The sequence below is a fragment of the Macrotis lagotis genome, chromosome 1, assembly GCF_037893015.1.
Source record: "Macrotis lagotis isolate mMagLag1 chromosome 1, bilby.v1.9.chrom.fasta, whole genome shotgun sequence".
In the NCBI taxonomy this organism is placed as follows: Eukaryota; Metazoa; Chordata; class Mammalia; order Peramelemorphia; family Peramelidae; genus Macrotis; species Macrotis lagotis.
Window position 1 is genome coordinate 107,882,415 of NC_133658.1, and position 72,089 is coordinate 107,954,503.

Genomic DNA, 72,089 nt, shown 5'->3' on the forward strand with positions numbered 1-72,089 from the left:
ATTTATTTATTTTGCCAATTGTATGAAAAGATAATTTTCAACAATAAATTTTGTAAGGCTTTCAGGTTCATGTTTTTCTAATTCTTTATATGCTTAGATTTTTTTTTTTAATCTGACTCTTACATGCTTTAGTCATCTGTTTCTCCTGGAAATGTAATTAACTCTTCCAAAAAGAGTTAGGTGCTATTTTATTTGGTACATATATTGCATATTTACATTGATTCATTATTTTTTTTAGGTTTTGGGGCAAATGGGGTTAAGTGGCTTGCCCAAGGCCACATAGCTTAGCTAATTATTAAATGTCAGATTTGAACTCAGATACTCCTGACTCCAGGACCAGTGCTCTATCCACTCTGCCACCTAGGTGCCCCTAAATTGATTCATTATTTTCGTGCCTTTAAGCATAATATATTTCCCTGTTTTTCTCTTTTTTCATGTATGTATTTATTGTGGTCTCATCTGAAATTTTGATTAATAATTACTTTTTCTTCTTTAAAGCTAAATAAAGAACCATAGATTTTTTTTTCTGGCTCTCATTTTCATCCTTATGTGAATCTTAAAATTGCAAATATATCTCTATACTTAATACTGCAAATATTTTTAGATTCTGCTTTCTAATCTATCTTATTTATTTCCATATTCTGTTAGTTCATACCATTAATGTTAATAATTTTTCCTCTCTTTGTTCCTACCCTCAACCTTTATAAAAAGAATTTTTATTTTAGTTTTCTTAACACATAATCTGAAAAAATGGAATGTTTCTGCTGTTAACCCACTTTTTTTTCCTCCTTGCTTTGCCCCGATCCCCTTTTTTTTATTATTATTTCTTCCTTTTATTTTAATGCTGCCTTTTTGCCTCCTCATTTTGACACTGGAATGTGTTCTACTTATGTTTATTCTGCTTTATAAACTGTTATCCCTCTTAATATTCTCTCTCCCCCTCCTTATGTCCTCCATTTCCTTTTGTTGAGTAGAATATATTTCTATATCATACTCTTTATTTGTGCAGAGGGAAGAAAGTGAGTTTAAAATTGTATTCAATCTTTCATTGCCCAGTTCTTTTGAAAGAGAGATTCAGGAACTATCCATCCCCCCCTTTACTTCATGACTTAATACTCTTCATTATCACATACTTATATGATAACAATTTCACATACTTATATGATAATAATTTCCCTCTTTCCTCTCCACTTATAATTCTTTATTCTACTTATTCCTACCTTCTGCTAAGACTACCAAAGCAGAACAAAACCAGAGTATTCTATTTTCCTTATTTTCCTTTCTCTAAGACCCTTGAAGATATTATGATTCTGAGAAGACATTTAATTACTATCTCCCTGTCAGTATATAAACATATCCATATAATCCCTTCCAAATGAATAAATGTTTCACAGTGGATAGAGTGCCAAGTCTGAAGTCAGGAAAATATCAATTCAAATCAGTTTCAGATACTTAATAAGTAAGGTTTAGTCATACTGTTCATAACACCTAGGCAGAGGTTAGGTTTTTCTGGAATTCTTAGATTATTTCCAACTGAGGTAAAATTCAGTTTGACCCCTTTGGGAAGATTCCCTTGCTAAGGGGACAAGACATTTCTATATAGACTTAAATTTTTTAAGTAAATAATTAATGCTTGTAATCTCTTAGCTGTACTATTAAGTTTAAATTGTTTCCTTTCACAAATTTTATAGATTAAAATGAAGATTACTTTTTTAAGGTCATTCTCAAGATTACCATCAAGAATTATTATCATTACCAACAAGAATCTTCTCAAGAATTCTAAATATTTGTCTTCCTTGGGGCTATTATGAGAAACTGTCCAATACATCATATCATCCTCAGACTCTCACTTATATTTGCCATATGTAAGAGCATTGAATGCATACAGAGACTGGGACTCCTCAAAGAACCAATCATGAATTCTAAAAGACTGTCCACAAGCCTTCCTGTTTATTGAAGTCAATTAGTACTTGTGAAAACTTCAAGGTCAGATTAAAAAACACCTGTAATGATAGGCAGAGTTTTTCCTATATAATTAAAAGCATCTCAATCTCAAATTGTACTCTTTCAAAGATGTCCTACAAATGAAGGAAACCACTGCCAAAATTATCTGCTGCCAAAAAGATCTGCTGTTGAAGACACCCTACATCTTCCTTTGCCTCATCAAGGGAACTAGAGAAACCAGAAGATTCAATTCAAGAACATCAAAATCAGTCTTGTCCCAGTCCCCATTTCCATACTCTTAAGACCCAGTTGGCTAGATTCTATCCTTCATTAAATCCCATTTGAATATGCAGGTTATGCAGTGGATTCTCTTTTCAGTTTTTAGCGATATATTACATAATCAATTACTTAAAAAGCATATGCTGCAAAATATGGGGAACTGATCAAGAGAGCCATATCACTTCTCTACCTTTTGAAGATTTCCCTTTATACCTAGGGAATTGTTGTAAATAGAATCTCTGTCCAAAATAACAGACTCACAAAATATCCAAGGTAAAAGAAACCTCAGAGAATGCCAAGAAAATATATCTAAATATATACATGTATGTATATATGTGTATGTGTGTGTATATGTGTATGTATATATATATATGTGTATGTGTGTGTTGTTACCTTTTGTTAAAAAATGAGTTAGTAAGCATATAATTCACAGAAAACTTCTCTAATTTTTTTTATTTTACCCAAATTGGAAATGGAAAATAATTTATACCATGCAACCCAAATCAAACAGGGTTTCCTGGATTTCACTATTTTCCTTTTGATACAAACCTTTTTTTCTGAGAAATAGATAAAGAAAATGTGCTTAATAGAAGGGTGATTTCACCCTAAAATACTTAACACTTAGTTTTTAAAAAATGGTTTTTGACTACTTGGTTAAATGGAAACCTTGTTTTCAGCTCAGTCTTTTGTGTCTCTAGGTTCATAGGTTTTGTTTGGTTTTGAGTAAGCTCTAAAATGGAACATGAATGAAAACTTTTCTTCTCATGTTTTTAGGCTGATTGTTTTTTGTGTGCTGAAAATTAAGAAAGAAGGGGAAACAAAAGAGGAATATAACTGGAAAACATGGAATTTTTCTAGCTTTATGGCTCAAATTAACTCAAAAGCCTTTCTGAATTTCATTTTGTCTCATAGCCAGAGGAGTTAGAAGTATTAAACTGCAAATTAGATTAAATTCTAGAAATATATATACTTTTAGTGTTGCAGTAAGAATGGAAGGAAAATGGAGGTCGCTATAGCCTTGGATGAAAGATGGTGTTTGTATTTAGCCATGGGTTTGTCTTCATGGACTTGGTGTGGGTGTTAAGGATATATGTGTAAGACATCATTGTTCTTGCATGCAATTTTTATCTATAATTAAGGAAGTAGTTGCTATGTTAACTATATGTATGCATTGTCAAGGTTCTGACAATGCCAATTATAATTTTGACTATCATTTATTTTTTTTATTTCAGGGTAAGAGAAATAAATAACTTTTCATAAAACTTAAGCAAAACTTTTGAAAATATTTTAATTATAAAGGGTCAGTCACACACACACACACACACACACACACACACACACACACCAAAAACTACTGTGTACAAGGTCAGAACAGGTCTCATGAAAATCATGTTGTGGGTGTCAAAGAAATGGAATCAACTTGGCCTTATCATCCACTTTCTTTTGGGGTAGTTTCCATGGAAACTGATCATGGAAAAAACTCAAGATTATAATAACTTGAGTAGAGAAACAAAGTGTGTATGTGGTTGGCAGAATATTAGGAAATTATGGTTAAAGTCCAAGATATACCACTTAAAAGCTGTAAAACCTTAAATAACGACCCTACCACTATGCACCCGAAACTTCTTCACTTATATAAAATGCAGGTGATAATACAAAGTCAGATAGTATTCTGCAATTATCACATTTTATATGCATTCCTTCATAACGGTCTTCAAAAGGAAAATGTTTTAAAGGTGAGAAAAATGAGACTGACAGGTTGATTAAGATCATCCAATAAAATGAAAGAATTGGACTTTATTCCATTTCTTCTGACACCCAGATCAGTGCTTTTTCCATTACAATCAATCAATTTGTTAATAAGAATTCGTTAAATACCTACTATGTATCAAACTCTGGGCTATGGGATTAATTAGAATGTCAGCTATAAACATGCAGAATTTTACATAGTATTTTCTACAATAGGCTATATTCTTATAGTCTCAGAAGATCTAAACACCAAAAATATGCTAATTAGTTCATTGAATGACAGGTAAAAATCTCATGTACAGTGGCACTGCAGTACTGATTAAGGCAAAGAATATACTATTCTTTTGTTCAATGTTTCCTAATTATTGCTGTTTCAGAACTCTTCAAGCTTTCTCCATATGAATGCAATTTATTTGAAGAAATCTAATTTCCTCATTCCTAAACAGTGGTTTTCACAACTTCCAATTACTAATAAGAGGCCACCATAAAGATCATCCAAAGTCAAAATGCTTGTAACTTTACATGAAAATCTGTATGGTGTCCCCACCCTGAAAATTACTAATCTGTAACCTGTTTATCAAAATATATATATGTACAATGCTAACTTGACTGTTCGCCACTTAGGGGGAGGGGGGGTGGGAAGGGAGGTGGAGGGAAATTTTGTAACTTAAAAATACACATGTGCATATGTATGAAAATAAATAAATAAAATTTTTAAAAAAGAAAATCTGTGTAGTCATTGTAGAGGTATTCAATCTTTTTTTTTCTTTTGGGTTATACATGCACAATGATGTTATACATATTTCCACATTAGTCATGCTGTGAAATAAAGAAAAAAGTGAAAAACCTTGAGAAGGAAAAAGCAAAAAAAAATTAAGTAAAATAGTATGCTTTGATCTATATTCATATTCCATAGTCTTTCTCTGGATGTGGATGCTATATTTCATCATAGGTCTTTTACTTTTATTTTTGATTGTTATATTGCTGAGAAGAGCTAAGTCTTTCAAAGTTAATCCTTATGCAATGTTGCTATTAAGGTACCCAATATTCTCCTGGTTCTGCTCCCTTCACTCAGTATCAGTTCATGTAAGTTCTGGTTTTTCTGATAACTACCATTATGTTCATATACCACAACTTGTTCAACCACACCCCAAATGATGATTATCCCTTTAATTTCCAATTCTTTGCCACCACAAAAAAGTTGCTATGAATATTCTTAAACATGTGAATCTTTTTCCCTTTATTGAGTTCTCTTTAGGATTCAGAAGTAGTAGTGGTATAATAATACTATAATAATATAATAATATTGAATGAAAGCGTTTGCCCAGTTTTATTTCCCTTGGACATGGATGGTTCCAAACTGCTCTCCAGAATGATTGGATCAAGGGGCGGCTAGGTGTCCCAGTGGATAAAGCACCTGCCCTGAAGTCAGGAGTACCAAAACCAGAATGATTGGATCAGTCCACAACACCAACAGTATGTGAGTATATACAAATATTTTTTTTCTTTAATGGAAGATAGATTTCACTACATTTATAGTTCCATTATGTGTTTCTCCTAGCAGGATCAGAGAATTATACATTTAGACCTGGAAGACACCTTAGAAATCACTGAGTCTTACATTAAATTAAAAACCTTTTGCACAAACCAAATCACTGTAACCAAGATAAAAAATATGTAATAAATTGGGAAATAATTTTTACAACTAGTATTTTTGAGAAAGGAATCATTTCTAAAATATATAGGGAACTGAGTCAAATTTATAAAAAAAAAAGCAAGGCATTCCTCAATTGACAAATGGTCAAAGGATGTACAAAGGGAATTTACAGATGAGGAAATCAAAGCTGTCCATAGTAATATGAAAAATTGTTCTAAATCATTACTATTAGAGAAATGCAAATTAAAGCATCTCTGAGGTTCCACCTCACACCAATAAGATTGGCCAATATGTCCAGAAAGGACAAGGTTCAGTGTTGTAAGGGATGTAGGAAATCTGGGACAATATGAGGTGTTGGTGGAGCTGTGAATTGAGCCAACCTTTCTGAAGAGCAATTTGGAATTATGCCCAAAGGACAATGAAAATCTGCATAAACTTTGATCCAGCAATACCACTACTGGGTCTATACCCTGAAGAGATCATGAAAAAGGGTAAGAGTATCACTTTTACAAAAATATTCATAGCAGCTCTGTTTGTAGTAGCAAAGATTTGGAAATCAAGGGGATGTCCATCAATTGGGGAATGACTGAACAAATTATGGTAAATGCACATTATGGAGCACTATTATTCTATTAGAAACCAGGAGAGATGGGATTTCAGAGAAACCTGGAAAGACTTGCATGAAATGAAATGGAGCAAGATGAACAGAACCAGAAGAACATTAACAGCAACATGGGGGTGATGATCAACCTTAATGGATTTGCTCATTCCATCAGTGTAATAATCAGGGACAATGTTAGGGTATCTGTGATGGAGAATACTATCTGTATCCAAAGACCAAAGACTATTACCCTCAATTTAAAAAAAAGTTGTTTTATGTACTACATAATTTTGCTATCTCTAATATTTTATATTTTTTCCTCAAGGATATGATTTTCTCTCAACACGTTCAACTTTGATCAATGTATAGCATGGAAACAATGTAAAGATTATGAGATTAGTGGCAGCTAGGTGGCACAGTGGATAGAGCACTGGTCCTGGAGTCAGGAGGACCTGAGTTCAATTCCAGCCTCAGACACTTAATAATTACCTAGCTGTGTGACCTTAGGCAAGTCACTTAACCCCAATGCCTTGCAAAACAAAAACAAAAACAAAGATTATCAGATTTCCTTCAGTGAAGGGGGAGAAGGAGGAAAGGAAGATAAGGGAAAAATTGTAAAATTCAAAACATCACAAAAATTACAGGTAGAAACTACTTATTGTGCATAATTGGAAAACAAATAAAATGCTTATTTAAAAAAAAAAAGAAAGAAAAATAAATTAAAAAAAAAAGAAATCACTGAGTCAAACTCCTCATTTTATTGATGAGGAAACTAAAGCCCTCAGAACTTGTGACTTACTTGGAATCAAACACCTAGTAAGTATCTGAGGCAGGGTTAGAACCTAGATAAGGCACTATTCAATGTATTCCATTTAACCTTGGAGCAATTCATTTTGGTTTCTCTCCTGGAGAAGTTAGTTTAGTGCTTTATGCTTAGCCAGTTCAAAAAAGAAAAAAAGAAAATCTGCTAGTCAGTTTTTTCCACCTTTAATAAAAAGTTGCAAAGAGATAGAGAAGCTTGCATTAATAATATAACAAAAAAAAGATGTATATGTTTCTGAACAGTGTCATTGCATTTTAAAGAAATCCATGAAGATAAATGAAATGCAATATATCAAGTATTTTGAGTTCAAAGAAAATTAATAGTAATCAATTCAAGTTTATATTATACCTAAGAGCTAAGAAATAATTAGAATGAAAATTCAGAATGCTCAAAACCATGGATCTGTCAGACAGATGTTAGTAGAAGGAAAAGTGGAATATGTAGCTTTTCTTTTTCAACATGTACTGTACTTCAATATAATTTTCAGCTCTCTAAAGGATTAACTAATTTTGTAAGAGTGTCTGAAGTGATTGATTAAAGGCTGTGAATTAAGTTGATTCTACTGACTTGGGGAGACTGATTGCGGAGGAGGAGCTCACTGTCTGTGCTAAGCATAGACAAAAGAGAGAAAAGGCTCCTATCAACCCCATGAATCAGGCATAATATACATAGGAGGATATTGGGTTTCTAAACTCTTTAAACGAAAATTTAAACCTTAAAGAAAAATTTCCAAAGATTCAATTAAGTGCTTATGTAGCCCAAACCTACAGTATTATACTATGTTCAACAATGGCCATTGCCCTCAACTCTACAGACTGACAAATAATACATTATAAACTAATACTCCCTTAATTTATTGAAACTGTACCATAATTTTAACATATAAGTCATCTAAATATAGTTAGATGACTAAAGATGATCTGAGCTAGTACTAGAATCCCAATGATACTAATGTTCTATTAACACTGGTCTTTCAACTGTCCCTTCATACCATTTCCAAGAAAATAATTATTTCTAATCACAATGGTTTCACCCAATACTATTTTCATGGGACAAATTAATGATGTTAAGTTTTATGTGCCTGCATTTTTGGAAAAATGATTCCCATTAATGTCCCTTTTCATCACTGATTAAATTAATGACTAAGTGAATGAATGAATGAGTAGTTATCAAGTGTCAAATATGCCAAGTAAGCACAAGGAAGTCTGTCCTAGTCTTTAATGAGTTTACATTCTAATAGATAAAGATTACATCTAAAGTGGGGTTGGCAGGGAGGAGAGGGAGAAGGAGGGAGAAGGTAAAATGGTAGTGGCAATAGCAGGAATGAATAATATGGAAGCAAAAATCAAAATTGATCCTATTGTCTATATTATCAATGGTATCATACTTAAATGGAAACAAGGATCACTAAATCTGTATAAGGATTCTTGCAGGCTTATATTGACTTAGAAAGCCATATATTTACTCTACAGGACTTCATATGTTGAGTCCCACTTCTGGATTCCCTCAATTTTCCCCAGGCAAGCTTTGGAGAGGTGGGAGACAAGGATGACAAAGAAGACAAGTACTCCCTCAGTATCTCTAAATGCTCTGTTTATTTACCAAAACACCAGTGCTTAAATATCCTTCCCAGACCCTAATCCACTCCCACTCCCATGGCACTTAGTAAAAGAAAGTTCTGATGCTCAAAGGTACAAGGTGATGATAATTTACAGTATTCCCACACACACATAACAGTCCCTAACATCCCCCTTCTGGTTTTAGAAACAAAATTATTACATAATGAATGCCACATAAGTTGTAAACAAAAGTTCAAAAATAGAATACGCAAATGTCAATTTACCAAAACCAATATTCCCAAATTCCTTGAAATACATTTTATCCCCAACTTACAAACAGACAAATGGATTACAAATATTTTCTTTTGCCAACAAAAAACACCTGTCAAATCAATCAAATTCAAAACCCAAACTAAAAGTAGTAACTTTTTAACTCAGGTAACATTTAACTATTTCAGATCTGAATTACACAGACACACACACACACACACACACACACACACACACACACACACACACGAGTTTAGACACTAACACAAAGAAACAACTCTCTTACCAAGCTGAGATTGATACTCTGGCCAGTACCAAATCTCAGAATATAGAAACATTTTCCCACCTCTCCAGGCCCTTTAGATGTCCAAATACACACATACACACATAACCAATCAAGACCGGTTAACAGAAATATAAGCCATAGGCATAGACTTCATAAGACAAAATCCAAATTTCCCAATCCCATAAAAAAGATCTTCCCCTTTTTTCTTTTTTTCTTTCCTTTTTATTTTATATTTTTCAAGGTAATGCGGTTAAGTAGCCTGCCCAAGGTCACACGGCTAGGTAATTATTAAATGTCTGAGGTTGGATTTGAACCCAGGTGCTCCTGACTCCAAGACCATTGCTCTATCCACTGTGCCAACTAGCTGCACCCCCCTTTTTTCTTAATTGAACCGAAGCTTCCCAATCAATAACCTAATGAAAAATATAGTCATTGCCTAAACTCCCCCTTCCTCCCTGAACCAGGAAGAAGCCATGGGGATCCCTTGATTCCTAAAATAAGTTTTTGGAGGTGTCCTTGTCCTTGTAACAAAGCCTACATTCCATCTGAGATATATTGAGTTTTGAAATTCCAAAAAAAGGAAGATTTCCCTTTTCCCTCCCCTCTCCCTCTGCAGAGGGAGGGAAGGGAAGAGAATGAGAGAGAAGATTTGAAATCACCTAAGCTGTTAACACCGATACAACCTGGAGTTGCCACACCTGTCCAGCCATCACCATAACAAACTGTCCAACAGCATGTGATACTTTTGCTTTCAGCACAGGAAACATGCAATTCACAGTCCTCTGCTTGCAGAGCAAAGGTTTCGAAGCCCCAGGTGTAGGCTGAAAAGTGTCAGAATCTGCATCACCATCAGGCTCTGTGTCAGGGTCTTCAGCAGCGAGAAGTCTCTAAAGTTGCCCGTGGGTTTAGGGGGTTTGGATCGCGATTGACACACGTAGCACAATCAGGCCAGCAGCCGTGGCCAAAAGGAGCAGCAAGCAGGTCCTCTGTGTCCCATTCATGGCATTGGTATGGACTCCTGCTGAGCAAGAAGCTTCATGCCCTGCTGCACTGCCTCAGAGATTCCATTTCTTCGGATTCCTCACTCTTGAATTCTTATCACTTCCACTGGTTATGGCGCGGATGCTCGTTGTCTGACTGCTGCTTGAGGAATCTGGTCCCCCTGCTATTCTGGGAAACTACACTTCCCAATTCAACAGCAGCCCCAATCAGAGAATATGTGCTAATTCTAACCCCTAATTAATATATCTCTTCCCCATAATATTGTAGGGAGTCCTTCAACTATGAAAGGCACGACAGTACCAGCTTTATCTTCTTTTTTCCATTTCAAGGGATAACAAGAAATTTCTGTTTCCTGTCTACCTCCAATGCCTACTAGGTTAGTATAAGCAACATACTTAGGCCAAGCTTGTGGCCAATTTTGTGTGGGGAACACAGTCCAATCTGCCCCAGTGACAATCAAGCCTAAGAAAGCAATTCCTTCTACTTGAGTAACACAAAAAGATTTTTCTGAAGAAATTGTAGTTGTAAACATAATTTCATTGTGGTTTCTCTGTTTTGACCCCCTTTTTCAACTCACTTTCCTTCCTATTTATACCAGGTCTTGACAAAACACATAACTGAGCTATGCATTGGTTCTCATTTATGTAGCTATCATCATCATTAGCATTCACTATTGCAATAGAGAAAATTTCCCCACTCACATGCTTTACTAAAGGTATAATGTGAGTATATTCTGGATTAAGTGGAACCAAAATGATTGCAAACTCCTCATCCATTAATCATAAAGGGTTAATAGGTACTTCAGTAGAAATATATGGAGGCACCCTAAATTTCCAAACATTTTTGACCTTCAATAGTTTGAAATGGTTTGGCTTGCTGCCAAAGCGGCATACTGGTTTTTCCATTCCATCTCCTGCTGGTGCTGAACTGTCATGCCCCATGATTGTTTTTGATGACCCCCTGAGAGAGGGCCCCTTTCCCCATTTTAAATTTCCTTGTCTACATTCTGATGCCCAGTGTCCTGCTTTTTCACACTTTGGGCATGGAGTTTTAGGATGATGCACCCTAAACTTTGTGGGTTTAACTCTTAGGGCACTCCAACAATCTTTCTTTAAATGTTCTATTTTTCCACAAACAAAGCAAGTCCCTTTCTCTTTATTTCCAATGCCCATATTAGTAAATCCCTTTGTCATTAATTCTGTATGATACACCTGAGACCCTACTCCATCACGTCTTGAATCATTTCCTCAATGGTTACATCCCTTCTTAAGTCAATCAATGCTTTCTGACAATCAGCATTTGCATTAGCCCATGCCAATTGTTTTATTAAGACATCCTTGAGGCAGCTAGGTGGTGCAGTGGATAGAGTTCAAATCCAGCCTCAGACACTTAATAATTCCTAGCTGTGTGGCCTTGGGCAAGCCACTTAACCCCAATGCCTTGCAAAAATTAAAAAAAAAAAGACATCCTGCTACATCTCCTAAAGTTCTTCCTACTGCCTTCTGTACCTAGGCAAAAAAAATCTATAAAAGCCTCATCATTTCTTTGTCTAATAAGTGCAAATGGTTCTTTCTTATCATTTTGTATTGGGAATATGTCCCCAAGCATTCTTTACACAGGTAGCAATTCTTTCATATGTCTCTAACCCATAATATATTTGGTCTGCATTGTTGAAAAGTTGACCTGTGCCAGTTAATCATTCATAATATGTGGTAGCATTGGAACCTTATACATACCTCAAAGTCATCTGTCTACACTGTTCTATAAATTCCGTCATTCAAAAAACAGGTTGTCCGGGTGACAAACATGGTGTATCTGCTTCCAATCATTAGGTTTTAATAAGGAGTATGCAAGAGTATCAAATTGTAGCTGGACAAAAGGTGATCTTGCCTTGTATTCCCCCACTGTTTTCTTTAAATCTCTGACTGCTTTTATGTCTAGTGGCTTATGTCTTCAACTAAGGTTACCTGGATTAAAAGGATCTGGCTCCTCAATAATAGGATATGACTGAAACTCAGCTCCTAGATCCATCAAACTGTCTCCCTGATCTTTTGCATTTTCGATGGCCTTTTGTACTGCTGAAATCTCTTCCCTGGGTGTTATGGAGCTGATCCTAGGCTTTTCTTGATAATACTTCTTTATTTCTTCTACCTCAGGCCATAGAAGTAAATGCACTTTCACTTTACCTTCGCTTTCCTCCACACCTCCTTGCTCCAACTTCTTTAACATCAGCCCCATGGTAAACCTGTTACTTCTCCAAAGTCCTCTGCTCTGGGATATCGCTCCTGGTTCTCTTGCTTGTATCTGCTATGTCATTATACCAGACTGTACTTAGATAACTGCCTTTATTGTCCCAGTTCAGACTCCAATATGTTTAGCCCGGCTAGTGGATGTCATATGTTGAGTTCCACTTCTGGACTCCCTCAATGTTTCCCAGGCAAGCGTTGGAGGGGTGTGAGACAGGGATAACAAATGAGACAAGTATTCCCTCAAGATCTCCAAGTGATCCATTTATTTACCAAAACACCAGTGTTTAAATATTCTTCCTAGAATTTAATCCACTCCCACTTCCATGGCACTTAATAAAGCAAGTTTCTGATGCTCAAAGGCACCAGGTGATGATAATTTACAGTATTCCCACACACAACAGTCCCTAACAAATTATGTTTCATTGTAATTTCTAAATTGTACTAAATATTCCAAAATTACATTTTAATCTGGGTCAGGAAATATTATAGGCTACTCAATTATATGTTTGACAACTTTGGTCTATGATACAATTACAAGACAAAAAATAGTTTTCAAGGACAATACTTTCATTTAGTTTGGAGTAAAAGCATATATAGTAAGACAAGGTCAATGAATTTATCATTTATATTCCTCATTATTTAAAGATATATTATCCAATACACCATATATGTTTCCTGACTATAGCACTATTAGGGAATGGGTCTATAGTTTGACACCTTTCTATGAGTTTTGGCTCCTGACTAAAGCAAATGTGCAACTAATAGTTCCTGGTTATTTAGATTGGTACTACCCCTCCATATCCTACTCTTGGGATTTTAATCCCTATTCTTTATTATTGGGCTGGATAACCTGAGTCCAGAACAGGATGTGTTATGGAAGAGGGACACTTAATGAGCTGTGAGTAGCTCTTAAATTAGATTTTAAAAAGTAAAAAGAAGATAATGGACTTGTGACAGCAACACTCAGTCTTTTTCAGACACTTCAGAACCAGTAGTGTTAAATTCAAATAGAAATGGATTCTTATAGTCACAAATTGAATTAAAAAAATTTCCCAATTAAATTTGAAGTTGGCTCAAGCCACACTCAGAAGACATTTTAATAATATTTGTGTGATGAATTAAGAATTGGTGTCAGAGATTCATACTAATGAAACATCAAATTTGACTGAAACACCATGTTGATTTCCACTTCTTCCAAATCCACACATTCAGCAAAGTTTAGAGGACAGAAGAATGTTCTTTGAGAAGAAAAAAAAATGGTGTCTCTGTCCATGCACTTAGATCTCAGATAGCCTCAGAGGTCATCTTGTCTAAACTTTGCCTCAATCATGAATACCTTTCAGGAACACAGTTTTTAAAACTGGAAAGAACTGCTCACTGACTATTTTAGAGATGAGAAAATTAAGTCCCATAGGAGCTAAATGACATTCCCCAAATGAAAAATATCTAAGTTGCAGAGTTAGCATCCAAATCCAGGTCTTCAGGCAACAAATCTAGTGACCATTGCACTAAATTATCAATGACAGGTACCCATCTAGTCCATTTTAAAATTACTAATAAAGAAAAAATCACCAAAATAACAGGAAGGCTGTTCCAATTAGAGATGGTTCTCATTACTAAGAACTATTGGGTGTGGTTCCCACTTACATTGAACTAAAATCTACCTCTTAGTAATTTCCATCTGTTGGACTCAGTTTTGTACAGTTTTGTACCCACCCATCCCAGAGTCAAGCAGAATATATCCCTCTTCCATGTGATAGCACTTCATTATTTTTGTTTTGTTTTTGTAAGGCAAGTGTCTGAGGCTGGAATTGAACTTAGGTCCTCCTGCCTCCAGGGTCAGTGCTTTACCCACTGTACCACCTAGCTGCCCCTGATAGCACTTTAAATACCTTAATTAGCACTGTGCAATCTCTTTTTCCCCCCCTCAAAACTAAATTATAAAGATCTTACACATTAGATTCTTCCAGAAAAGATTCTAATTTGTTCTTATATTAAACAATAAAATAATAAAGTTACTTGTATTATTTCTTTTCTTCCCCTTCTTGTTAACTATAAACTTACATAGGCTCACCTTTTATAATTCCTTTTTAAACAAAACATATCAGGAGATAGGGAAAAAAACACATCCAACATTCAGTGATGATGATCAGTTTGCAAATTTTCACTGATCTTCATGTTCCTAACCTAGAAAACATGCCTATCCATCATAAAGAGAGAAATTCAATTATGGTGCCTCAAATTCTATTCTCCATTTAAAATTAACATTTTTAGCTAGACAATTAGTTGGTTTCTTAGATGCCCAATCTAATAGTTTAGAACTAAGAGCTTCCTGCTATCTTAAATACTCTAGATGAAGGTATTTATCTGTACATAGGGCAGCAATTCCTATTTTGAGGACCTAGAATTTTAGGTTGGACTTCCAATAAATCATTTAATTTCAGGTATAAAGTTAAATGAGGATCTCAATTCATTTATGGAATATTATAGATGGAAGTATAGGAATAAGTTAAAATAATTAATGACATTTTCTTGGTTTCCTTTTTCATTATCAATAAAATAATGAAATAGAAAATTTCATTATCCATAAAATTTCATTATCAATAAAAATTAATAAGAAAAAATAAGATCATTTTCTACATTTTGATATTTCCCTGTCACATATATAGAGATATAGATATATAGTATCCTTCAAAGTCAAACTATCCTTTAATGACCTCATAAATGAGGTATATTCAACATGATTTTTATAAGTGATTTTCCAGTACCTTTACTTTCTCACAATTGATGGAAAAATATAGAAAATACAAGACATCATTGCATGCATTGTTGTTAAATACAAAAAAGCACTTAATTCAGTAGTACAACATTGTCATAATAGTTCTCTTCCAACATAGTTATTCCTATACATGCAGCAAAATAATTCAAGATTCTGTGAAATATAAGAATAAAAAAGTCCCATTCATTATCTCTCTGATCATAAACAATTTATGTGAATAGTAGGAGCTGCCCCACTGATTGCCAGTTGGGCAATGAAGGAATGTAACATAATGTAAATTTTAATATCTTGGGGTTTACAGACCCCAAATTATTTTGACTCTCATTAATTGACCAACAATAAATAGGTAGCAGGTCAAGTTTCATTTGGTCTTTGTTTGAGTGCTGATTGGCTCAGAGTTACCCAATCCTTATCTGGTCACTGGAACCAGATGCCTTTGGAAGAAAAGTAAAGCTGCTGACTTTGTATAACCTTCCCTCGCTTAAATCCAATTCATTTACATGTCATGCCATCACATCACTGACTGTCAAGGTTCACTTCCAAAATGAAGGACAAATAATAAACAACAACAATACTAAATATCAAGCTAGGGAGAAAACAGGGAGAACTATTTTATTAAAAAGTGCTTACCATTGCAAAGGAGAAAGATCTAGTTAACTAGTGAATAGCTATGAATGGTGTTATCTTCTCAATACTCCAGTTATTCTGGTTGTAATAAACTATAGAATTTTGTTTTTAGTTTAGTTTTTTTTTTTTGCAAGGCAATGAGGTTAAGTGGCTTGCCCAAGACCACACAGATAGGTAATTATTAAGTGTCTGAGGTCGGATTTGAACTCAGGTATTCCTGACTCCAGGGCCAATGTTCTATCCACTGCACTACCTAGCTCCCCTAAACTATAGAATTTAACAGATAGATTTTTTTTTCCTGAAAGAAATTAACAACTTAAAAGTGTTTGTCCTGGTAATTCACATTGGAAAAACTAAGTTGATAAAGAATACCTATTTCCCAAATTATGGCATGCAGTTGTATAGTTAATATTGGATTATAACATTAACATATATATATATATGTATATATATATGGGTCAAATGCATGTTATGTATATTATATTTACATGTATTGTGCAGGTATAAAGACATTCATTCAATACATGTGGATATATATATAAATATACATGCATACACATTTGTACATATAAATATTTTATAAACATTAATAATAAAATACTAGACTAGATCCCCAAAGGTTCTTAGAGGTCATATATTCCAACAACCTCATTTTACAAAAGAGGAAACGATGGGCAATTAAATGATATCACTGGTATCAAACAGTAGCATTGGATTCAAACTCAAATCCTATGCCTAAAAATCCTAGCCTAGATTTTCAACTGTGATGGGATTTGTTAGATGGAGCATTTTTTTAAATTATGACTATTTAATAACAGTCAATCAATAAATACCTACCATATATTAGTTACTGTGCTGTCTTGAGAATACAAAAAGAGTCAAAAGATAGTCCTTTCCCAAGAGGAGCTCATAATCTAATAGAAGGTCATTTCAGAAAAGACAAGTAGAAAACTAAACATCAAAAAGAAGGTAAGAAAAAAAAAGGAGGTAAGAAAATGGTTCCTGGTTTTATCTCTTTACATGGTGAAGATGAACAGAGATGGAATGAATACCCTCTCGATTGGAGTCAGGAGATTTGGACTTGATTTCCTAACAATATGTCCCTTGGGAAGTCATTAAACTTCTGTGAACCTCAATTTCCTCACCTGTCAAATGGAAGTGTAATATTCTGCCTATTGTGTGAGTTTGTAATCCTTATAAGTTTTATATAAATGAGTTATTATCACTATTACTTGAAAAGAAAGAGAAAAGATTCTAAATTAAAATGCAACAAATTTAAAACCAATGAAGGGGAATATTTCTTTATGTGACACATAGTCATTTTAGTATGCAAGATTTACTACCACCGGGTATTCTGATTAAAACAACTTAGCATGAAAGACTGTGTAGCACAGATTTAAGTAATATGCTCAAGAGGGCAGGAGAAAATAACACTGGGAGGGGTTTCAATCCCTAGATTTTAATAGGTGAGCCAAAAGGAGAAGAAATGAGAACCAGATGTGCTGGGTTCTTTTGTCCTAATCTATAGTTGACTTGTGGAAAGATGGCTTCAGAAAGATGTTGGCAAAGTCTCATTATGCTTATTTCCACTGCACACCATAGTCATTACCATTGTATGGTACTGCTCGCCTGGGTGTGCTACTGGGTTTTTAAGCCTCTCTTAGACACATCTGGCATCCATTGCTGCCATTTGGGAGAGCAAACTGGTTGGGAAATGTAAAATGTTATCCTCCCCTAGAATACATCTTACTAATGTGAATCATGTCTCTGCCTAATCAAGATCCAGGGATAAAGCTTCCTATTTGATTCATATATAGATTTCTCAAAGCAGAACCATCCTTAAGTATAGGAAATAAAAATGTATATATATTTTTTACATTAAAACTTATGTAAACCTCTACAACTGTTACCAAATCACTAAGCCTTTCCTTCTGGAAATAGAAGGGAGAAACCACTTTACCATCATTATATAAATCTGACAGTTTCTATAATATTTGAAGAATGATGGCTGGTTATGTTAATAGCTGGAGTTCAGGAACCATCAACTCAAATCTCTTTAATAGATATGAATTTGTATTTACTTCTGACAGACCAGAAAAAAATAAATTAAAATCTCCCATAAACTAGTCAATTCAATTGGGTTTAAGACAGTGTAGGAGGCAGAAAAATAATGAAATCAATTCTGTTTTCATCCCTCATAATACATAGTGTGAGTTGCTCTGGCTAATGAGGATATTACCCAGTTGGAAGATTGAGCAAAAACAGCTTTCTGACCTCACAGCATTAAAGCCAGCATAGGTAGGAGGTAACAAAGAATATTTAAAATTGCTACATAGAGCTGTGCTCGTATCTTTCAGTCTAGGAAGTTAAATATAATCTTACAGGCTAGCATCTAGGTCATGGTTTGTCTCATTACCAAAAGAAAGGAGAATATTCTGATCACACAATCTCAGATATGTTATAAAATGTTCAAGTCCCTTCTAGCATTATCCTTGAGCATCTGCCCCTTCGACTCACCTTGGGAACATAAAACTGATTCTCAAGAAGAATGGTTTTAATGAATTCTGATGTCTTGTACAAGATAGTAGCAGGTTGTAGTTACATAAGCTACCCAGTAAAAAAAAAAATCAGCAGTGGCAAAACTATTGCAAGTTTAACATTCTTCTCAAAAGGTATCTCTCTAAATTGAAAGACACTGACATATTCTGTCAAGAAAACAGTGTTGGGTATGTATAGGTGTGAGTGTCATAATGAAGGGAAATCCCATTCTGATGATATTTTTCCAGTTGCCTTTGTATCTAAAAACCTAATATGCAAAGTCCTTTTGACTTTGTGTCCACATCAGAGATTGGAGTTAAGAAAGACAAACACTAGAAACCCTTTAAAATACTTTATATTTTATATCAAAATAGCAAGGCTGGTAATGTAACAAGAGTAAAATATATAGAAACATAAATATCTAATTTATAGTTTCACACAAGAAGTTTAAATGTATTAGATATAAAATATATACATATCTAACATATCATATATCCATATTTACATATATATATGTATATATATATATATATATATATATATATATATATAATGCATACCCATTTGGACATATGTATACACTCATGTGTGTATGTGTGTATACTCATATATATGGTACTCATTGTCCCATATATACAATACATATCATGTGCACATAGTATGGAAGCTTATATTGTCATGTACACATGTTTGCAGTATATTCATGTGTGCTCATATGTGTCTAATGCATATGTAGTGTGCATTGCATTGCTATGTGTGTAAGTATATAGACACCTGCATATATACAGACATTCCCCATTTAATATCCATTCTTTCTCCTAACATACTGTAAATTAACATATATAACATTGGCTTTAAAATTGTATGGATCAGATACATATATGATTTATATTGTACAATATATGTGTGCATTCCATATGAGTATAAAATATATGTATAATGCATAATAGTATAAATTTTGATAGTTATGTCACACATATATCTTGCCTCTTCCACAAACTAGATATGGAACACTTTTTAGGGCAGGAACACTATATGTGTGTGTGCATATTACATATAATATTTACATATAGAAACCATTTATGTGCATTTATTGTGTATAATCCATAATTGGGGAAGATAGAATTTCTTTCCTTTTCTATACCTCCCTCTATTAAGACACACTCCCTCCCCCATTCCATGTACTCCAAAGTTACATGAAACATTTGGTCTTGAGTCTATCAGATTTTATGTTTAGCACTACATAAGATTTATCCTGGCATAGAATGAACCTTTTATGTTTTATATAGTTCACCTGCATCAACCATTATAAAATGGTAATTCTAGGCTGGTTCTGCAGGAATCAAAAGATAAAAAGTTAAACTCAGGCTCTGCAGTTTTATCTTTAGCCATAAAATGGAGGAGATTATCTTGGAGGTCAAATACTAAAGTGGAAAATATTGGACTCAGATTCCAGAGACCTGGGTTCAAATTCTAATGTAGTCATTTATTAACTATGGTCAGGCAAGTCATTAATCTCTCAGCCTCAATTTCCTTTTCCTCACAATTGAGACAATAATACTAGTACTGACTACCTCACAGTAATGGGAGGGGGCAACTAGGAGAATCACTTGTAGACTTTATCCACTATAAATACAATGATTATGATATTTATAGGGGAGTATTAAAGATCTAACTGGAAATACACAGACTATTGCCCCCCAGCTTCTTTTCAAAGACAGGAAATAAAGGGTAACCATAGATGGCTTGTATGGTCTTAAATTTATTATATTTTCCATTTACATACAAATATATGTGTGATATATATTTATACATATGAACATCTGTTTACATACATGAACACCTTGCTAAATGCTAAATATGTTTATGATATGTACAAGGCTGACATGAAGTAATCTTAGATAAGAAAATATAAGCATGAGATGTGGGAAGGACAAAGAGAGAACAGGAAAAGATTTGAGAAGTTAAGGAAGATGGTAGTGATTGTGAAATAGAGATTAAAGGAGCCTGAAATAAGTCGGGGGGGGTGTCAGGGGGGTCAGGAAATCCAGTGTCAAGTTAGAGGTGTGAAGGCAATGCCTTTATGCTTTCTCATTTTCACGTCTTAACTTTCACAGTGTTTCCCAAAGATGAAATTATGGGGCTTGTTCTTGCCTCCAATGACTTCTAAAAAGTAAACATAATTTGTTCCCTACTAGTCATTTTCTATCTCATAACCCCATGTTAGCCCTGGATTAGTGGCTTCATTTTGCCTAACACAGATTTAAAATCACATCCCTATTGTCATCCCTAAATCTAACTGATTTCCAAGTGTTGGTTCATAAACATTAACAATTCCTTCCTGATTCTATTATTCAGGGGATCCTTGGAGCAATCAGCACTGGTTTCTTTAAGAGGATACACACTTGTTCTCATAAACCATACTAATGGTCTGTTTTTTTTTTTTTACCAAAAATATTTTCATTCCTGCTGATATGCAATTTCAATCACCATCATCCTGAGTACTTAGACTCTAAGGGCCCTCCAGACTAGACCATTTATTAACCAAAATATATTAGCAACCCTATCCACACCTCCCTTGCATTGTTAATTTGGTAGTTCTAGGGACAGGATTGCGCAGTTATTTGTTAGTTTCCCAGCATTTAATAAGCTTATAAACTCTGACAATTTTGACAACCACTCCAGACTCATAAAATGTAATTTTTATGACTCTCATTTATGTGGGTCTAATCCTCCCTGGCTCACAGATTTACTTAACAGAGGCAGATGATAACCATGCTGAGTTTATAACACTCTTAATTCATGTTTTATTTTGAGGAAATATTAATTTGGCAAATGGTAATGTAGGCTCCTGATATATAGGCATAGGACACTTTATTCCATTCCACACAAATGATTTTTCAGCTCAAGGTTTAACCACTTAAAGCAAGAATGTTCTGGACTTGAAATAAAAAGTACTAATCCTGTTGTTAGGACATTGGCAAGCACCTCATAATTATCACCAAATGCACTAGGGAAAGAAGCATTCTGGGATGGGAGAGCAAAGGAGAAAATAGGAGCAAATTAGTCCAATTCATATGTGATTTCATTTTCATCTTCCAAGACAGAACTTTTGGCTCTAAATTTGTGTTCTAAATAAATTATCTAATTTCTATCTTATCTACTACTTCCAAACAAGCAAGGTACCATTTAAAAATAACATCTTTTTACAAGGCTGTTATCTGATGTCTTCAAATCACTAATTACACTGATTAAATTTTTTGTTAGATTTTGCTGATAACTAATAGTCATATTAATATAACTTATTATATGCTTTAGTTTCAATGATGTCTATAAATCTCCCAGAAATAACATGTATATATGTGTATATATATATATATATATATACACACACATATTTAAATGTATGAATATATGTCCACACATATATTCTATATTTATATATGTTGCAGCTGTATTACCTTTTCTCTTGAAGATAATTGAGAATCATAGAATTCTTAAGGTTTAGAACTTGGTTACCTATATCAGTCTTTGCCTAAAGAATGAAACCTTTCTATAACATCCAGATGATCATTTAGTCTCCACTTAAAAACTGTCGAGGACAAGGAGCACATTATCTCGCAAAGCAAGTCAATTCATTAATGAAGAAACAAGAGCATTTATTCCCTAGAGTCATTTTACCATGGACCAATGGATTTAGCACTTTTAATTGCTTTTGAATTTCTGATAAAATTTAGAAATGAAAATTCAATAATTAAATGCTTTATAAATTCATCATTCTTTGCAATTTAACATAAGCAAAATGACTAGTAGTTTCCAAAGTTCTAAGATCTAGAGACATAAACCCTCAAAATAAAAACAAGATTAAAACAGATGATTGGGGTATATAGAGATAAAAGAGGCAGATAAGCCTAACAATTACAACTCTAAATGCAAACGGACTAAACTCCCCTAATAAAATTTAAAAGTTACAAAATAGACTGAAATGCAAATTTCAATGCTATGTTGCATCCAAGAAATACATTTAGTCCTGAAAGATTTAAAAAAATTCCAAAAAATGTGGTCTAAAATTTAGTATGCCAAGCTATGAAAAGTGAATCAGCACTAACTATTATTGGACAAAGGTAAATTCAAACCAAAAACTATGAAAAGGAAATAATCAAGGACATTATATTAAGTAAAAAGCTTCTACATATAGGCATATCATTCTTACATGAACAGAACCAATATTACTTTGATTCAAATTTCATAAAGGAACAGTCATGATCTTGCCAGGAAAAAAAACTGTATAAGAAAAGTAAGAATAGAAGATACTGACATCTCCATCTATGTGTCTCTGTGCTCCCTTTGGATACTTCCTCTAATAATATAAGTTCCAGTTCATTCATATCTGTTCATTATAATTGTATGTATGAATATATGGATATAGATAGATATAGATTTTAATCTTCCCATAAATATACCATATCTCTAGAAATTATGAACATATTAATGGTGAATGTGATCTATCTATTAATTACTATTTTCACAATATGAATGAAGCATCTTTGTTTTTCCAGTCAGACATTTCTCTTAGGAAAATCTTTATACTCTCTCTCTCTTTACTTCCCCATTTGTAATTATAATTCACCATTCACTTCTTAATCAATCAGTTAATAGACAAGTTTTCATTAAGCACATACACTATGTGCTAGGTGCTGGGGATACTAATATAATGAATAAATAAAACACCCTCTCCTTGCAAAGAACGCCCATCCTAGTGGGAAAGGTACATCTATATATGTACAACATATATATTATATTAATAAATATACATATGTATGAATAGATAAATATAATGAATACATAGAAGAAAATACAAAGTAGCTAAATACAGGGCCATTAAGAGTAAGGACATTTACAGCTGAGAGGATCAAGGAATCATCTTTATGTTGAAAATGATGTTGAGCTGCTCTCTGGATGAAGAGGGACATTTTGTGAGGTGAAGGGAAGAATTGCATTCCAGGCATGGGGAATTGTAAATGCAAAAGTTTAGAGGTAAAAGTTTAGGATAGTACATTTAGATGACTATGTGAGAAGAAAGAATGGGAGATACTGCAGAGATTTTTTTTAAAAAGGCAAGATTTTACAACTGATTAAATCTGTTGGATTAAAAGAGAATGAGGAATTGTGGAGCCCACCAAGTTTCGCAGGTTTGTGTAATCTAATTTAAATTGGCTTTCGGCTTTCCGGCGGTAAAGATCTCCCCGAGCCAACATGCCTCTCGCCAAAGACCTCCTGCACCCCTCTCCCGAGGAGGAGAAGAGGAAGCACAAGAAGAAACACCTGGTGCAGAGCCCCAATTCCTATTTCATGGACGTAAAGTGCCCCGGGTGCTATAAAATCACCACGGTGTTCAGCCACGCACAGACAGTGGTTCTCTGTGTTGGATGCTCCACTGTGCTCTGTCAGCCCACTGGAGGAAAGGCAAGACTTACAGAAGGATGCTCCTTCAGATGGAAGCAGCACTAATAACTGAATCAAGATGAATGAGGAACTGTAAAAAATAAAAGAAATTTGCTTAAATAAATAAATAAACAAATAAATTGGCTTTCGTACAGTTCTACATACATGAAATTTCACATTTCATTTCTATACCTAACTCCAGCCTGAAATGACTCCTTCTTCATTTAAATCTCTTAAACTTCCTTGTCTCCTTTAGCACTCAGTTCAAACACCACCTCTTACATTAAATGTTTTCTGTTCCTCTTAGCAGCTAGTGCCCTCCTGCCAAAATTACCCCTTGGATATGATGTTTGTCCTTCATTCTTAAAGAAAAGAATAACATCAAGGAGTTGATGCCATGACATGCAAGTAAGTTTGATTTGAATGAGGGGATGCTGGGTTAAGTCACCAGTCTCACTTTCTCCTCCAGAGACAGCTGGGTCCCTTGGCTAGCTATGAAACAGTATGACTGGAGATGACCCTGGATGTGAGACAATCAGTTTAAGTGACTTGCCCAAGGTCACACAGCTAGTAAGTGTTAAGTATATGAAATTGGATTTGAATTCAGTTCTTCCTGACTCCAGGGCCAATGATCTACACACACACTGTGCCACCTAAACATAACATAGTCTAAGGGGAGAGATATATTTCATTTTGTCTTTGTATTTCCAATATTTAATACTGTCTGGAGCTTAATAAATGTATAGAATATCACTTGATTGATCTCAACCTTAATTTCTCTGAAACTATGCCTTGAATCACAACCATACATCAATGAAAAAGTATTGGAATTTGAAATATGAATGAATCATTGGTTCAGGGAGAAATTGGAATCATTAAAAGAATTCTGCTATGTTTCAAAAGCAATTCAATTGTAGTAAAAATATACATATCAAATGCAGAAAATGAGTGACTTCAAACATGTCTAATGGCAAGAGCAGTAAATTCAGAATTAGAATACTTAGGAGGGAATCTTGGTTCCATTTACTACCTGCATGACCTTGGATAGGTTATTTAACCTTTCTGGTCCTCAATTTTCTCCTCTGTAAAATGAGGGAATTGGTCTATAGCAGGAGTTATTAACCTTTCTTTGCATCATGGATTCCTCTGGCAGTCTGGTGAAGCCTATGAACTATTTCTCAGAATAATGGGGATTTTATTCATAATTGAAGGAAATATTAAATTTCAACTAGAGGTTAGTAAAAATAAAAATGTATTTTCCCCCATCCAAGTTCACAGACTCCATGAAATCTATCCACAGATCTCTTCAAGGTCTATGAACCTCAGGTTAAGAACCCTAGCTCTTGGAGGAATGAGAAATTATCAAAGGACACTGAGGATCAGTTGGACAGATTAAAGAGCCAAGAGTGAGCAATAACTATTAAAAACCTAATTTCTTGTGTACAGCTCTAGTGTTTGGAATTTTGTTGCTTTTGCTTTTTCCTGACATAAAGCCTGACTTGCTTCTTTACAACCTCCACCCATTGCTCCTGATTCTGCCCTCTAATGCCAAACAGAATGAGTCCAACCACTCCTGTACAAGATAGCCTAGGATGTCAAGACTTCTTTTTTCCTGGCTAAAAATGCTCAATTCCTTCAATCAATCCTCAAATGTCAGCACAAGACCTTCTATCACTCAGGTTGCCCTCTCCTAGACACTCTCCAATCTATCAATGTCCTTACACTGGGATCCTAAAAACTGAGCACAGTATTCCATATAAGATCTGTTAGCAACAAAGTAGAAGCTCTCTATCCCTGGAAACTATGTCGCCAGTTCAAGATCACATTAACTATTTTGGCTGTCACATCACAGTGCTGGCCCATGAGCTCATAGTCTCCTGAAACCTCTAGAGCTCTCAAAACAACTGTTGCCTAACCAGATCTCACATTAATCTTGTGAAGTCAATTTTTTGGACCCAAGGATTAGAGTTAAAATTTCTCTTTATTGACTTTAATTTTATTAGAGCTAGTCCAATGCAAAAATTCTTTTGGATCTTGACTTTGTCATCCCATATATTAGCTGCTTCTTCACATTTTGCATCTTTGGTGAATTTGATAAAAATATATATCATCTTTGCCTTTATCAAAGTCACTACTAAAAATATAAACAGCACTGAGGCAAGTTATATATCCTTCTGATGCTCCACTGAAGAACTCCTACAACATTGACAACAAGTGATTAAAAACTACTTTTTTCATACAGGTACCCAACTAGTTCTGAGTCCATCTGATGGCATTATTATCTAATTCACATCTTTCCATCTGCTCCATGAAAAAAATACAAAATATTTCATCAAAAGCTTTGCCAAAATCTACAAGAACTAAATGGAAAGGATCCTTCTCACTAATTAGCATAGCAATGCTATGCTAGAGTGCTAGAAGACACAGGGGAAAGAGTGCAGGAGTTAAACTAAAATCCAACCTCAGACACTTTACTAGCTATACCTTGGGCAAGTCACTGATTGCTTTTCATCCAAGGCTATGGCCAATCATCCCATTTATTATCTGACCACTGGACCCAGATGACTCTGGAGCAAAAAGTAAGGCTAGTGACTTAGCACAGCAGTCCCTCACTCAAATTCAATTCATGTGCATACCATGATAAACCTGCTGAATGTCATGGACTTCTTTGAGAACAAATGACAAACATTATCAAGTATAGTAATATAGGTTTTATATGAGACAATTTAATAAAATCTGAATTTTGATGAAATCAAAATTTTTTACAATCATCTCTTTCATTTCTAGATATTTGCCAATCTCTTTATGAACTTTTCAAGAATTTTTGCAGGACTCAAAGTCTGGCTCACTAGCCTATAGTTTGCAGACTTTTCTCTTCCTATTTTAGAACATGAGGACAAAATTTGACATGTCTCATCTCATGGTACCTCTTATTTTTACAGATCTTTCAAATATCACTGACAGTGGCTCTGAAATAACATCTGCCAGTTCTTTCAGAACCTAGGGATGCCATTTATCTACCAGAGGACTTGAGTTCACCAGGTCATCTCATTGTTCTCTTACTATCTTGTTATGTCCAGATTATGCTTTCTCCGCCATGCCAAGGAGCACTCAGAACCCAAGGGTTCAAATGTTCCTTTTCTTCACATACACACACACACACACACACACACACAAACACACACAAAATGAGAGAGAGAGAGAGAGAGAGAGAGAGAGAGAGAGAGATTGATTCTGGTATACAAGAGAAACATATCCCAAGGTAAAGGTATTAAAGAATAGTTCAGAAATATAAAAGCAAGGGATAAGGAGGTTTATAAAAAGTGTCAGGGGTGGCTAGGTGGTGTAGTGGATAAAGCACCGGCCTTGGAGTCAGGAGTACATGGGTTCAAATCTGGTCTCAGACACTTAATAATTACCTAGCTGTGTGGCCTTGGGCAAGCCACTTAACCCCATTTGCCTTGCAAAAACCTAAAAAAAAGTGTCAGCAAACCCTTGTGCTACAGGAATTCATAAAGTCATGAAAATGCCTCAATTCCCTTTTTGCTCAAAGAATCCACAACTAGGTCCCGGAATAGTTCACTTGGGTGGTAAAACTTAATCAAATTGCTCCAGGTTCACTTCTTTGTTTGTAACTGTCCTCAGAGGTTATGGAGGGGAAAGGGGAGTCCAGTTGAAGGAGTATGTTAACTCATACCTCCCCAGTACCACCAAAATCCTGGCACATGACAATTTACTGATTTGGGGTATCATTTCTATATTAATTAATTTGATTCTGTAACTTTTAGTGAAAAGTTAATTCTCTGCAGAGAAAATAGAAATTTAAGCATGAGTTGAGCAGGTCTGCCAGCTCCGTTGTCAGTCATTATCATATCATCCATCCCAACCAAAGGGTCTATCCCTTCTTTAATCCATCTTTTTCCCCAAAAAATAATTTTTAAAGCCCTTTATATTGAGTTTGGTTTCTCTTTCCAATCTCAGTCTATTCTAAACCTTCACACCCTAAACACTATTTTCTAGGACTATAACACATTAATTCATCAACTGTTATACAGGCTTATTTCCATCTTATTTATATTCCTTTTATTAAGGCTTAGAGTTTCCATTGTATTCATATTAGTTTCTTAAGAAAGAATTTTTCTCCTTATTAGAATTGTTTTCTATTATGTCTTTAGAAATCATTCTTGATTACCTCTCATCCTTCCTAGGCTTATTTCTCCTAAAACATTGTTCTCCATGAAAACCTATCTTTATTGCCTCTAAAGACATGGGAATCTGGTTTCCCAAATCTGAATTTGTAAGACTATCACAATTTTTCTTCTTCTTTATCATAATTCTAGGATAGATTGATTGCTTTCTTCCTCCCCACCATGTTCCAACATTTTCAATGATGAGTCTAGATGTTGCTAGATGGTATAATGTATATAGTATTGGTCTGGAGTCAGGCAGATCTGAGTTTGACTCTGACCTCAGACATATACTGACTATGTGACCCTGCACAAGTCACTTTACTACTACCTTATATTATTTAGCTGCTAAATGAGGATAATAATTGCATCTAACTCATAAGTTTGTTGTGAGGGTCAAATAAGTAGAAAAGATTGAGCACAGTACCTGATTTTATATATATATATATATATATATATATATATATATATATATATATATATGTACATATATATATATATATATATATATATGGCATTTAATAAATGATTATTCCCCCCTATCTCAAAATCCAGTTCTTCTCTGTTAATGACATTCAGATTCAGAATAGAATTTCCCCTGGCTGTTTATCCATTTGTTGATGGATGAAATTATCCCTAATGTAACTCACTTATTAGCTATTTTGTTTTTGAGAGAGAGAGAGCAGAGAGACAGAGACAGAATGAGACAGCGGGTGAAGTCCCCCATGACTAGTATACCTTGTCTCTGACAGATATAATGTTTGCCAAGTTTATTATCTATTTATTTCCCTCTTTTCACCTTCCAAATATTCTTCGTTATGGTTTTTCTCTCTCTAGAGCTTTAGAAGGCAGGAAGGCAGAAAGGCAGAAAGGCAGGCAGAGAGGAAGGAAGGAAGGAAGGAAGGAAGGAAGGAAGGAAGGAAGGAAGGAAGGAAGGAAGGAAGGAAGGAAGGAGGAAAAGTTAAAGTGATTGATATAGATATGTTTGTATATAAGTATCCCTAGTATTTAGGTTGGGTCTGACAAATGAGGAAATTAATATATATACATATATATATATATATGAAATCAATATATATTATATTAATATATATATTTGGTGAATGAATGAATTCTATAATATTTCCATAATGTTTTACACTTTTACATCAAACTTCAAATTATGGTAGTGAGTACCTGAACTTGAGTCAGATCCTCACCACTGTCTAATTTTTTAAATGGCACTTGAGAGATGAAAGGGAAACTTCTGAAATCCTCCTGGCTGAATGCACTGTGGACAATGATGGGTCTGTCAGGTTTTCAATAGGCTGCAAAATGTATTAATTAATTCAGGTGAGAGAGTGAAGGTCTTATCTAAGTCTTGTCCCAATTAGACAAGAGGGATTTCCACTTCAAAACAACTGTCTCTTCAAACAAAGGGTTGTTTTAATGAACAAGGAAGGGAAGTATTTTTACATTCCTATTATGTCCAAGAGCTGGAAATAGTTAGCTCAGGGGGGTCACACTTCACTGAAGCTGGTGAGCACTTGTTACATGCATTGGAATTGGGAATTTACATTGCTTTGGACCTTATTGTCCTTTTTAGCTCTTGTTCATTCATTTTGAAGAGATTAGAATGAGCATCCAAAACTCTATTTAAGACCTCTCTGATTTATTGACCATAGGTCTTTAATTTAGCCAATTTTTATTACTAATTGAAAACTTACTAAAGTTGCTTTAATTTTTTTTAAATAACTCCATCCTAAATTATTTATCACTCATGTTTTAGGAATATTTTACAACAATCCATTTTAATAACCTTTGAATAGATTATGTTTCAGTATTGATGATAGGCATTCTATCACCATGGTAACTGGTGGTTTTAGAATGATATATACTCCTAATGGAGAGTTAGAAAAACCGAGTGTCAGCTCTTTCTCTTATCCTCTTATACAAATCTAAGCCTAATTTATTGACAATTTGCATAGCCTTTCCCTGTTTATATAATTATTACAAATACAACTGATTGGCAATTCAACAATCTTAGTTTGTACATTAGGCAGTTTTCATATATTTTGTTATCTAGCGTGGATTATCATGACTTTATGATCCCTTGGAATGAATAAATGAAAGAAAAAATATTTATTCATTTCCAACTTAGTTATGTGCAAAGCATTGTGCTTAGAAGTAAAGATACAAATAGAAAAACAGAAAAAATCCTTGTTTTCTAGGAGTTCATATTCTAATATTAGAGACAAACTATATGATAAATTCCAGCTGTAAGGATCATGGAAAGGTTCAATGGCCCTGATGGTGCAAAATAACATTGTAGATAACAATATATCTACTGTAGGGTTCACTAATAAAACCATATCTAATTCCCATTTTAAAATATCTGATGGTGCTAAAAGCTTATTTTTTAGAGAGTTTTTTTACAGATGAGGCCAAAAAGTTTTTAAGTAATTCACCCACAGTCACACAAGTAATAAAGTGGTGAAGGAGTTTCAGTAGTTCTAGACACTGAAGAGACATAACTTGCAGTAGAATATACTCAGAAGCTGCTCCTTTGGATAATGATTATAGGGAATAGACTAAAAGCAAGATCAAAGGTCTAGGAAGGGTGGTACTGTTATTTTCTTGGGCCCAAGATCCTGGGCTGCATCTATCACATTCTAAAGGGAGATAGCATACAAGGACGTGTCAGTTCCTCCTCCTTTTGATTCAACTAAGTCTGCAATGGATTTAGAGTTAGAAGGATCAAGAACCAGAGTTTGGCTTTGGGTGAGACTAGACCAGCTGTGACTTTTCTGGATAACAGTTTCCTCATCTGTAAAGTGAGTCTTGAACTAAATTAATTCCATCCTTCCTGCCAGCTTTATTGCTACAATCCCAAATTTCAGTGCTCTAGTAATCATGGATCTATTTGAAGACCTATAGCTTAACATGACTTGTAGAATCAGCACAATATCATCAGAAAAAATAAAAAACCTGGAGGGCCATATCATCTATAATAAACCCTTCTTCCAGTTGAACCTGATACAAAACATTCTCCATGATACTTATGTAGATCTTTGACTGCTTACTTTCTGCCCTAATCAGCAATTAAAGGACTGCTTTTAAAATAAGCATTCTTGAAATGACGTGATATGGCAAAAAACAAACTTCAAATCCCATACTACTCAAAAATTCAAAGTTATAGATGAACTAAAATACAACAGAGATATACAAAGTGAGTCCAGATGGGCTGCTTACTTTATGTACTTAGTAAAGGTTAATATTTTAAAGGAGGTTAAAGGGATTTACCAGGATGACACATTATAAGCTGGAAGAGACATTAGAGGTCTCTTATTTTACAGATAAGGAGGTTATGGTTGAAAGAACTTGAGTGACTTTTCCAAAGCAGAGATATATTTTGCATCTGGGTATTTTGAATCTACAACCAGAATTTTTTCACTACTCACTGAAATGATTAGAACAGAAAAAAGTACATCAGTACTATGATAAGAGCAAAGAAAAAGAAAAATATGGACAGCCCAATTGCTATCTGCTGCTCATAAAACATTAAAAAGAAATAAAGCAAATCTCCAAAGCATGGTCAGAACTTCTGGCTCTGGGGGAAGCTAGGTGGTACAGTGGATAGAGCACCAGCCCTGGAGTCAGAAGTACCTGAGTTCAAATCCAGCCTCAGACACTTAATAATTACCTAGCTGTGTGGCCTTGGGTAAGCCACTTAATCCCATTTGCCTTGCAAAAAAAAAAACAGAGAGAGAGAGAGAGAGAGAGAGAGAGAGAGAGAGAGAGAGAGAGAGAGAGAGAGAACTTCTGGCTCTGGTGGAAGATAAATAAAAGAAAATGGGCAAGGATCACATTGAATAAGAAGATATGCCTACATTGCAATTTGTATCAATGAAGGGAACACCTCTGTTAATGAAATACAATATGCTAAGTGATAAAGGATGCATAAATTCCTGCCCTCAAAGAAACCACAATCTAGTAGATAACATAAATGATTGCAAAAACAAGCAATACATGAAAGCAATGAAGGGTACAGTGAGACTGTGGAAGAAGGAAAGGATTATTTCTATCTGAAGAGGCTAAGGAAGGTTTAATGAAAGCAAAATGTGAAACATTTGAAAAGCTATTAATACAATATTTAATACAGAGTCCCAATAGTTATACTTAGTAAAAATATACATGTTTTTCTTTCCTTCATGTTGATGATGCTTTGTCCTTTATTTTCAAAGAAGACCATGATATCAGGGAGGTAATACCATGACATTCATGTGAATTGGATTTGACTGGATATGGCCCTGGATGTGAAGAAATCAGGGTTAAGAGACATTCCCAAGGTAACACAGCTAGTATAATGTCTGAGGTCAGATTTGAACTAAGATCCTTCTGACTTCAGAGATGGTCCTTTATCCACTGTATCATCTAGAGTTTGAAAATAGGCAAAACTTCAGCAAAAGATTAACAGAAGAGCCTTCCAGGGGCAGGAACCAATCTGAGCTAAAACATAGAAGCAGAAACATATGTCAGGTTTTAGGGGGACGTTGCCTCAAGAGAATAATCTTGTCTCCTTTGAGTTTTAAACTCATGATAGGTGCAGGTCAGACAGAAGAGGATCTTGAATTGCAAACTAAGATTCCAGCTTGGATGAGTAGGAAATGAGGAACTATTGAAAGTTGGTTATTGTTGATGGGGGAGGAATTGGGGTTACTTTTTGAGCAAAGAAATGGTTTGATCAGTAATTTGCATAAGAAAAATTAAACTTGTCCTGGTGATGAGAATAGCTTGGAGAGAAGGAAAAATGTATAGAGATCAAATGATAAGAAGATAGTCCAGGTAAGAGGTAATGTGCATATTAACTTAGAGTGATGCCCATGGAGTAGAAAATCTTATTTAACTGTTTCAATTACCAATTAATTCCCCATTAGCAAAGATTTTAATAAAAATGAATTGAGAAAAGGCTTTTGAAAAACATTTTTTTAAATCTTGGTCTTTAATTCTTGAGGGAAAATTTTTTTTCTGCTATTTCAGATTTTGACAGCTTGTCTCCCAATTATATATAAAATTTAAGTGGAGAAATATTCATTTTTAACAAGCTATCATAAAATATTTTGCATATGAAAGAAGGAAATCACTTAGAAGTGTGAACTTTATTTGAATGAGGTAGGGCCTCTAATGAAAGAACATTTTCAGCCAGGAAGAAATAGAGTCAATTTTCAGAGGGAGGTTACTTTCTAAAGCTCACAAACATTTGTCTAACAAATGTTCCTTCCTATAATTTGGATATATGGTTATTTATTACTTATAAAATCTGATTAATTATATTATAAATGTGAGAAATAAACTGAATCTACATGTCTTTCATTTAGCTAAAAACATAAGTCTGAAGAGGTCATAGGTTTCAATACAATGCCTAAATTTTCCATGACCCAAATAGGCTTAAGAACCCACTCCAACCCCTATTAAGTAGGTGTCAATTGTTACTGAAAATTCTCTTCCAGCCAGCTTCTTAACTTTATGCAAAGATTTTATGATATTTGAGCTGAACACCTGTGAGATTCTATATGTCTATGTGTATGAATGTATGTGTTACCCATATGATAAGGAGGTTTTTCTCAGTCTTTAGGATAAACTTTGTTTCAGAGGGACTCACTTTTGTAACTCATATGAGTTGTGTATTTCCTGCTCCAATATAATGGATACCTTTGGGTTTTATTATTTTCGAATTTCTCCAAGTTCCTTTTCTCAAGCAGGTGACAGTAAAAATACATTGTGGGTTTGTGCACTCATCTTTCAACAGTACTTGGGTTTTATTTCCCATTCATTTTTCTACGTTTATTTTTATGAGTTAGCTGCAGAAAAAAAAAAAGACTGCAAAACTTGGTCTTAGATCAGATATTTTTTTCACCACAATTTCATGGATCTGAAAATAAAGGTAGAGTTCTTCAGAGCTTCTGATATCCTGAATGACAGCCATCCCCTCCCCAAATATCTTTTACTTGTGAAATTGATTTTTTGGAAGTATAAGATTTTATAGTTATACTTACTGCATTTCATTTTATGGAATTTTCAGTAGTTTATTGAGATCTTTTTGGATCCTGATTCTGGTCATCCTGCATGTTAGTTATTCATCTCAGCTTTGAGTTATTTATAAATTTAACAAGGATGTCAACTGTGCTTTATTGAAATTATTAACCAAGGTGTTAAATAGCACTGATCCAAGCACAGATCCCTGGAGCACTCTGCTGGAGACCTCCTGCTAAGCTGACATCAAAACATTAATGACTTTAAGTGAAGCCATTCAAATAATTCTAATTCCATCAAATTATATTGTAATGAGGCCAACCTCTCCTTCTTTTCCACAAGAATAGCATTCAGAGGCATTACCATTTACCTGAAATCTAAATAAGCTACATTTATAGGATTCTAAGAGATTAATAACCCTGTCCAAAAAACACATCCATCACAATTGTTTTTGATGGCATCATATGTCATCCTTTGTGATCACCACTTCCTTTTCTAGACAATTCATATCTCAGCATCAGGCATTAGATTTTGAGTTCCTTGAGGGCAAGATTGCCATTTGGCTTTCTTTGTCTCCCCAAAACTTGGGGTGTACAGGAATTCAAGGATGACCAGCAACTCTGATGTAAAGCCTTGCCAAGCCCTTTTCAGGGCTGCTCATTCACTTTTGGTTTTTGCCAAGCACTCAATTCTCATCTGTGGCTCCAAGAAACTGTAACATTTGCAGCAGCCCCATCCCTGTATACCATTTCTACAATCACAGGTTAACCCAGGTTGACGGTAACTGACAGTCATATAGATGTTGGTCACAGACGTTCTATCCCAAGCATGTGAAGACTTCCCCTGAGTGGATGAGAAATAGGCACTGCAGAGTATTTAAGAACTTGATGAAACATGGAAGACACCAAGGTCATCCACTGCATCTGGAACCATCACTAATAGTCTTTTGGTCTTGCCGCTAGACTTGAACAACTTGAAAAGGAAGCAATGCTGCCTCACTTAAATCCAATTCATACACAAGTCAAGGTATCACCCTGTGATGTCCCTGGTCTTCTTTGATAAAGGAGTAACAACAGCATCCCCAGAATGTCATATAGAAGGTTCTTAATCATGATTATTGACTGACTGATATTTCTCTTTAATAAAACATTATAAATTTATGCCTAGACTCAAAATAAACCACATTTTCCTATAGATTGAAGACTCTACTTTCTCTCCCCCCCTTTTTTAAATGATAGTATGTGATCTGTTCTAGTCTTGTAGGAGCTCTCTTATGCTTCATCACCTCTTATATTATCAACAGTCTCAGTAATCAAATGTTCCAGTTTGTTCAGTACCTAAATGTGGAGTTTCACTAAACACAATGTCATAAACTCAATCAGGGCAGCAAGGTACTACAGTCAATAGAACATTGAGGACTGGAGACTCAGGAGTATCTGAGTTCAAATTCAACCTCACACATTTATCTCTGTTTGTCTCAGTTTCCTCAAATATAAAATGGGGATGATAACAACACCTATCTCACAAGGTTTTTCTAAGTATAAAATGAGATAATATTTGTAAAGCACTAATACATGGTAGATCATCTATAAATGCTCATTTCCTTAAATGCCTGTATTGCCTTCTCATCTCACTTGGGTATTAATAGTCTCTAGGCATTTTTGTTCTTAAGATATAAAACAGAAACAAACTGGGAATTAAGCCCCCATCTGCTTTCTCTCTTTTATCAATGGGTTATCATTCCTTCTACCATATAGGCATGAGGAATCTCCAGCCTGTGGGATGTATTGATCTGGCATTGCCAAAGTAACTACAGGTAGACCCAAAATTTAGTAAACCTAGTAACATTTTAGCAATAGATTAGTTAAATGTTTGATCAAATATATCCCATAAATGATGTTATAAATCTCTAAATGGCCCTTGGCAGAATGAAGGATCCCCACCCCAATGTACAAGAATACTATTCTTTTTTTTGCCAGCAAGCATTTTGAAAAGTCTTCTTATCCTTAGTTTTCCTCATTTTGAGTTTAACTGTACTGAATTATTACCATCTTCATCATCCTCTGTTCCTTGTCTTTGCTTCAACCTTCTGAATAGATATTCATTTTAATCATAAGTAATCTGATAAATGCTGTGTATAACCACATGTGCCTCTACAGATAACACCTTATTTTCCTTCTCATTGGAGTTATTTGCCTTTATTTCTTTAGAATTTCCATTCAAGATAACTTCCTCAATAGCATTTTACTCCATAAGACCCTATCTCTGAACACTTTGGAATCTGCTTTTCCGAAAAAGGAAAAAGCAGTCATTTCCCCACAAAGTTTCCATCTTTTGGGTCCAAAAATCTAAATTTTCCTAATTGTTGAGAAACAGCTAGAAAAGAATGTCTCCTGTCAGCTGTTCTAGCTTTTGAAAGAGGAATTCCTCATTAAATCAACTCCAAAATTTATTAACTACTCAATTTGTCGCAAAGAGAGAAATTCAGCAAATGTTTGGATAATTCAAGCCTTATAGCAATTATTGAGTTTGTCTTTGTGCCTATTATAACCTATTATTTCCTATTTTCCAAACATCTCATCTAGTTCTTCTTTCTGATCAGAAAGTCTATAGTATACTTTGATGACAAAAATCTCTTCTGATATTCCCTCCATGGATCTTCCTTTAAATGCTCTCAACCATGGTTCCCCAACCTGGTGTCTGGATTTCCTCATATAATGTAAAATTTCTTAATAGAAAATGCTACCTCCTTCAACCCTTTGACTCATCCTGTTTCAATTAATAAACAATTATAAAGTGTTTACTATGAACTAGGAAGTATAATAAGAGCATCCTTGGAACAAGGAAGGTCTCTTCATCTACAACCATATTCTCCTCTTGAGTTTTATTCCATTGTCTCACACCTTTGAGACCCAATATGCTTTAAGGTTTTAGGTTAGGTCTATCAAGGTTGCTCATACTTTGAGTACTATGTTGAGAAACTTGAGACCATGATACTATTTTTTTTTGTTTCTATGAAGTTCTGACTGACTCAACTTCTTTTCTTTTATCAATATTGTAGCCACAAAGAAGTAGCATGGTGAATTACATACAATCCTGGATATGGAGTTAGACAGGCCTAGGTCTGAAATCTGCATCATATACTTACTATGTATCTGACACCAAGGAAGTCACTTTAACTGAGCCTCAGTTTTCTTATCCATAAAACAGAAAAGGGAATAACTCCTACCTCACAGAGTTGCTATGAGGAGTAAAGGAGAATCACATACTTTAAATACATTATATAATCCAAATTTATAGATTTATAGAAAGAACTTTCTCTCCCCTTTCTTTTCAGTCATTTTCAAGCTTTAATATACTGACACAACTTACAAATGTTACAAATAAAAATATTCAAGGTATAAAATGTCTAATATTTGTTGAATAGGCTTCAACTATATTAATCCAAAGGCTAGGTTAAAATTGGCAGAGCATACTTCAGGAATGGTATGGAAATGCTGATAAAGGAATAATAACAATAAGTTGCCTAAAATGTCTATTTTCCAGAAAACTTATAATTGAAAATACTATTCGCTGGGAATTCATATACTCAATTTGTGTAAAATATAGCATTTCCTTTCTCCAGGCAATTTTATGTACATGTTTAACTCTGAATATTTAGTAAAACTTGAAAACATGACTATGATCATTTTTCACAATTGAATATTTATCATAAATAGCTCTTCTCAGATTGAATGAAATTGCCTTTAAATTTTTCTAAGTTATACCCAAGATGATCTTAAGCAGTTACTCTTTTTATTCATATGATAAAAGATACATGTGAAGAAATAATAGCAACTAAAATTTCTATAATGCTTTTTAAGTGTCAGACACAATACATGTGCTTTACAATTACTAATTCATCTGATCTTCCAAACACCCCTAGGTAGTAGATGCCAGTATTAATCACATTTTACAAATCAGAAAACTGAGGCAAATAGGCATTAAGTGATAATTTATTTTGCTCTGCCACAGAGAGTAGAACTAGAATAAAAAGTATAAATGTGATTTCAGACTCAAGTAAGGAAAAACTTCCCAACAATTAAAAAATGTCATTTGAGAAGATCCCTATTAGTATACATTTAGTGGACCATATAGCCTTGGAGGTACCTTCTGGTTCTGTGATTATGTGATTCTGATTATAATGATAACAAATCAAAATGTAAAAGATATCAAAGACACCCGGGTGGGTTCCTTGGACATCATTCTCAGGGCAAGCAAAAAAGAGTCTCAAATATCAGCTTTTGTTTGAAAGCAACTATCAAATCATCAAATAAAGGAACTGTTCTTGTTGCTTATTGAATTTGGGAGATGGGAGGAAGACAGATAGACACTAATTAGTTTCTTCAGCAAGAACCAGGTCACTTTCTCCTCTCTTTATAGTTTTAGTTGTCATTAAGGCAAACCAAGAAAGTATTTTATGTTCTTTCAGCTAGGAGAGAGTATTCAATGTGTCTCAGAATTCATCACTCAACTGTAATTCTCTCTACCAAGGAAAAAAAATTGCCAAATCAAATAGCCATTTTACAGTTCTTATCCTTTACCCTTTCTGTAATGTTTCACACTGCTGACCACCTTCTATTCCTGGATACTTCCTCTTCTTTGGTTTTTCATGACCCTGCTTTCTATTGGTTAACATATGTGTTTGCGTGTGTATGTATAAACACACACATATATGTTTGTATGTGTATGCATTTTGTGTATTGTGTGAATATATATATATATATTCTATATACACATGAATAGATACACATATATGTTTTACAAATATCCTTATAGTAACTATCTCTATTATTTCCACCCCTCCAAGACTAAAGATACCACCCTAGCTCAGGATCTCATTGTGTCTTGGCTGGACTGTTATGATGTTGCTCTAATTGGCCTTCTTTCCTCAAGTCTTTCCTTCTCAATTCTTCCCACAATTACCAAGGTGAAATTACTAAAGTACAGTTCTGACCATGACTACCTTTTTCCTGGAAGTTACAGTAGTTTCTTCTTGGCTCTAAAGTAAAATACAAACAGGTATGTGACACAGTTGTAGTACCTTGGACCTGGATCAGGGAAATTTGAGTTCAATTCTGACCACAGATACTAACTGGCTATGTGACCCTGATTCTGTCTCAGTTTCCTCAATTGTAAAATGGAGGAAATAACAGCACTTACTTCACAAGGTTGTTTATAAGGATTAAATGAGATATTTGTAAGGCACTTAGCATAGTGCCCACAAAAGCTTAATCTCTTCCATCTTCCCTATGTGTCATTCAAAGACTTAAAATCTAGTTCCAATCTTTCTACATACGCTTATCCTATTAAGGTTCTCTACAACCCAGTTTAAGTAACCTATATGCCTACTTCTATGGCTTTACACAGGTGGAATATATTCTTTCCTCAAATCTACCTCTTAAAATCCCTAACTTCCTTCAAGAATCAATTTAAGTGCTACCTTCTTCATAAAACCTTATCTGCTTTCTTCAGTTATTCATTTTCTCCTTTACATCATCATAGCCACCTCCAAATCACTTCAGATTTACTTTTATATATTTTAGATCAACATATATGTGTATGTATGTGTGCATGTGTGTGTGTTCATGAAGGTTTCTCTGATAGAATATAAGTCCTTGAAGGCAGATATTATATTGCTTTTGTCTTTGTACTGGTCACAGTATCTGCCACCTAATAGGAAATGCAGATTGAATGACAAGAGGGTAAGAGACAATGAAGCATAGTAGACAGAGTCAAGACTGGAAAGTGGGGCTTGACTTTATCCTCAAGCACTTACTAATCATATGATTCTTGAGAAAATACAACCTCTTAGATGTTAAGTTTTCTCATTTTTACTTATTAACAGAAAGAACTTTACAAAAGTTAAAGTGCTATACAGAGTTAATATTAAAAATATGCTTGGCCTAAAGATATGTTGGGTCACTTAGTGGGAAAGTAAGAAATAATAAATGAATAGTCTTGTTTTGTGCTACATTTCTGAAAAAGGAAAAAGAATCAGAAGATTCAGTACATTGGTGTATAGTATTTTTAAGGGAAAATATATATATATATATATATATATATATATATATATACATACATATATATATATGTACACATATATATGAAGATATAGGAAAAAGAAGTATCTGTAGAGTTTGTGATTCATATTGGTGGAGAGTATCCACCCTGATGAGATAGTAGATTTACTAAATAAGAGCATATACTATTCATAGACATTTAGAAATGTTATTTTTTATGTTGTCATAAAATGTAGTCTAGAAAAATATCTCTTCTCAAAAGTAAAGTTCTCTCTTGGGTTTTTTGAGAGCATTAGTATTTTAGTAGTAGCAACAATAAGCTCTGAGAATTTCTTCCTATTTACTACATTCCTGCTATGATCTGAAGTAAGAATTTACAGTAAATGACTATTTGATATGTCATTATTTTAGAATAAACTCAACTTTTCACTCTCTGTGATAATTCCTTGAAATACATATTTGTTCTTTTTTGATATAACTTTGTTTCTGTTTAAAACTAAAGTCAACATTTATTTTAACTCAAAAATTAGAATATTAAATTCATAGAATTCAAAATCTCTATAAACCTTAAAAATATACATACCAATTCTACCTTCTGGTTATAATGCAATGTTTCATAACTGATTTTTCCCTCAAGTTTGAAAGCTTTAAAGTTCTAGAAGAATTTATGCCCTCATAATCATGTTATATATTGTCCAAACAGTGAGCATTTATAAGAATATGAGGGTCAATTCAAAGCATCTTTGAAAAGTTTTTCTGAAAAAATCCCTCTTTTCTTTTTTATAAAGCAATGTTCATCAAAATTCTTCCGAGAGAGTGACAAGGAAGGGTTGATAAAATTTGACAGGTTTGAAAGATAAGGCCATTGTTGAAGATGTCACATGTCTTTAATACCCTCACTGGCAGAAAGATTAAGATTTTGATGATATTTTCTATATGGGGTATGATTGAGTACCCTGCTCTGCATCCTTCTTGGCCCTCTGCCACACTGAGAAAGACAACACTCAAGAATTTAATGAGTTGTGTATTTTTATTTAATATTTATTTAGTTATTTAATGTTCTATATTGTGTTTAATAAAGTATGCAGGCCTGAGCTGCACTCATATGTTTATTCTTTAAAAAAAGAAGTTGATACATATTTGAAGGGAAGGGAGGAGCAATTCAGAAATAAAACCTAAAGATATTGTTTACCCAAAGGAAAAGTTGTATTATCCTTCACAGTCTCTAAGGAATCAGATGTGTATAGCAATTTAACTTTTCTTTCTATTAATAGGTAAAAATGAGAAAACTTAACCTCTAAGAGGTTAAGAGAATAGATAATAATATATAGTATTTCTAGGTCAAGTCTCTGGAAAACATAAGGAATTCTGGGGATCCTCCAAGCAAGAGATGGATCTGAGAGACAGCAAATACCAGAACTTGTAGTGTGCTCTCTGATAGCTCTATAAATCTGATAAGGGTTGTGTTTTAGTGGAAAGACCCCTGACTCCAAAGGTAGATCTGGGATCACATATAGTCTCTGACACTGTGTGCCCTTGAGCAAAGGTGAGTCACTTATCCTATTAGACTTTAGTTTCTTTATCTATAAAATGAGGGGATTTGGCTTGATAGCCTCTAAGTGCCCTTCCTTGTACAATGACTAAAGTTCTAAATATATGAACCTATGACTTTACTATTGATCCAACTCCACATCCACCAGTTCTTTACTCATCTGGGGAAGCCTCAAACATTGGGTAACTTCTGATAACAATAATATATATATAATATATATATATATATATTATATATATATATATATATACACATATAATTGTAAGATTTGCAAAGCACTTTCCAAATATTAGCTTATTTTATCCTCATAATCACCCTGGGTGGTAGGTACTACTGTTATTCTCATTTTTTAGGTAAGGACACTATAAAATGTTTATTTTACAGATTGAGGTTAAATGACTTACCCAGTGTCAAGGAGCTAATAAGAATCCAAGTCTATGGGACAGCTAGGTGGCACAGTGGATACAGCACTGGCCTTGGAGTCAGGAATACTTAAGTTCAAATCTGACCTCAGACATTTAATAATTACCTAGCTTTGTGGCCTTGGGCAAGCCACTTAATCCCATTGCCTTGTAAAAGCCTAAAAAAAGAGGAATCCAAGTCTAGATTTGCATCTTCCCTGACTCCCAAGTCTAGCACCACATCACTTAGAACATAATATATCCATGCATACACACATATACACATGCATATATGTCTATATTAGACATTTATGTGTAAATGTATTCCTACATGCATGTACACACACTATAGACACAAAAATGTTCATCTAAACATATTTACCTATAAAGAGTTAGGGGCACTTTCCTTCTCCAGTGAGTTCCACCTTTTTCAAGTTACTTGCTATTTTTGTTTTATTTCTGCTTTTGTCTTTCTGACTATCTGATATACGCTCTCTCTCTCTCTCTCTCTCTCTCTCTCTCTCTCTCTCTAAAGAGAATCAAATTTTAACTGATTTTTTTGAGTCTCATTAGGCTGTTTTCCTTTATTTCTTTGTTTTCTTCATTACATGTGTGAAGGGGGGGCTATACTTATTCCTTTTAAGAGGAATTTGGTGGTAGAGAGTTGATGGGAAAAGAGTAGGCTGTGAGAGATAAAGAAACTAAAAAAGAGATGATGAGATAAAAGGGCTACATATAAGGTCATAGAAGAGCTCTTGCACAAATATTCCTGACCAGTTCTAAAAATGAATCAGAAGGAATAAGAAATGCCCCATACAAGAAAATTGCCGGTAAGTCTATTGGCCTGGAAGGGGGGGAGGGGGGGAGGTTGTTGATAAGGAAGGAGTTGCTTATGGACTAGTGGGTGAAGGAAAGCCTTGCTGGAGAGGTGGTTTGCCTACCAAGGAAGAAAGGTAAATTCTGATTCTGTCGAATCTTGTGATTTCCTCTGGTCTGAAAAATCACTGGACCTGACTTTTTTTGGGAAACTGAATTTGGAATAGGAATTCTTCTGATACCAGAAAGAAGAGGAACTTCCAAACTTGCTCTTTTTGAGTAGTTAAAAGAAAGAAAAACTTGACTCCCTGAGAATTCAAAAGGCCAAATTCCCAGATATTCTCTGCAGAAGATTATACAGGAGTTGAGTAGCAGCCAAAGTAGAATTTATAGCAGGAAAAAGAAGTCTGCATTTTCAGCACAAGACCTGGAATGACATGGTGATCCCAGGAGTCTCATAGTTCTGAAGAAGTCATCTAAGGCAGCTCATATTTGGACAAGAATTCCTCCAACATTTCAAAGAAGTTCCTAGAGTTGAAGATCATCTCTGGACTTTTGAGATTCAAAGAAGACCAACTATCTCCTGTATAACTGCTCCAACAATCCCTAAAGGCTTCTCTCTTCATTGAAATCCAGTGAGAAATTGCATTTCAGTGACTTCTGTCTGAGAACTGACCCTTTTCTCCTCCCCCCCCCACAAATCATCCAGCTAATTTTTTTTCCATTATAAAAACACATCGGAAGAATACTGTGGTGATAGGTACTCACAGATATCATACCAAGACAACCCAGGTTCAGAAACTCTGAGACCTGGAAGAAGGCCAATAGTATTTAATTTACAAACCTCAAAGATCCAAACAGTTCCAATAATCACAGAATGTGGAAGTCAGTGCAAGAACCCAAGGGATTAAAGGCAAGACCCTTCTTGGCTAATCAACCCACCCAGAAGCAATATGTTAGGGGACATAATAGGACCCTAACACAAAACCTCAATTCAGAAATTAAATCTGGAGAAATAGATACATCAAAGATGAAAACAACAACCAGTATCAAACCCAAAGATATCCCAGAAGAAGGAAGCAATTCTACAGTAAAGGAAGAAATGGATTTTCCCCAAGGACTTCGGGCATTCCTAGAAGAAATGAAGCAAGATACAAAGAATGAAATAAAAGATATAGAAGAAAGAATTGGAAGTACAATAAACAACTTAAAAGAGAAAGTGGTAGACATCAATGAAGAAATTGAGTCAATGAAAAGAAGAATAGATCAAATAGAATTCAATGACTCCAGGAGACAGCAGGAAATGGTAGAACAATGTGAAAAGATTGAAAAACTTCAAGAAGAAAATGTGAAATATCTGGTATCTAAAACCACTGACTTGGAGAATTGGTCATGAAGAGATAATATAAAAATAATTGGTCTCCCTGAAAATATTGATATAATCAAAAGCTTGGATACTATATTTCAAGAAATCATAAGTGAGAACTGCCCACGTTTGTTAGGACCAGAAGGTAGAATAGATATAGAAAGAATTCATAGGTCACCTCCTCTAATAAATCCCCATATAAAGACACCTAGGAATGTCATAGCAAAACTTATGGATCCCCTTGTCAAAGAGAAAATATTACAAGAATCCAAAAGCAAGCAGTTCAAATATCAAGGAGTGACAGTCAGGATCACACAAGACTTTGCAGCTTCTACTATAAATGAGAGGAAATCTTGGAATAAAATATTTAGAAAGGCAAAAGACACGGGCTTAAATCCAAGAATAAAATACCCTGCAAAACTCGGTATAATGATATATGGGAAAAAATGGACATTTAATACAGTAGAAGATTTTGAAGATTTTTTGATGGAAAGACCAGATCTGAGTAGGAAATTTGGAATAGAATCAGAAGAGGTCAGTGAAATCTAGAAAGGTAAATTTATTGGAAAAAATTAGGATTTGTGTGATATAATGGTAGCATTTTAAATGGGTGAGCAGGAAGAAAGTTTGTTAACATTTTTGAAAATAATTATGGTGGAGTATGTTTTAAATTCATGGAAATATTTCTTGTTTCCAAAGGGGGGGGGGGAATTAAATTTAACTAGAATCTGAGGTATTTTAGATAGCTTGAGACAATTGGAAAATGCATGAATTAAATAATGTGTGAATATAATGGAATATTTCACCACAGAAAAGGATGAGAGGTCTTCTTAGAATCCTGGGTAGTGTGAACTGATGCATAATGAAATAAGCAAAATCAAAATTTAAAGATTACCAACAATACAGAAAACTTTCAAACTAAAGAAAAGAACTAAAAAAGGCTTGAGAAGACCTGACCTTGAGGAAATTATCTTCAGGCAAAAGTAGCCAATGATTTTGAGACATGCTTAGTCTGGATTAATTTTGATTGTTTTACAACTCAACACCACTGAAGTCCTTTTGTGTTTTTTCACTTAGAAATAGAAAGGGCAAAGAGAAACTTCTAAAATGTAATCATCGTAATAATCTCTACAAAGCTTGTAACATTTAAATTCAAAAAATTCAACTAGGAATTTGAAGGAGAGCAGCTTTGAATTGTAGGTACAGAATTAAATAGATAGCAGTATGGGGAATGTTTTATGTCTGGAAAGTGGTGTTTAAATTTAGCAATAAAGAAAACTGTTTTGGAATACATTTGTTACATTATTATAATTAATATATACTAGCCATCTTTATTGACTGTTATTTTTTGTCTCTCCTTGTCTAGTTCTATTAAATATTTTTTGAATCACAAAAAAAATTTTTTTTAAAAAAAAAGAAAATTTCCCAAAGATTTCTGATCTCAGAGTTGATTCAAACCCAAGGAGGTTGAAGTTCTGACTCCTGGGCAGCAAACCCTGGAACTCACCCACTGTAGAAGACAGGGCCAATGCAGCACCAAGAGACACCTACCAGGATAACAGCAAGATATTGACAAGAGGCACATCCAAGTAGAAGAGCCTCAGGAAACTTATTCTAATGAGAAGCAGAACTAAGCACAACACCTAGGCAGTGCTGTTCCAGGGACCTGCTAGTTACATGATAAATGGCATCTTGTTGGGGACTGAGAGGGTTAGGGGAATAGGCCAACACTGCAAGGAAGAGATAGAGATGGACCAGGACCAAATACCAAGTTAAGTTATCAGAAACCCAAGACAAACTAAGAATTCCTGGGAATGTCAGCATCTTGTAGTTTCCAGAATGAAGGAGAAAGCAGTATCCACAGGACACAGAAAACACTGCACAGATGGGCCTTTGATATCCAGGGGTATGGAAGAAATTGAGTCTGGTCCTAGCACAAAGTATCAATCTATAAACTGTGAGGAAAGTTATAAATAAACAGAAGTAAATAAACAAGCAAAACCAAGCAAAATAAAAAAATACTGTGGGTTGAGAGACATCCACAAGAGAATAAACCACGCAATAGTAACTCTAAAACAGGTTTAAATAAAACCTCCTGGAAAAGAAAAAAAATGATCATTAGAACTACAAAAATTCTGGAAAAAATTAAGCAAGAAATAAAAAAATACATTTTGAAAGAAATTATTTCTAGAAGAAAATAGCTTAGAAAAGAAGGTAGAAAACTTTACCCCAAAAAAATATGCTTCCTGAAAAAAATAATAGGACAATCAGTAGCCAATAACTCTTATTAGGCAACAAGAAATATTAGAACAAATACCGAAAATCAGAATAAAGTATAAGATATATACTATCAAAATAACTAATCCTAGAAAACAAGACAAGCAAAGGTCATTTAAAAATCATCAAACTTCCTTGAATGCCTTGACTGAACAACAGAATATTGGTATAGTAACTCAGAATATGACAAACAAAATCTTATTAAATCTATTATATTCAGAATGCAAGTTGAAAATAAAACCCTATATATAGCAAGTGTCCTGAAGAAACCCAAAATGAAAATATCCAAGAATGTCTTAGTCAAAATTCAGAATTTCTAAATCAAAGAAAAAATATATTTGCAAGCAACCATAAATGAAAGAATTCAAATACCAAGGAGTTATGGTCAAGATTACATAAGAGAATGTTTCAACTTCATAAAAGAAACAAAAGTCTTGGATTGTCTTATTCCAAAAGGCAAACTATTAAGCTTTCAGTCATGAATAAGTTACCCTGCAAAACTTAATACAGTTTTAAAGAATGGATCTTTGACAGAATTGAGGACTTTCCAATTTTTCTAATAAAAAGATTAGCAGATTCAATGAAATGAAAACATAAGAAACAAAGGAAACAGGTAAAATATGTTTCAACATTTAGATGGGGTTAAATGATGATGAAGAGAAAAGAAAGAAAAGATAAGTATCCCTTTAGAATTCCACTGAATCCTGGTTCATAGAAGGATTAAGACAAACAGACATCAAGTCTAGGAATGTTTTGGTTCTCTGTTATAAAAGAAAAAGAGAATATACTAAGTAAGGGATGTGAAATAAAAAGGAAGAATATGCTATTTTTTCATATCTGATATGGATGAGTAAAAGACTATAAACATGAATGAAAGAGTAAATAAAGATAAAGTAGGGGAATAGCAGACGGATCTGTGTTTTAAAATCATGAGGTTGGCAGTGTGGTGGATAAGAGAAGAGAGACCATGGAATTAAGATTAGGAGGCTTTTACAGTAGTTCACATGAAAGGGGAGGAAAGCATGAATGAAGGTAGTGGAAATGTGAATGGTAGAGTAGGAGATGGGTGTAGAAGTAAATGTGGAGGCAAAAATCAACATACCATGGCAATTGTTATGCTATAGAGATGAAAGGGAAAGAAGAGTTGAGAACGTCTCCAAAATTGCAAAGAAGCTTGAACTCTCAGCAAAAATGGGAAAGTTTCATGGAATAGTATAGGTAGAAAATGTACTGAGCTTCATTTAAGACAAATTGACTCTAAGATGCATTAGGTTGCCCATGGGAAGTTATTGATGAAGTTGACAGAAATAGAGTTCTGAAATGTATTAGGATGCCTATGTGTAGTTGTTCATTAAAAAGGTGACATAGAAATGAAGCTCCACATCATCTTTATCCTAACGATTAGATCCCTGCATTTGAATCATGTAGAGACAAATATGAATTCACTCTTAAACATTTATTATTGTTTGACACTGAGCAACTCACTAACTCTCAGAATTTCTGTTTCTTATATAAAATGAGGAAAATTATTGCTTTGTTGTGAGGATTAAATGAGATACTAACATATAATAAGCTTCTCTATTAAACCTTAAAGTGTAGGGCAAAAAATCATTAATATTTACTTCCTACATATTCATGTCACTTATTTAAAAAATGTGTCTATTGTATGCAGATCACTGTACTATGGGGGAGATGCAAAATTTAGATAAAACACTGTTTCTGCTCTCAGAACACTACCACAAAACAATGTGAAGAGCACTGAATTGGAATCTTTGTTCCCATGTTCTAGAATGTAAATTTACACACACACACACACACACACACACACACACACACACACACACACACACACAGACAAACAGACCATTTTCATTTTAAACCATCATCATTACTGGGCTCACAAGTACAGTGATTCCTAAACAGGATGCTAGAAAGAAAAGGCACTATTCTAACCAGAATTCCACTCCATCTTTACTTCCTCTATGCATAAAAAAAAAGAGTCCTAATCACAATAATCTCTAGAGTCAGCAAAATATACCAAGCAATTCTGTTATGAGTACTAGAAAGAAAAGGTTCATTCTAATCACCAGATCCAATGCTCACAATTAGAGATTCTCTAAGGAATTTGAATGTTAACTTTGCCTTGGAGGCTACGTTTTGCTACATAAAAAAAGCACAAAAATATTTCTCTCAATAATAATGCTTTATAAGAGCTGGAACTGATAAGAATCAAAATGTAACCATTCAGACACTTTGGGATTTTGATAAAAGGTATTACCCATACTGCTTGGCTGAATGATTTTCTGCTTTGTTAACTTATTGCTGCTGGCATTACAAAGTTCTTCAGAAGCATAATTTGGAATAAAGAATTATGTACGAGAAAGTGGACTTTAGAAAATGTCACTGCTTATAGATTCCTCCCCAAGGAGACTTCCAAGTCAGCATGAATCCAAACATAAACTGTAAGAGGTTTTTATTTTTTTTATTTCTAATCCTTAAAATGAAGTTAAAATATTTCCTTGAGAGGAACATGCCAGGTTAGATTGCCCTTCTACTAGAAGACCTAGTAACCTGATTTTAAGTTGCTTTTGGCAAGAAAGAATTGCATCATTTCTGACTTCAGGAATAACAGTTAGAGGCAGAGAGCTCTTTTGCTACCTCTAGAGTATGTATAGTGGTACTACTATTAACCAAAAATCAACATCAGAAGTCCATAAGATATTGTGGTAATTGGACTTTCTCCTTGATACGTTCAAGGCTTTCCTACATTCTCCTGGTCTAATGATTCTGGAAAATATGGCAACTCAAAAAAGACAAAAAGACAAGTTTAGCATTCCTAACAACCTATGCAATGAAATGTGTGAAATAAATTATTGGATGACTGCAACTCAAGAAAACCACCCTCAATTCGAGATGGAAAGGGTTCAAGAAACTCAGGTGAGAAAGTTAAGAATCCCCAAACAAAACAAAAGAGCAAATCATTCCCACACAAAACATTAAAGTGGTTTAAATCAAAGGGAGAACTGAAAATAGGATCTTGGAAAACCCAGACTCAAATCCCAGCTCTAAGACTTGCTAGCTGTGCCTCCATTAATAAATTTCTTCACTTCTCTAATTCTCAATTTTCTCATCAATAAAACAGGGGTAATAATGACTGCTCATTGTGTCATTATGAAGATTAAGTGAGAAAATGTACAAATTGATTTGGAGAAGTAATTTGATGAAATGAAAAGAGATTGGAGTCAGCAGATCTGAGGTCAAATCCTGGTTCTGCCATTCATTAGTCACATGATTATTTTACTCTCTGAGTCTTAGTTTCAACATCTTTAAAACTGGAATTATAAATTGACACTCCTTACTAATTTATCAATAAGCATTTCACTGGAAAATGTAGAGAATGCATTCTAGGAATGGAAGATAGACAATTAAAAGTCAAAGGACCAGAAAACCAAGTATTATCTGTAAAAGAAAAACCTAGAAGTTGGTCCAAAGAGGGTAGGAAAGGGGAATTATGTCTAACAAAATCGGAAACATAATTTGGGGATATGGTACAAGGTGATTTAAAAGCCAAAAAAATGTTTCTATTTGTTCCTAAAATCAATAGAGCATTGGAGTTTATTGGACAGAAGATGAAAAAGATCTATGGTTTAAGAACATCATTTTATAATAACCATGAAGAATATAGATTCTAATAGGGAGAGATATGAGAGGAGGCTAATTGGGAGGTTATTGTTTAAGGAAAAAGAATGAAATCAGGTTGTGTACTTGTTGAGTAAAAGGAAAGGGATGGATGTGAAAGATGTTATGGAGGTAGTAGCAAGTTCTAGCAACTAATTGATCATACCGGGAAAAGGAGGGTTGAGAGGATCAATGATAATAGTAACTTGGATGACCAGGAGGATGATGGTACCATCAATAGTAAGATAGACAATCAAAAGAGGGATGAAAGCAAAAAGAGAGAATAAAAGGAATCTGCATTTGACATGCTGTTTAAGGTGTTTGTAAGACATCTAGAAAATGTCCATACAGGATTATTGTGAGGAAAGAGATTTATGAAATAAAGAGTGCAATATCAATCTACTTTTTAGTGTTATCATTTCTATGACTAAGAAAATCTAGGTACTAAGAGTCTTGTGTTTTAATGAATCCAAAAGAAGATGGAAGAGAGTGGAGATGGGGAAAAGAACCCAATAAAAGGTTTAAAATGGGGCCCAAATGCCTCATGAGTGTAATTTGAATTTGCTATTTCAAAGTGAGTTTATTAAAATGGAAACTACATAATAGGAAAAACAGACTTGCTGCATAATTAGCAGAATCAACAGAAGCGTCCATACAATTCATCGTTCAAATTAGAAGGATGCCAGTCAGAGTGAAAGTCAAGGTAAGTGGGGAAGTCTGGCAGGAATCTTGCAACTGTTCCCAAAGTAGATTCTGGAAGTATCACTGAATTGGTCAGTATCTCAGTTTATATATGGTACAAACAGATTCCCAAGAGGTTAAAAAACAGATTGATATCCATAGGGTGGAAGTTCTATTGGTAACTGTTTCAATGATGTGCTTGACAGAGGAAAATATTAGAGCCAGTCAACCTTCTCTGTGTTGTGAAATCACAGACAAAAAAGACAATAACATTAAAATAAACCATAAATGCCAATATTCCACCCACCAGGAAATCTTCAATATAGTACAGATAGCAATGATCATTGAAAGGTATGAGAGACTAAAATTATAACAAATATCACCAGATATAGAAAGGTAACAATTATACCTGTATAAGTAATATAAACATGCATTTTCAATCTATTTAGGACACTCATAAAAATAACATTATCCCTTGCTCTTGATTAGAAGAAATAATGAAATTAAGGGGTTTAAAAATTATTTGAAGGGGGGGGAAATTGAAGCATGTGAGATCATTGAAAATAAATCTTAATTTAATGAACCCTCCAGAAAAATATATCTAATCTTGTTATTCGATGACAAAAGAGCAACATTGACTCATGATTTTGCAAAAGGTAGTGGACTATATAGAATCAAATTATGTAAAGCCCTTCCTGAGTTTGATGGAATTATTATAATGCTATACCAAAGTAGAATAAATTTTAAAACTAATATCACCTATTAGGATATTTTATAATAATTGTCATTGAAAGTGAAACCAAGATGTTAGAAGCAAAATCCAGCTGAACCCTCCCAAAATTCTATTCCAACAACTTTAAAATAGCAAATCAAAGCAAATTCTTGAGTGGCATAGCTATCAAAAGGTCAAAGAGATACATTTTTCCATCCCAAGACAACTTAGGAGGTTGGAAGGGGGGATCTGGGAGGCCAGAATGAGAGATTGGTCAGCAATACCAACTGTAAACTTTGAAGCAATACCTGAAGCTTTGGAAGTTCTCCTCCCAGACACTATAAGAGGATTGGACAGCTGGTTAAAAAGAGATTAGAAAGGATTCCCAGTTGACATTGGATCCAGAACCAGGTTTGGAAATTCTGTTGCTCATGTGAAGATTTCACTTCCAGGGTAGAGAAGAATATTTATGATCCATCACAAGGGAGCAGAAGCTCTGATCACATTTCTAGAACATAAGAGACTCACTAACCCATTTGGCTTCAGAGGAAGGGGACCTAGTCATAGTTTAATGGCTAGGAAGAGCACTAGTGTTATCTTTGTGAAGAACAGGGCAGAGATAGGAGAAAAGCACTGTGAGTTGAAGCTCTGAAAACTTACAGAACCCCAAAATTAGCTCTAAGAATAATTAGGGGGGGCAGCTAGGTGGCTGGCCCTGGAGTCAGGAGGACCTAAGTTCAAATTCAGCCTCAGATACTTAATAATTGCCTAGTAGTATGACCTTGGGCAAGTCACTTAAACACATTGCTTTAAATTTAAAAAAAATTCTAAAAATAGTTGTGGGGAAAAAAAATAATCTGGGACATTACCTCCCCATATAAGTAGAATCCAACTTCAATATGAAATTCAAAGTCAGGAAATAGTTGTAAAAGTGAGCAATCACAAAAAATAAAATTAAAAAAACAGACCAAAGAAGGCTACTATGATAATAGGGAAGTCCAAGACATAAACTCAGAAGAAGAAAACAGCATGAAAACAGCTATAAGTAAAGCCTCAAATTAAAAATGCAAATTGGAAAAAAAGCCAAATAAGAATTTCTAGGAGAGCTAACGAAGATAATGATAGAGGAAAAACGGGGAAAAGAAATGAGAGTGATGCAAGAAAATTATGAAAAGAAGATTAGCAGTTTGGGGAAAGAGGCATAAAAATATTGAAGAAAATAACTCCCTAAAAAACAAAATTGTTCAAATGGTTAAAAAAAGAGAAAAAATTCACCAAAGAAAAGCAGAGTTAGCCAAATGAAAAAGTGATACAAAAGCTCACTGAAGAAAATAACTTCTTAAAAAATTATAATTGGACAAGTGGAAGCTAATGATTCCATGAGATATCAAGAAATATTAAAACAAACTCAAAAGAATGAAAAATAGAAGAAAATTTGAAATAGCTCAGAGGAAAGAAGATATTTTAAAAAAAAATTCGACTAGCCATAACAAGAAAAATACTTATCAGATAACAGTAAAGCAGCTTAATTTCTGCCAGTGTTGTCAGAGAAGATTTTGTTTTCCATTGGTGACAATTATTATTGAAAAACCCAGGAAAGCTGTGTTTTTGAGTAAATCCTAAATTGTTCATTTAATTTTTTTTATTTTTTTAGCCAGTATTCAGATTGTAAAAGAATGCTAAGATCCCCTGAGGCTATGAAGGAAATATATTTTAAAATCTATTTTCCAATAGGACTTGCTAAGATCTTAAGTACAGAAAATCATCACAGAGTAATTTCTGATTTTGTAGCTTTTTCAGCATTTCACTTGTTTTATAAAAGAACACCTATCCTAAAGAATCAATTGAGAATCAATTCATTTAGGCCTGAAAGCATGGGTAAATGTGCAGTTTCTTAAAAATGAGATATATAAATGCCCTTCATTTACTGTTAAGAAAAGATACAAGCTCTTATACTTTAGGTTTCTTCCCTAAGGATATGATTTCTCATCACACTCAATTTGGATCAGTGTACAACATGGAAACAATGTAAAGACTGGCAAATTGCTTTCTGTGGGGGGGGAAGGAAGTAAGATTAGGGGATAAATTATAAAACTCAAATAAAATCTTTAATAAAAAGAAAAGATACAAGGTAAAAGTATCTAAATATGAAAAAATAGACTATCTGAAAGCCATGATCACTGAAAGAGCCTAGGCATCATATTTCAAGAAATTATAAAGGAAAACTACATCCATATCCTAGAATCAGAGGGTAAAATAGAAAAGAAATGAAAAGAAACCACTGGTCACTTCCTGAAATAGATTCTAAAATGAATTCTCCAAGGAATAGTATAACCAATTCTAGAACTCCAAGGTCAAAAAAATATGTATTGCAAGGAGACAAATAGAAACAATTTAAATATCATGAAGACACAGTCAAGATTGTACAAGATTTAGTAGTTTTCATCTTAAAGAAGCAGAGAACTTGGACTGATATCCTGATAGACAAAGAAGTTTAAATTACAACCAAGAATAACCTACCCAACCAAACAGTATAATCCTTCAGGGAGATAAATAAAAATTTAATTAAATAAAGGATTTTCAGACCTGATAAAAAAAAAAGTAAAGCTGAATAGAAAATTTGGTATTAAAACATAAAACTTAAGAGAAGCACTAAAAGGTAAATATGAAATTAAAATCATAAGTAATTGGTAAGGTTATACTATTCACATTTCTATATGGGAAGAATGAAATTCCTAAGAACCTTATCATTATTAGAACAGCTAGAAGGACTTTATAAAGACAGAGGTAAGAGAAGAAAAATGAGACAAGAAGAATAAGGGAAATTATTTCACCTAAAAGTGGTATGCAAGAAAGAAAAGTGGAGGGGGAAAGGAAGAACAACACTTAAATCTCACTCTCGTTGGAATTGCTCCAGTTCCAAGGAATTGAATACACACACACACACACACACACACACACACACACACAGTCAGATGCACATATACACCCAAATATGAAACATATACATATATGTATGTATGACATTATATATATATAATACACACACACATATATATATATATATATATATATATATATATGTATATATATATATATACAACTTATATTCCAGAGAAGAATATAGACATTGAATTTGGTATAGAAATCTATCTTACCCCTGAAAAAAGAGAAAGTGGGAAATGTTTTTATTTTAAATCAGGCAGTGTTCAGAAGCAAAAGACATGTAAGGAGGGAAAAGATAAATAGACAAAATAGGATGGAAGGAAATATTACAGTTAATAATCATAACTGTGAATTTGGATGGAATGAACTCACTCATAAAATTTAAGTGCATGACAGAATGGATTAGAAGCTGGAATCGAGCAATATATCATTTACAACATACACATCTGAAAACACACAGAGAGTTAAAATAAAGAACTGGAGAAGAATCTGTTATGCTGCAGCTAAGGTTTAAAAAAAGTGGTAGCAATAAATTAACTCAGACAAAACAAAAGCAAAAATAGCCCTAATTTAAAGAAATTATAGAAAAATGCATTTTGCTCAAAGAGATCATAGACAATGAAGTAATATTATTACTAAAAATATATGCACAAAATATTAGAGCACCAAAATTATTAGACACAAAACCAGTGCAAACAAGATTAACAAGAAAGTAGGAAACTTTGGGTAGGAGTTAGGGGAGAAACTTTATAGCACATTTCTCTGGTAAAGATCTCAAATAAACAGAGAACTAAATCAAATGTTTAAAAAAAGAAATATTCACTAACTGGTAAATGGTCAAAGCCTATCTATAACCATATGAAAATATACTCTAAATTACTATTGATTAGAGAAATGCAGTTTGAAACAACTCTAAGTTACTGCATCACGCAGAACATTGGCTAACATTACAAAAAAGGAAAATGGTACATGCTGGAGGAATACTAATACACTACTGGTGGATTTTTTTATTGATTCAACCATTCTGGAAAATAATTTGGAGCTATGTTCAAGAGGCTATAGAACTATGCATACCCTTTGATCCAACAATGACACTACTAGGCCTGTATCCCAAAGAGATCAAAGAAAAAGGAAAAGGAAAAGCACATTTATGAAATGAATATTTATAGTAGCACTTTTTTGTGGTGACAAATAATTGAAATTGAAAGGAAACTCCCATTAATTGGGAAAAGTCTGAACACATAATACGTGATTTGTGATGGCATATTGTGAAGGCATATTGTGTTATAAGAAATAAACAGGATAATTTCAGGAAAAACAAACTTTATACAAAACTGATGCAGAATGAAGTAAACAGACCCAGAAAATGATTTTTCACAATAATAGCAATGTTTTAATGATAATCAACTTTGAAAACATTTAGATACTCTGATCAATAAAATGATCCAAGACAGTTTCAAAGGATTCATGATGAAAAATCGTATCTATCTCTAGAGAGAGAACTGATGAATTCTAAAAACAAATAAAGTATATCTTTTTCGCTTTTTATTTTTCTTGATTTTTTCAACATACAAATATGAAAATATATTTTATGTGATTTCACATATATAAGTGATATCTTACTTCTTAATGGATGAGAGCAATTGAAGGAAGCAAGAAAATTTAGAACTCAAAAAATTTTAAATGAATGTTTAAAATAAATAAATAATATTTTTAAAAAATAAAAGAAACCTAAAATAGTAATAATAGCTACTATTATATATGCTTAAGTTTTATAAATCACTTTACATACATTATCTCATTTTATTCTTACAACAATCCTGGAAGGTAGATGGTACTATTATCCCCATTTCACAAAGGATAAAACAGACTAAGATAGGATAAGAAACTTCACAAGACTATTAAAAGTCTAAAGCAAAGTATATTCTCCCATAGAATTTGACATAAAATGATTTAAAAAAAATTTTTTTTCAGGCCCTGTGCACATAAGATGCTCTGGACATCGCTACTCTAAGAACCAAAGGAGAAAACTAATAGCTTTCAAGGAATACAGTTAAAAACAAGTATCAAATATTATCTTGGCAAATGTAATTTATAGTAGTTTAAAAAGCTACTAAAATATATGGAAAGGATGAAAACATATTAATATCTAATTGATATATACAAAGTAAATCATTGATTCAGAACCAGAATGAACCTTGGAGTTTATGCAGATTACTTTCCTCATTACTTAAAACACATAACAAACACAATATTGATAAGAAGAATTGATATTAAACATAGCATTTCTTGGGAGATGTGTTAAACTTCTTATGCTTCTATCTTGTCTTAATTCCTTTATCATGTATCTAAATCATGTACCGTGTACCTAAAAAAGAACTGAGTATGACTTTTATATTAAAGAGGGAGTAGAATTAAAATATCTTCTGTATCATTTCATGTATTTGGATGATGTCACACTGTAAGAGTTCCTTGTCTAATAGAATCTATCTCTAATAAGCTAAAATGTCATCTGGAAACTACAATTGAAAAATTATTAATATGTCTTTGTTTGTAACTTTAAGGACTTTGAAAGATAACTGAATGAACTTGGTCTAAAATATGTTGCCAATGAAACTTTAAACAAAATTTTGAGTCATGTGAATCTGTTTGTGGAAAAGGTGGGGTTTGTGATAGCAATGCAGAACCTAGTTATAACCATCAAAAATTATGGAACAATTATCTTTAGGGAGTCTGGATTTAGTAATCAATGTAGACAATAAAAACTGTACAATCAATCATTGCAGACAACAAAAATTTAACACCTACTGAACAGCTCAATAAACACCTTCTACTAGTAGTTAAAACTACATCTCAGAAAATCAATATGGTTTTCTAGGCTCAAAAATGACATAATATATACATACAGACATACAAAAGACTTGAAAATTCAACCAATAAGCTATCAGGCAACTATTTCAGACTCCAACTAAACTATTGGCCATGATGTGTTAGATATGACATTGCTTTATAAAAATTTTAAAACATTATAAATAGATATCATCATGACAGATACTCTCCACCTCAAAGTACAGAATTTAAAACTTTCAAAATATAGAGACCTAATGTAAAAAAAAATCAAAACTACCTGGAAGCAGGTTGAAATACCTATCATTTCTACCTATTTTTGGTGTTTTACTGAGGATGCTCTACATGAGCATAAAATAGATGAGTTTATATCTTAATACTTTTATTCATCTATTAAAGAAAAATTAAAGCAGTCCTGGGACTATTTTCTAGCTACACAGAAAAAAATAGAAGAAAAATAATAACAATAATATTATCATATTCATATAACAAAAGTATGAAGTATTTCACATACATTATTTCATTTAATCCTCACAATAATCCTGTGAGGTAGGTATCATTAGTATCCTCATTTTGATATATCGGGAAAATGGAGATTCAGAGGGATTAATATACATCCAGGGTCACATAACCAGGAGACATCTCTATCAGAATTCAAACTAGGTCTCTCTGACTCCAAATCTAATTCTCTAATCAGTACTACCTTTAAAAAGCAAAAGAATAAAAATAAAACAATACTCCAAAAGTCAGCCAGTTAGGCACGTAATATCAAACTTTCTACAAGATAAAGGACAATTGTATATATAATTATGTATGCATTCTAAATCAATTTCCATACTTCTGGAACATTCAAAAGCTGGCATTTTATTCTAAAAGCCAAACTAAGTGAAGAAAAAATAATGTAAAAATATTTGAGTACACAAAAATAGAATGGTGTTCAGAAACAAGTATTCCCTGGGGAAGTGTAAAATGGCAAAATAACAGATAGGTGACTTGATAGTATACAAACAGATAAGGTAACTGGGAAAAAAAAGAGAATACTGTATTAAAACAGATGCACTTTGAACAAACTCTGTATCTCTAGAGAAGGACCAATGTATTCCTAATGTCAATCCCTGGGCATTTTGTGCATCCCCTTATCAATAAACTACAATTTCAGCTGCCAAGTGTCCCTCTGGAGACTAAGAACAAAAGAAAAAAAAAAGGAATTATTGAATATTAACCACACCAATTTTTTTTCATGGCCTGTTCATAAGCATTCTGTTTTTAACTTCATCTTTTCTGGCCTTAAAAACTATAATCAATTTCATTTAAATTCTAAATCTTGATACTCTAGTATCCATACATTCAATTTTATCTCTCCTTTTTAATGGGATGTTAGCTTCTGGAATTCTTTTTCCTATGACCCAGTAATATGGATTTCAGAATAGAATTCTGAAGCATAATTGGTTTCTTAGAATAGAAAAAAATTACATCTTGTCTGATATCAGAGCATCATAACATTTGAGATAGAGACTCTTTATGATCATCATTCCTATTTTGACCTAAGGATCAGAAGTATGCCAAGGAGAAAATAGAAAAAGTGATCAAAAAGGAAATGTTTACTGATCCAATATAATACAACATTCTTCTTAGAATTTTCTCTGGCCTGCAGAGAATGATATGGAAATACATAAATATGCTCCAGAGTAAATATCTAAAATATTCAGAATTCTTGCAAGAAAATCACAGAGGGACCAACTTCTCATAGATATGTCCAACTTAAATGGATCAAGTTGAATATAAGATTGTAAATTTACTGAAGAAGGATTCTTAGAGGTTAACTAATCCAAAACTCTTAACTTTGCAGTTGGGAGAAACTGAGGTTCAGAGTAAGTGAAGAAAGGTCTTTTCAAGTCCATTTGAAAGAAAATTCACTTTGGAGATGCAATAAGAATCTGATATCATCATCATCATCTGCTTCCATATATAAATATATATATATATATATATATATATATATATATATATCTGTAAAAATACATATGAAAGAAGTTTTAAGGAAAATCTTTGTCACTATGTAATATTAATATTATAAAAGAAGCTTTTAATATCTAAAAGAATCATTGTCCCAGTCAGTCCTTGTAGCACAGAACCCTCAGTTAGCTAATTGGTGCCTGTGGCCTTTTTTAACTTGTTTTCTAAGGACAATATCTGTCTTGAGTCTTCTTCTGATTTATGTCTTGAGGCTTCTTCTGATTTATGCTTAGAAAGTTATAGGTGATCCTGCTTATTCCCCTTATAGAGATTATTTGCCATTGGAAGAAAAAGGATATAGAGTCTATAATCAATGAAACCCTATATCACAATATAGGTTTGAGCTAAATCCATGTTAGGAAGACAAAAGATTCTGAATGTTTCTGTAAAAATGAATCTGAATAAGAACAAAAGTTATGCCCAGAAGTCAAGGCACTACTGTCTTTGTTATGGATCTAAGATAGGCTTTGCACTACATCCTATCTTAGCAATTTATTACAGGTGGGTCAAAAACAATTATACCACAGGTAGTCCAATTCAAATATCTTAATCTATTTTATTTTGCATTTTTAATCAAAAAGAAAATCCCTCCTGTTTTATTATTCAGTAGAGCTTTTCCTTCCCCTAGGTGTTTCCAGATAAGGTAAATAACTTTAACCAGCTATTCCAGAGGGGATTATAGATGATGGAAAGACACCTGAGAGAGATAGTGGAGAAAGATGGGCTCTCCCAAGCATGGAGATTTGTGGATACTGCTAACACAAGCAGGGAATAGATTCCACTCATTCAATCACTGTGAAAGAGAGGACAATAAACTGTGAAAAGACTTCATGTGCAAACATAGAAATAAGAAGAGAGAGAGCTGCTTGAAAAGTGAAAGGTTACTCAAGTAACCAAAGACCCCTAGTGTCTGGGGCCTGGAACCATAGGAAAAATATAAAAGCTGTATTGCTGCTCTGGGGCAGATAGGCCCAGGGATTCTGGAGACAGAATTGATCCTTTGAGAAAGATAATGATCTTCTGAGTTAACTTCAGGAAATGTGAATTGAAGAGGAAACAATGCATTGCAGAAAATTGTGAGACAGAGAGAGATTACAAAGTGGGTAGGGGTGTGAGGGAGGTGGGATTGCAATTGATGCCATCTTCCAAGAGGTAAGAACATTTGGGTCAAAGACTTCAGGCTGAGTCACAGAGAATAGCCAAAAGGAGCTCAGTGGGAAGGAATGACATTTGGAAGAGTCATGAGCTACAGGAAAAGCAATCAATTTGCTGCACAGATGTGGAGAACCCCTAGGTGCTCATTGATATGGTCCTAATGAAGTAGAAGAAATATTAGTAGAGCAAAATATTATATCAAATAGTATTTCCTTCTGTGATGGCCTCACATATCCTGTGGGCATTGGATTTCTATCCCACTGTTTTTTAGATAAATAGCTCCCCTGGTGCATCACCTGAAATCTAAACACCACCAAAAAGGAATACTAGGCATCAATATCTTAACTCCTTTCCCAAGATCACTCCTGGGGCTATTCTACCTAAAGGAGATACAGAGATGTAAACCCAGTGAGATAATAGGAATTACCCACACTCATTCCCCAAAACTCTCTCCAAGAATAAACAAAGCACCTGTTCTTTTTCCTTAAAGGAACTGACATTCTCCCTTAGTTTTCCTAGATATCCTTAAAATATCTAAACCTTATTGCTGTTAAACCTACTAAATTCTTTACTTGTTATTTTAATAGCTACAGTAATAAATAATAAAATGCATCCTTATGCCTCTGAATCAAGAGTCAATGTGTGAAATTCATTCCCATGTTCCAAAAAGCTCAGCCCTCTCTGTCATTTTCATCATTATCCTGGTCAGAACTCTAAGTAACTGAAATGGCACAGGTCTTCTGAGATAAAGGTTGCTTCCTGGATGATATTGCTATTTCTTCCAGACTTTAATATGAGTTCCATTGGGTTACTTTTTAATCATGAAATATTTATAAATTCCTTGGCTCATTATCTAGCACATAGTAGGTACTTACAACTCGTTAACTTCAATTTCCCTCCACTCTTTTTTTGAGGGGGGAGGAGAAAGGTGAAAGGAAGAAGGAGAAGAAAAGAGACTGAAGTCTAGGATTTCATCATTGTGCTGAATAGTGGTGAAACTCCTCCCATCCCTCACCCCTATCTATCTGTAATATAAAATTAGAGAGATGCTCAATGTGGAGAATGTCTCGATGTCTCGAGCTGGGACTTGATATCATAGGAGATATCAGAGGTAGGACTTGATCCCAGGTACTGAAAGGCCAGCTCTATAGCCACACTCCACATAAATCTGTTGTTTGTTTGAGCTTGGGGAGTCAGTATTCTTTCAAGGGAAGTTTATAAGTACACATCTAACTTGATGCAAGTGTCAGATACTGAAATTTCCAAAATATTTAGGTAGGTACAACAAGCCAGAGAGCTATAAGAAGACCTTTGAAATAATTTTGTGGCAGAGAAAGTTTCTTATATGGAGGTTACATGTATTTGTTTCTGTTTTTATCAGACCCATGATTTTATTAATTCAGAGAACTTCCAAAAAAGGGAATTTCTACCAATGAAAATCAGTACTTTCCCTGCAATCCATGGCCTCAGAGAGTTATCTTAAAAGCAAGTACTTCCCCATGGTGACGCAGTCAATACACATCAGAGATACTACTTGAACCCATGTCTTCCTAACATCAAGATTAGCTCTGTTTCCTTTATATTATAGTTCAGTGTTCTGAAGTGCATACAAACATGTCTAAATTTATTCACTCAACATCTTATAAACAATTTTTGCTCAAGTTTCATAGATGTGACTTTAAGTTTGGGCACACTTTACTTTGAAATTCTCACTAATGATTATTGTGGTATCTTAACAAATATATAGATTCAGATTTTTTTTAAGGGTAACAATGCTATTTTTTATTTATCATCTCATCTCACTATGGCTCCAGTTCTGTCTTGATCAAAATGTTTTTTCCCTTTTTTATTGCAGGCATTTTTTGGACTTGAAATAGCAAAGACTTTTGTGCCATATTCTCTAGATCCCTCGTAATTAGAATGTAGCATGAGCATCTAATTTACTTTGTTCTTTCTAGTCTGGGTTCTTTACTCACCCACCCTCATTCAGGGTGCTTATTTGTTTGACTGAATCATCAAGTCAGACTCTAAAGAGAGAGTTTTCATGATCTACTCACATTGTTCATTTATTCCTGAGTTGCTATTTCTTTTCTCATTTCCATAGGGTATTTTTTTGCCTTATAATGCTATTTCCTGATTCAAGAACTTTAATCATAATGAAACTGTGACTAATGCTGTTCAGCAGATGAGAACTTGGCAATTGAAGGGTTTGTTTCAGTTATTTGTTTGCTTATTTTACAGTAACACAGAGTCCAAAATCAAATCTGTCAATTCTGGAATGCTCTTAACTAATTACGAATTTTATCAGTCTATTGTTACATAACCCTGCAAAAGTTGGGTTTCCCCTTCAATAAGCAGATGGTAAGTTTTCCAGAGCTGACATAATCCTCTGGTATAATAATAAAAACAATATAACTCTTAAAGTTCTAGCATAGTTTTATTTTTATTAACTTCACTTGAGACTCACAACCCAATGAGAAATCTAGAGTGAGGAATTATTATCTCACTCTATAGATGAGGAAATTGAGAAACCTGGAAGTAAGTGATTGCTTACATTCATGTGAGGCCAAATGGGAATCTAGGTCTTTTTTACTTCACACCCATTCTACACACAGTGCATTTCCAATGCCATATTTATGTAGCACAAAACAGAAACAGCAATAATCTGGTCAATGTTATTAAAGTCAGTCTCAGATCCTAATTTATCCAGTTCATTTGTCTTTTTCCCCAAATTCACATAGAATCATCACTGGACCCAGTAGTGTACAGTAATATTTTCCAGGTATCCTTTCTTATATTCCCTCAAGGAACAATCTCCTTGTAATTGTCCCATGCTTCAAAAATATCCTTTTATCCAAAGACATTAATACTACAAAATATTCTATAATTGCAGACAACTAATAACTCTAACTTTTGCTGTGATCTTAGGCATGTTAGTCAACAGGAAAAAAGGTAGCACCTTTTTTTAATAATAAGATAAAAAAAAAACAAACCTTGACAAAATGCTGTCCACAATGAGATGAGAAGAGATATTGCCACACTTTAGAAACTGACTTTTCAAATTACTCTTTCAAAAAATATCAGCAATACAGTGGGAATATTTCCAACTATGAATAAATCCAATAAATCCATATCAGACATCTTGAATTTTTTGCCAATGAAATCTGCTTCCAAAAAAGTCACAATTCACAAGGCCAGTTACTTGCTCTACCCCATAATTCTGAATATCACAATGTCAAGTGATGAAGAAATACTTTTGAACATGACTTATTCTGTTTGCATGGCCCTCAGACATAAGGTTTTCTTTAAAAAAAATTTTTGCTTGACCACTTAAAGGAATCATAGAATGACTCATGGAAATTTTAAAATACTAAAAGAGGGAGTCTAACCTTTGAATGAATTCAGTAGGAAATTATAGGTCTCATGACTCTGGAGCAAAATTTTTAAGCCAAATTCATTAATTCTTCCCAATAACTGAATTATTTCATTTCTCTTCTATATATTTCAATTTCTTTAATAATCCATGATTTCACCAATGAGAGTACAGTACTTACCAAGACAGACTATGACCCCTTTATGGCTTAGTAACTTAGATGGTCTTTCAGAGTGGCCAAAAAAATTATCTCTTTGCAGCCAACCTAATAGTGAATTTCTGAGATTTGTTAGAACGAAAATTTATTCCATCTTTATAGAGATTCCAGATATTGTCCTCCACTGATTTCGCCTTCAATAATGATAATACTAAAACAATAATAACAATAAACATAGCAGTAATAAAAGTAGATAAAATTTTTAAAGTGCTTTCAAGTTTACAAAGTGATATCTATATTTTATCTTGTTTGCTCTTCATAACAGTTCTGAGCTAAGAGCTACAAGTATTATTATTCCCATTTTTAAAGAATTCTGTCAGCAAGGTTCTCTATGACTCTCTGAGGCATTAGAGCAAGATGAGAAGGTTGTTTCTCAGAGAAAGTCTTGAGATCATTAAAAATATTCTACAGCTTCACAAAGGTGTCCAGTATTTTGCCTTGTCCCTCTTCTTCAAATCTAAATGAAATCCATTTTAAATTTTTGGTCATTGGAATCAGATGGCTTTGGAGAAGAAAGTGAAGCTGGTGATTTAGAACAGTACCCCCTCACTCAAATTCAATTAACACATATGTCATGGCATTGGCATTGGCATTCCAGATATTTTAATCTTGTTCAAGGATGAAGGAACAACAATAAAAACAAAAATAATAAATATATATTTATTATATGTGATGTAGGAACTCATTGGTTATGTATCTAAAAGCCTATCTATCAATCCTTCTATAACTGAAAGAAGTTCTCTGGAATGATTATGTATCTTATTTAGAAAGTTCTACAATGCTTCAGGTATTTATGCAATCTGTAAAATGCCACTCAGTAAAGAAAAGCATCTGAAAGACCATATCTCTAAGAATTCTTTCATTTCAACTTACACTCCACTAGGAGAACAAAGAGTACTTTTAGTGACTCTCATCACCTACTTAATTTATTATAATATCAATAACAAAATGGTAATGATAAAATGAAAAGAATAATTGAATTTGGGGTCATAAGACCTGGTTCAAATCCTACCTCTGCTTCCTATCACCTGAGTAAACCTTAGACATTTCACAAACTCTCCAGAGTCCCAGATGAACTAGATTGACTTCTATTCCCTTCCAGCTGTACATATAGCTGCTTTTTAATCTCCATTGCTGTGCTTCATGGAATTTTATATAATTTTGACAAATTCATCAAAGATATTTGTTGAGGAGAGTTTTTGAGAACTTTTTTTTTGCTCTTGACTCCAATGTGTTTTTTTTAAATAGTTTACAATATTACAGTATACTTAGCAATATTCTTCAGCATGCATTCTATGGCAGTGAGTTATAAAATACAGTAGTCTGTGAAGAATTGACATTCAATATCACCCCATAGGGAAGGTAGAGGTGTACCTACCTTGCATAGGCCACTACATATCATGAATAAAAAAATGGTTCAGGGGAATCATTATAAAGGATGATGTCAACAAAGAAATGTATGATTAACCAGCCTGTATATTCTGCTGGCATACTTTGGTGCACTTTAGGAAAACACTTGAAATAATGAAAGGGGGGAGGAGCTCCTAATTTCAATTATGGGAAAGCAAGAAAAAAAAGTCATGTGGGATGGGCAAAAGTGGGTGTGTTGAAATCCATATTGTTTGATATAATATCAGCATCAATGAAACTGCTGATTAACAGATCATTGGACTCTAAATTAAAGTTGTACATTTTTTATCATTTTCTCCAAATTTTAATCCATCTTGCACCAACTAAAACATCATTAGTCACAGGTCAAATTTTCCTACAATTTTCTTTTCCTCTAGAGTTATTCAAATTCAAATTTGTTGCAACTATAGAATCCGGGGCACTCATTCTGTTCTCAGTACCTCGGGTTATTTCTCAGATTGGTCTACTCTTTAATTCCTCTGAGTCATGGAAGCATTTCAAAAAAGCACATTAAGAAGCTGAATCTGACCTTGCTATAAAAATATCCTTGAGTTTAAAAGAAAAATAGTTTAACAAAACTGGAAACAGGAAAAAAAAAAAGTTTTAATTTCCTACTTTCAGAGTCACCAAAAGTTCTTCAAGTCTGCACCATTCTTCAAACTCAGAATACAAGCTTTTTTTAAACTCTCATCACTAGTTTATCAGTAGGTCCATTAATTTTGTGAATTCTTGCTTCACTAGCTACTTTCACTATTTGTTTTCTGTAAATATTAGTCATTCACTTTATTTTTTTTTAGGTTTTTGCAAGGCAAACAGGGTTAAGTGGCTTGCCCAAGGCCACACAGCTAGGTAATTATCAAGTGTCTGAGACCGGATTTGAACCCAGGTACTCCTGACTCCAGGGCCGGTGCTCTATCCACTGTGCCACCTAGCTGCCCCTAGTCATTCACTTTAAAACAGGCTTCAAATTTTTAATCAGTTTTCTTCATAAATTTTTTTTATTAATATTATATCTCCCAATCTCACCCAGGCTAGGAGTGCAATGATCATATATTGGCACTATTCCCAATACTGATCAGCACAGAAACTTTAAATAGTTCTAATTTTCTAGCCTAAACCAATACCAGACTTACTCTAGGGATTCCCCATGTGGATGCCAGACTTGCTGGAGATACCTAATCAGTTTTATCTCTATTGCAGAACAGAGCTCCCAAACTCAAGTGATCCATGAACCTGTCTCCCTAACAGTAGGAGTTAAAGGGTATTGCCACCATATCCAGCCATGATCTTTTTTCAACAGCACCACATCTTACCATGTCTTCCAAGAGTATTCATTTTATAGGATAAATCATCTTTATAGGACTTTCAAAGACTGGCTAGGTAACACTACTTATTTGGTCATTTTTTTAGCCTCTCTCCATCATTTTCTGACTTCTACTTCAGTCTCTTAGGAAGAGCTAGAGCCACACAGTCAAGAAAAACTAGTATTGGCTAGAAAAATTGACAAAATGGAAAATCAGAGCATGGTCTCTGCTAAATCATAACTATTTTTTCAAAGAGTTATACATGCTATGGGCAGCTAGATGGCATAGTGGATAGAGCATTGGCCCTGGACTCAGGAGGACCTGAGTTTAAATCCGGCCTCAGACCTGGGCAAGTCACTTAACTCCATGGCCTTGCAAAAAAAAAAAAAAGTTACTCAGACTATCACAAAGGAGAAAGAAAGAAATCTGTCCAAAGATATATAAAGCAGGGGCGGCTAGGTGGCGCAGTGGATAGAGCACCGGCCCTGGAGTCAGGAGTACCTGGGTTCAAATATGGCCTCAGACACTTGATAATTACCTAGCTGTGTGGCCTTGGGCAAGCCACTTAACCCCGTTTGCCTTGCAAAAACCTAAAAAAAAAAAAAGATATATAAAGCAATACCATCTATAATTGCAGAGAAATGGAATCAAATCTAAATAACCAACATTTGGTAAATGACTGGAAGAACCATGATACATCAAGGGTACATCAATGTAATAGAATATGACAACATCATTAAAATTATATATGTGTGTGTGTGTGTGTGTGTGTGAACATTAAAATATTCAAAAATATTTATATGAAATTATGGGAAGCAAAGAAAGCAGAAAAATAGTATACACAGTAACTATCACCATATAAAAAAGTAAATTGTAAACACAAATAGAAACATTAATAAATAAGAAAATAAAAGGGATACAGAAGCAATAACAAACTGTTACAAAAAAATTAAATTTAAAATGCAAATAGTTTTAAATGTATGTTTATTTGTTTTGCCTTCTCTTTAAAGATGAGTATATATGAAATTAATTTTAAAAATAAAATATATAACCTATAAAAAATAATTATTTACCACATAAAAATTTCCTCACAAAGTCAATGATGCCTAGATAGGCAAAACTATCTAATTAGAAGAGTTTTCCATTAAAAAACTAGATTGAATGCTCTACTCCTTCATATTGAAAATTAAAAACACACAACATAAATTATCATTCAAAAGATAAACCAAGCAGATGAAATGGTTTTATTATTATCATTCAATGATGTTAAGAATAAAGAAAAAAGTATAGGAAAAGTGGAATGAGTGATGAATGAAAACAAGGAAAAGGTAGATAAAATACTTTCATTGATATAAAACATGCAAAAAGGAGACAAAATAATTTTAAAAAATTATTTGGTGAACAAAGAATAGGATATCGGGGGAAATGGCAATGGGGGAGTAGAACTGAAAAGGGAATCATGAATCCTAAATAATAGTTTAAAGTATAATCTTTAGGATAGTTTGATACTGGCTGAAAAATAGAAAAGTATCTCAGTGTAACAAACTAGATAAGAAAAAAATCAGAAATAAACTCAGTGGTATATGATCTTGAAAATATAAGCTATCTGTTGGAAACCATCTATTTGCCAAGGACTTCTTGGAAAGAATTTCAAGAGAAATTGGAAAATAATTTGGAAGAAATTATGTTTAATACATTACATACTACAATCAGATCAAAATGAATAAGTGGTTTCTACATAAAAAGCCACACTACTTAAAAAAATATCACACAAGAATAAAATATGATACTTCTCATAACTATGCCTAAATGGAGACTTCTTAACCAAATAAGGGGAAAAGGATATCAAAATAGAGCATAAACTCCTTGAAGGTGTCATTTTTATTGATGTCATTGTTGTTGTTATTCAATTGTTCAGTTCTTTCAAACTGATCTACCCTTCATGGCCGCGTTTGGGGTTTTCTTGGCAAAGACTCTATGATGGTTTCCATTTCCTTCCCTAGCTCATTTTACATTGAGGAAAACCTAAATTCGAATCCAGTTTTAGACACTAGCTCTGTGACCCTGTGCAAGTCATTTAACTCAATTTGGCTCAGTTTCTACATTTGTAAAATTAGCTGGAAAAGGAAATGGCAAACATTCCAGTATCTTTGCAAAGAAAACTTCTAATGGCATTACAAAGAGTCAGATACTACCAAATGCCAGGAAGAGAAGTATGGGAAGATACATAAATTCATATATAGTAAGGCAGAACCAGGAAAACTACATACACTGTGTAAATAAAAAGATAACAGTGAAAAGAATTTCAACGATGAACAATTATAATAATCTTGGAGAAGAATTGAAAAGATATGTTTCCCTTCCTTCACTGCAGATATATTCATATACACATATGTTAGTTGTGGCTTGGGGTATGATTTTGCTTTTGTTTCTTTTTTTATTTGAGGTTGTTTTGCTGAGGTACTTTTTTTCAAATTTTGTTACAGTGTAAATATCATTGAACAGGGGAAGAGGAAGAAGTATTAAATTTGGAAAAGGAATGATGCCATAAGAAAAATCATAAATAATTTGTAAGCCTTCCCAGTAGGATTTAAGATGGAATATCTTCCTTCTTGTTTATTTGGTAGAACATCACAAAGCTTCTGTCTGCTTGGATAAATGATGACAGACTTGGGTCTCTAAGGTACTTTAGAAGCTAATAAACTACCACCACCCCTTTTTTTGTAGATGAAGATATTGACAGTCAGAGAGGTTAAATGACTTGCCCAGGATTACATAGTTAGTATCAAAGATGGAAATTCAAAGCCAAGGTCTTCTAACACTGTTCATTAAGTTCTGTTGATATTCAACATGGAAACAAACATATAGTGAAGAAAAATGTCTTAACTAAAAATTTCCCTAAAAATATAACATGGGAAATTATTTTTATTAAAGAACTATTGTTAATTTAACAAAAAACAAACAAAATAAATTCTAATTACTTTTTGAAACTTTTACATGTATTTCTGTTTTATCTTGATTTTTAAGTGCACTTTTCAACCAAACCATTTTAAAGAAAATTGGAATTTCTTAATAGAAGAACAAATAGGAGAGACAGAGAGACAGAGCAAAGGGGAGAGAGAGAGAGAGAGAGAGAGAGAGAGAGAGAGAGAAAATCAGTCACAAATGAATATGTAATCAATGGAGTGTATCCACACACCCACACCCCCCACAATAGTTCATTTGAATTTCAATTCTGGTCATTTCTCAATCCATTCATTTAAATCATCATTTCATTGGTTGCTAAACTACTAACTGTTGATTATTATGCTAGTCTTGAACTAATCTAATTAAGTAAAATGGAAATCCAATTTCAAGCATTGTTGTCCACATTTGCATATGACACAAGGAGTCAAAATCTTTCTAGAGTTAAATGAAGCACATGTACTGTAAAGTACCATTATAAATTTGAATGTAGCTTTTCCTCTCCAAGATCCTCATTTTGAAGTCATGCCTTCCCAGCACCCACAAATCAATCACAACCCAAACACCTTCACTAATGGGTGTTTTCCTTTCCTATTGCCATCACACCTCTTAGGGTGCATTAGTAACAAGAGCAGGCAAAATCTCATCTAATGTTTCAGAGAAATTAAATGTCCTCTGGGAATTTCTCAGTGAGAGGGAAAGCAAATAGATTTGATAACTCACTGCAAGTCAAAGCATTCAAATTCTACTTTGGACTCAAAGAAGAGAGAAAAAAAATTAAATCTATTTCTAGCTCAGTTGCTGAGACAGAGTGATTTTTTGACTGAAGGTTACTGAAAAAAATATGAAGTCAAAGAACTTTGACTCAAAGAACACATGAAAAAATGGAGACCCAGTAAAGTTAAGTTACTTGCTCAGAGTCATACAGCAAACTACAAGAACCCAGCTCTCTAGACTTCTACCTAATCCAGTATATTTTCTAGTATACTCTGACAAAACATATATCAAGAAAATGACATAACAACACAAGTTTCAGCCCCAGAATTTATGTGCTTGTTTAGCAAAAAAAAGCTGAAATATTCTGAGGTTCAGTGAAAAGTGAATTAAGCCATGAACCACCAAAATAAAATTTGATCTATTTCACTGTTAAGTTTAAACCTGGAGTAAGACAGTGGTTTCAGATACCATTTGGAAACTTAAAAAATACATGATTAATTTTAGAATTCAAACACCTACAATCTCTCTCTCTCTCTCTCTCTCTCTCTCTCTCTCTCTCTCTCTCTCTCTTTCTCTAAATATATATATATATATATATATATATATATATCATATATATATGATAGCCTTCAGTACCCAAGTTTTTAATAACTTTTTTTGATATTGAAAATATGAATATTTCCCCCACTCCTCATTTTGAATTATCTTGCTCTGAACTCAGAATTCCTATTGGAACATAATTGGATAATGGCAAGAAGCCAATATAAAAGGAGCTTCCAGTTTCCCCCGTCCTCATCTCCAGCCTGCTACATTAGAGATTTTGAGGAACTTTCTCTTGAGAAAGATCTAGTATTCTCTTGATTGACCAAAGTTATCTCATTCTAACAGGAATTTTCTTTCAACCTGTTTCATCTGATATTTATTCTCTTATGTATACTTTCTCTGATTTCTGTTTTGCTAATTTGCTAGACAATCTAATTGCATAAATGAGTTTCTTCTGCTGATTCCTATGTGTTCATTGTGGAATTCTTATTTCTTATGAAAGATTGGGTGTTCTTTTATCCATTAATAAAGAGAAACCTGAAACTTGAACCTGAAAAAAATCAAATTCCCTGGACTAATAAAATTTAAGAGTGCAGGTAGATAGAATTTTGTTAATATCCTCTCTCTTTAAAGAAAGTAGAGTGGCCAATCTTCTGTTCCCAACTTCACATTCCTATTCTGGCAAAAACTGAACAGTCTTTGGGAGACGATTTTGTGGAAAAACTTCTAAAGATGACTCCCCCACCTCCCTTCAAGTCACACAATGAAAGGACCTTACTGAACAGGGGGAATATTCTCACCACATATATACAAGATATACACATATACACACAATAATTTCTTTTTTGCTCATATTTATTTTTCCAGTTACATGTTATGAAAGTTTTTCAACATTCATCCACTTGCATATTTATAAGTTACACATTTTTTCTACGCCTTCCCTCCCCACACAATTGCTCTCAGCAGCCAAAGGTCTAATAAATGTTGTACTAATATACATTTGTTTTTAACATGATTACATATTAGTCACTTTGTGTATGAGGAA

At 33.8% G+C, this 72,089-nt stretch overlaps 1 protein-coding gene across 1 annotated transcript; it reads left to right on the forward strand.

The window, feature by feature from the left end:
- The first annotated feature begins 23,603 nt into the window (after window positions 1–23,603).
- LOC141513993 (small ribosomal subunit protein eS27-like) lies at window positions 23,604–23,894 on the forward strand. The gene has a single exon (XM_074224386.1). It carries the CDS (start codon window positions 23,620–23,622, stop codon window positions 23,872–23,874), a length of 255 nt encoding a protein of 84 aa, XP_074080487.1. The 5' UTR covers window positions 23,604–23,619; the 3' UTR covers window positions 23,875–23,894.
- Window positions 23,895–72,089: the final 48,195 nt, after the last annotated feature.

What these genes read in the sequence shown, in the direction of transcription:
- LOC141513993 (XM_074224386.1), top strand. Translation starts at nt 23,620, where the DNA reads ATGCCTCTCGCCAAAGACCTCCTGCACCCCTCTCCCGAGGAGGAGAAG.